Here is a 62,756-nt window from a genome sequence, read left to right on the forward strand (position 1 = left end):
CGCCCTATTCCTCCTCTGTCGTCACGTCGTCTCCTCCTCTGTCGTCACGTCGTCTCCTCCTCTGTCGTCACGTCGTCTCCTCCTCTGTCGTCACGTCGTCTCCTCCTCTGTCGTCACGTCGTCTCCTCCTCTGTCGTCACGTCGTCTCCTCCTCCGTCACGCCGTCTTCCACCTCTGTCGTCACGTCGTCTCCTCCTCTGTCATCACGCCGTCTCCTCCTCTGTCGTCACGCCGTCTCCTCCTCTGTCGTCACGTCGTCTCCTCTGTCGTCACGTCGTCTCCTCCTCCGCCGCCACGTCGTCGCCTCCTCCGCCGCCACGTCGTCTCCTCCTCTGTCGTCACGTCGTCTCCTCCTCTGTCGTCACGTCGTCTCCTCCTCTGTTGTCACGTCGTCCTCCTCTCATCACGTCTCCTCCTCTGTCGTCACGTCTCCTCCTCTGTCGTCGCGTCGTCTCCTCCTCAGTCATCGCGTCGTCTCCTCCTCTGTCGTTACGTCGTCTCCTCTGTCGTCACGTCGTCTCCTCTGTCGTCACGTCGTCTTCTCCTCTGTCGTCACGTCGTCTCCTCTGTTTTCACGTCGTCTCCTCCTCTGTCATCACGTCTCCTCCTCTGTCATCACGCCGTCTCCTCCTCTGTCGTCACGCCGTCTCCTCTGTCGTCACGTCGTCTCCTCCTCCGCCGCCACGTCGTCGCCTCCTCCGCCGCCACGTCGTCTCCTCCTCTGTCGTCACGTCGTCTCCTCCTCTGTCGTCACGTCGTCCTCCTCTCATCACGTCTCCTCCTCTGTCGTCACGTCTCCTCCTCTGTCGTCGCGTCGTCTCCTCCTCAGTCATCGCGTCGTCTCCTCCTCTGTCGTCACGTCGTCTCCTCTGTCGTCACGTCGTCTCCTCTGTCGTCACGTCGTCTTCTCCTCTGTCGTCACGTCGTCTCCTCTGTTTTCACGTCGTCTCCTCCTCTGTCATCACGTCTCCTCCTCTGTCATCACGTCGTCTCCTCCTCTGTCATCACGTCGTCTCCTCTGTCGTCACGTCGTCTCCTCCTCTGTCGTCACGTCGTCTTCCTCCTCTGTCGTCATGCGGTCTTCCTCCTCTGTCGTCACGTCGTCTCCTCCTCCGTCGTCACGTCGTCTCCTCCTCCGTCGTCACGTCGTCTCCTCCTCCGTCGTCACGTCGTCTCCTCCTCCGTCGTCACGTCGTCTCCTCCGTCGTCACGTCGTCGCTTCCTCCGCCGCCACGTCGTCTCCTCCGTCGTCTCCTCCTCCGTCGTCACGTCGTCTCCTCCGTCGTCGCTTCCTCCGCCGCCACGTCGTCTCCTCCGTTGTCACGTCGTCTCCTCTGTCGTCACGTCGTCTCCTCCTCTGTCATCACGTCGTCCTCCTCTCATAACGTCTCCTCCTCTGTCGTCACGTCTCCTCCTCTGTCGTCGCGTCGTCTCCTCCTCTGTCATCGCGTCGTCTCCTCTGTCATCGCGTCGTCTCCTCTGTCATCGCGTCGTCTCCTCCTCTGTCATCGCGTCGTCTCCTCCTCTGTCATCGCGTCGTCTCCTCCTCTGTCATCACGTCTCCTCTGTCTTCACGTCGTCTCCTCCTCTGTCATCACGTCTCCTCCTCTTCTGTTGTGTTGTTGTCTCCTCTGTCATCACGTCGTCTCCTCCTCTGTCGTCACGTCGTCTCCTCCTCTGTCATCACGTCGTCTCCTCCTCTGTCGTCACGTCGTCTCCTCCTTTGTCGTCACGTCGTCTCCTCCTCTGTCGTCGCGTCGTCTCCTCCTCTGTCATCGCGTCGTCTCCTCTGTCATCGCGTCGTCTCCTCCTCTGTCATCGCGTCGTCTCCTCCTCTGTCATCGCGTCGTCTCCTCCTCTGTCATCACGTCTCCTCTGTCATCACGTCGTCTCCTCCTCTGTCATCACGTCTCCTCCTCTTCTGTTGTGTTGTTGTCTCCTCTGTCATCACGTCGTCTCCTCCTCTGTCGTCACGTCGTCTCCTCCTCTGTCGTCACGTCGTCTCCTCCTCTGTCGTCACTTCGTCTCCTCCTCTGTCATCACATCGTCCTCCTCTGTCATCACGTCGTCTCCTCCTCTGTCGTCACGTCGTCTCCTCCTCTGTCGTCACGTCGTCTCCTCCTCTGTCATCACGTCGTCCCCTCTTCTGTCTTGTTGTTGTCTCCTCTGTCATCACGTCGTCTCCTCCTCTGTCATCACGTCGTCTCCTACTCTGTCATCACGTCGTCTCCTCCTCTTTCATCACGTCGTCTCCTCCTCTGTCGTCACGTCTCCTCCTCTGTCGTCATGTCGTCTCCTCCTCTGTCGTCACGTCATCTCCTCCGTCGTCACGTCGTCTCCTCCTCCGTCGTCACGTCGTCTCCTCCTCAGTCATCGCGTCGTCTCCTCCTCTGTCGTTACGTCGTCTCCTCTGTCGTCACGTCGTCTCCTCTGTCGTCACGTCGTCTTCTCCTCTGTCGTCACGTCGTCTCCTCTGTTTTCACGTCGTCTCCTCCTCTGTCATCACGTCTCCTCCTCTGTCATCACGCCGTCTCCTCCTCTGTCGTCACGCCGTCTCCTCCTCTGTCGTCACGTCGTCTCCTCTGTCGTCACGTCGTCTCCTCCTCCGCCGCCACGTCGTCGCCTCCTCCGCCGCCACGTCGTCTCCTCCTCTGTCGTCACGTCGTCTCCTCCTCTGTCGTCACGTCGTCCTCCTCTCATCACGTCTCCTCCTCTGTCGTCACGTCTCCTCCTCTGTCGTCGCGTCGTCTCCTCCTCAGTCATCGCGTCGTCTCCTCCTCTGTCGTCACGTCGTCTCCTCTGTCGTCACGTCGTCTCCTCTGTCGTCACGTCGTCTTCTCCTCTGTCGTCACGTCGTCTCCTCTGTTTTCACGTCGTCTCCTCCTCTGTCATCACGTCTCCTCCTCTGTCATCACGTCGTCTCCTCCTCTGTCATCACGTCGTCTCCTCTGTCGTCACGTCGTCTCCTCCTCTGTCGTCACGTCGTCTTCCTCCTCTGTCGTCACGCGGTCTTCCTCCTCTGTCGTCACGTCGTCTCCTCCTCCGTCGTCACGTCGTCTCCTCCTCCGTCGTCACGTCGTCTCCTCCTCCGTCGTCACGTCGTCTCCTCCTCCGTCGTCACGTCGTCTCCTCCTCCGTCGTCACGTCGTCTCCTCCGTCGTCACGTCGTCGCTTCCTCCGCCGCCACGTCGTCTCCTCCGTCGTCTCCTCCTCCGTCGTCACGTCGTCTCCTCCGTCGTCGCTTCCTCCGCCGCCACGTCGTCTCCTCCGTTGTCACGTCGTCTCCTCTGTCGTCACGTCGTCTCCTCCTCTGTCATCACGTCGTCCTCCTCTCATCACGTCTCCTCCTCTGTCGTCACGTCTCCTCCTCTGTCGTCGCGTCGTCTCCTCCTCTGTCATCGCGTCGTCTCCTCTGTCATCGCGTCGTCTCCTCTGTCATCGCGTCGTCTCCTCCTCTGTCATCGCGTCGTCTCCTCCTCTGTCATCGCGTCGTCTCCTCCTCTGTCATCACGTCTCCTCTGTCTTCACGTCGTCTCCTCCTCTGTCATCACGTCTCCTCCTCTTCTGTTCTGTTGTTGTCTCCTCTGTCATCACGTCGTCTCCTCCTCTGTCGTCACGTCGTCTCCTCCTCTGTCATCACGTCGTCTCCTCCTCTGTCGTCACGTCGTCTCCTCCTTTGTCGTCACGTCGTCTCCTCCTCTGTCGTCGCGTCGTCTCCTCCTCTGTCATCGCGTCGTCTCCTCTGTCATCGCGTCGTCTCCTCCTCTGTCATCGCGTCGTCTCCTCCTCTGTCATCGCGTCGTCTCCTCCTCTGTCATCACGTCTCCTCTGTCATCACGTCGTCTCCTCCTCTGTCATCACGTCTCCTCCTCTTCTGTTGTGTTGTTGTCTCCTCTGTCATCACGTCGTCTCCTCCTCTGTCGTCACGTCGTCTCCTCCTCTGTCGTCACGTCGTCTCCTCCTCTGTCGTCACTTCGTCTCCTCCTCTGTCATCACATCGTCCTCCTCTGTCATCACGTCGTCTCCTCCTCTGTCGTCACGTCGTCTCCTCCTCTGTCGTCACGTCGTCTCCTCCTCTGTCATCACGTCGTCTCCTCTTCTGTCTTGTTGTTGTCTCCTCTGTCATCACGTCGTCTCCTCCTCTGTCATCACGTCGTCTCCTACTCTGTCATCACGTCGTCTCCTCCTCTTTCATCACGTCGTCTCCTCCTCTGTCGTCACGTCTCCTCCTCTGTCGTCATGTCGTCTCCTCCTCTGTCGTCACGTCATCTCCTCCGTCGTCACGTCGTCTCCTCCTCCGTCGTCACGTCGTCTCCTCCTCCGTCGTCACGTCGTCTCCTCCTCTGTCGTCACGTCGTCTCCTCCGTCGTCACGTCGTCGCTTCCTCCGCCGCCACGTCGTCTCCTCCGTCGTCACGTCGTCTCCTCCGTCGTCACGTCGTCTCCTCTGTCATCACGTCGTCTCCTCCTCTGTCATCACGTCGTCCTCCTCTCATCACGTCTCCTCCTCTGTCGTCACGTCGTCTCCTCCTGTCGTCACGTCGTCTTCTCCTCTGTCGTCACGTCGTCTTCTCCTCTGTCGTCACGTCGTCTCCTCTGTCATCACGTCGTCTCCTCCTCTGTCATCACGTCTCCTCCTCTGTCATCACGTCTCCTCCTCTGTCATCACGTCGTCTCCTCCTCTGTCATCACGTCGTCTCCTCCTCTGTCATCACGTCGTCTCCTCTGTCGTCACGTCGTCTCCTCCTCTGTCGTCACGTCGTCTTCCTCCTCTGTCGTCACGTCGTCTTCCTCCTCTGTCGTCACGCCGTCTTCCTCCTCTGTCGTCACGCCGTCTTCCTCCTCTGTCGTCACGTCGCCTCCTCCTCTGTCGTCACGTCGTCTCCTCCTCTGTCGTCACGCCGTCTCCTCCTCTGTCGTCACGTCGTCTCCTCCTCTGTCATCACGTCGTCTCCTCTTCTGTCTTGTTGTTGTCTCCTCTGTCATCACGTCGTCTCCTCCTCTGTCATCACGTCTCCTCCTCTGTCATCACGTCTCCTCCTCTGTCGTCACGTCGTCTTCCTCCTCTGTCGTCACGCCGTCTCCTCCTCTGTCGTCACGCCGTCTCCTCCTCTGTCATCACATCGTCCTCCTCTGTCATCACGTCGTCTCCTCCTCTGTCGTCACGTCGTCTCCTCCTCTGTCGTCACGTCGTCTCCTCCTCTGTCATCACGTCGTCTCCTCTTCTGTCTTGTTGTCTCCTCTGTCATCACGTCGTCTCCTCCTCTGTCATCACGTCGTCTCCTCCTCTGTCATCACGTCGTCTCCTCCTCTGTCATCACGTCGTCCTCCTCTCATCACGTCGTCCTCCTCTCATCACGTATCCTCCTCTGTCGTCACGTCTCCTCCTCTTCTGTTGTGTTGTTGTCTCCTCTGTCATCACGTCGTCTCCTCCTCTGTCGTCACGTCGTCTCCTCCTCTGTCATCACATCGTCCTCCTCTGTCATCACGTCGTCTCCTCCTCTGTCGTCACGTCGTCTCCTCTGTCATCACGTCGTCTCCTCCTCTGTCATCACGTCTCCTCCTCTGTCATCACGTCTCCTCCTCTGTCATCGCGTCGTCTCCTCCTCTGTCATCGCGTCGTCTCCTCCTCTGTCATCGCGTCGTCTCCTCCTCTGTCATCACGTCTCCTCTGTCATCATGTCGTCTCCTCCTCTGTCATCACGTCTCCTCCTCTTCTGTTGTGTTGTTGTCTCCTCTGTCATCACGTCGTCTCCTCCTCTGTCGTCACGTCGTCTCCTCCTCTGTCGTCACGTCGTCTCCTCCTCTGTCATCACATCGTCCTCCTCTGTCATCACGTCGTCTCCTCCTCTGTCGTCACGTCGTCTCCTCCTCTGTCGTCACGTCGTCTCCTCCTCTGTCATCACGTCGTCTCCCCTTCTGTCTTGTTGTCTCCTCTGTCATCACGTCGTCTCCTCCTCTGTCATCACGTCGTCTCCTCCTCTGTCATCACGTCGTCTCCTCCTCTTTCATCACGTCGTCTCCTCCTCTGTCATCACGTCTCCTCTGTCATCACGTCGTCTCCTCCTCTGTCATCACGTCTCCTCCTCTTCTGTTGTGTTGTTGTCTCCTCTGTCATCACGTCGTCTCCTCCTCTGTCGTCACGTCGTCTCCTCCTCTGTCGTCACGTCGTCTCCTCTGTCATCACATCGTCCTCCTCTGTCATCACGTCGTCTCCTCCTCTGTCGTCACGTCGTCTCCTCCTCTGTCGTCACGTCGTCTCCTCCTCTGTCATTGCGTCGTCTCCTCTGTCATCGCGTCGTCTCCTCCTCTGTCATCGCGTCGTCTCCTCCTCTGTCATCATGTCTCCTCTGTCATCACGTCGTCTCCTCCTCTGTCATCACGTCTCCTCCTCTTCTGTTGTGTTGTTGTCTCCTCTGTCATCACGTCGTCTCCTCCTCTGTCGTCACGTCGTCTCCTCCTCTGTCGTCACGTCGTCTCCTCCTCTGTCATCACGTCGTCTCCTCCTCTTTCATCACGTCGTCTCCTCCTCTGTCGTCACGTCGTCTCCTCCTCTGTCATCACGTCGTCTCCTCCTCTTTCATCACGTCGTCTCCTCCTCTGTCGTCACGTCGTCTCCTCCTCTGTCGTCACTTCGTCTCCTCCTCTGTCATCACATCATCTCCTCCTCTGTCGTCACGTCGTCTCCTCCTCTGTCGTCACGTCGTCTCCTCCTCTGTCGTCACGTCGTCTCCTCTTCTGTCTTGTTGTTGTCTCCTCTGTCATCACGTCGTCTCCTCCTCTGTCATCACGTCGTCTCCTACTCTGTCATCACGTCGTCTCCTCCTCTTTCATCACGTCGTCTCCTCCTCTGTCGTCACGTCTCCTCCTCTGTCGTCACGTCTCCTCCTCTGTCGTCACGTCGTCTCCTCCTCTGTCGTCACGTCGTCTCCTCCTCTGTCATCACGTCGTCTCCTCCTCTGTCATCACGTCTCCTCCTCTGTCATCACGTCTCCTCCTCTGTCATCGCGTCGTCTCCTCCTCTGTCATCGCGTCGTCTCCTCCTCTGTCATCGCGTCGTCTCCTCCTCTGCCATCACGTCTCCTCTGTCATCATGTCGTCTCCTCCTCTGTCATCACGTCTCCTCCTCTTCTGTTGTGTTGTTGTCTCCTCTGTCATCACGTCGTCTCCTCCTCTGTCGTCACGTCGTCTCCTCCTCTGTCGTCACGTCGTCTCCTCCTCTGTCATCACATCGTCCTCCTCTGTCATCACGTCGTCTCCTCCTCTGTCGTCACGTCGTCTCCTCCTCTGTCGTCACGTCGTCTCCTCCTCTGTCATCACGTCGTCTCCCCTTCTGTCTTGTTGTCTCCTCTGTCATCACGTCGTCTCCTCCTCTGTCATCACGTCGTCTCCTCCTCTGTCATCACGTCGTCTCCTCCTCTTTCATCACGTCGTCTCCTCCTCTGTCATCACGTCTCCTCTGTCATCACGTCGTCTCCTCCTCTGTCATCACGTCTCCTCCTCTTCTGTTGTGTTGTTGTCTCCTCTGTCATCACGTCGTCTCCTCCTCTGTCGTCACGTCGTCTCCTCCTCTGTCGTCACGTCGTCTCCTCCTCTGTCATCACATCGTCCTCCTCTGTCATCACGTCGTCTCCTCCTCTGTCGTCACGTCGTCTCCTCCTCTGTCGTCACGTCGTCTCCTCCTCTGTCATTGCGTCGTCTCCTCTGTCATCGCGTCGTCTCCTCCTCTGTCATCGCGTCGTCTCCTCCTCTGTCATCATGTCTCCTCTGTCATCACGTCGTCTCCTCCTCTGTCATCACGTCTCCTCCTCTTCTGTTGTGTTGTTGTCTCCTCTGTCATCACGTCGTCTCCTCCTCTGTCGTCACGTCGTCTCCTCCTCTGTCGTCACGTCGTCTCCTCCTCTGTCATCACGTCGTCTCCTCCTCTTTCATCACGTCGTCTCCTCCTCTGTCGTCACGTCGTCTCCTCCTCTGTCATCACGTCGTCTCCTCCTCTTTCATCACGTCGTCTCCTCCTCTGTCGTCACGTCGTCTCCTCCTCTGTCGTCACTTCGTCTCCTCCTCTGTCATCACATCATCTCCTCCTCTGTCGTCACGTCGTCTCCTCCTCTGTCGTCACGTCGTCTCCTCCTCTGTCGTCACGTCGTCTCCTCTTCTGTCTTGTTGTTGTCTCCTCTGTCATCACGTCGTCTCCTCCTCTGTCATCACGTCGTCTCCTACTCTGTCATCACGTCGTCTCCTCCTCTTTCATCACGTCGTCTCCTCTGTCGTCACGTCTCCTCCTCTGTCGTCACGTCTCCTCCTCTGTCGTCACGTCGTCTCCTCCTCTGTCGTCACGTCGTCTCCTCCTCTGTCATCACGTCGTCTCCTCCTCTGTCGTCACGTCGTCTTCCTCCTCTGTCGTCACGTCGTCTTTCTCCTCTGTCATCACGCCGTCTTCCTCCTCTGTCGTCACGCGGTCTCCTCCTCTGTCGTCACGTCGTCTTCTCCTCTGTCGTCACGTTGTCTCCTCTGTTTTCACGTCGTCTCCTCCTCTGTCATCACGTCCCCTCCTCTGTCATCACGTCTCCTCCTCTGTCGTCACGTCGTCTCCTCCTCTGTCGTCACGTCGTCTCCTCCTCTGTCGTCACGTCGTCTCCTCCTCTGTCGTCACGTCGTCTCCTCCTCTGTCGTCACGTCGTCTCCTCCTCTGTCGTCACGTCGTCTTCATCCTCTGTCGTCACGTCGTCTTCCTCCTCTGTCGTCACGCCGTCTCCTCCTCTGTCGTCACGCCGTCTCCTCCTCTGTCATCACGTCGTCTCCTCCTCTGTCGTCACGTCGTCTCCTCCTCTGTCGTCGTGTCGCCTCCTCCTCTGTCATCACGTTATCTCCTCCTTTGTCATCACGTCTCCTCCTCCGTCAGCACGTCGTCTCCTCCTCTGTCATCATGTCGTCTCCTCTTCTGTCGTGTTGTTGTCTCCTCTGTCATCACCTCATTGCACAAATTTGTCATTTACTGTACTTTATGTTTAAATTCCTCACTATTTTCAAGATCTCTGCTGTTGTCAGTGAATTCGAATGCTCTTGTTAATAGAAGCTGAAAACCTATTCTAACTCAATTCCTCTCACAGCTGAGACTTAGTTACTATGTAATTGTTTATGAATTTTGCCGTTTTCAGCATCCGAAGAACCAAAATGTAATCTGTTAAAACTTTACTGTATAATCCTCATTGTACCTGTTTTTATACCCTGAGGAGCGGGCTCTTCTGATCTCACAGGACCGGATCTTAGGGACAGGCTCTTCTGATCTCACAGGACGGGATCTTAGGGGCAGGCTCCTCTGATCTCACAGGACGGGATCTTAGGGACAGGCTCTTCTAATCTCACATGACGGGATCTTAGGGACAGGCTCTTCTGATCTTACAGGACGGGATCTTAGGGACAGGCTCTTCTGATCTCACAGGACGAGATCTTAGGGACAGGCTCTTCTGATCTCACACGACGGGATCTAAGGGACAGTCTCTTCTGATCTCACAGGACGGGATCTTAGGGACAGGCTCTTCTGATCTCACAGGACAGGATCTTAGGGACAGGCTCTTCTGATCTCACAGGACGGGATCTTAGGGACAGGCTCTTCTGATCTCACAGGACGGGATCTTAGGGACAGGCTCTTCTGATCTCACAGGACGGGGTCTTAGGGACAGGCTCTTCTGATCTCACAGGACGGGATCTTAGGGACAGGCTCTTCTGATCTCACAGGACGGGGTCTTAGGGACAGGCTCTTCTCATCTCACAGGACGGGATCTTAGGGACAGGCTCTTCTGATCTCACAAAAGGGATCTTAGGGACAGGCTCTTTTGATCTCACAAAAGGGATCTTAGGGACAGGCTCTTCTGATCTCACAGGACGGGATCTTAGGGACAGGCTCTTCTGATCTCACAGGACGGGATCTTAGGGACAGGCTCTTCTGATCTCACAGGACGGGGTCTTAGGGACAGGCTCTTCTGATCTCACAGGACGGGATCTTAGGGACAGGCTCTTCTGATCTCACAGGACGGGATCTTAAGGACAGGCTCCTCTGATCTCACAGGACGGGATCTTAGGGACAGGCTCTTCTGATCTCACAGGACGGGGTCTTAAGGACAGGCTCTTCTGATCTCACAGGACGGGATCTTAGGGACAGGCTCTTCTGATCTCACAAAAGGGATCTTAGGGACAGGCTCTTCTGATCTCACAGGACGGGGTCTTAGGGACAGGCTCTTCTGATCTCACAGGACGGGATCTTAGGGACAGGCTCCCCTGATCTGACAGGATGGGATCTTAGGGACAGTCCCCTCTGATCTCACAGGCTGGGATCTTACGGACAGGCTCTTCTGATCTCACAATACGAGATCTTAGGGACAGGCTCCCCTGATCTCACAGGACGGGATCTTAGGGACAGGCTCTTCTGATTTCACAGGACGGGATCTTAGGGACAGGCTCCCCTGATCTGACAGGATGGGATCTTAGGGACAGGATCCCCTGATCTTAGAGGACAGGATCTTAGGGACAGGCTCTTCTGATTTCACATGACGGGATCTTAGGGACTGGCTCTTCTGATCTCACAGGACGGGATCTTAGGGACAGGCTCTTCTGATCTCACAGGACGGTGTCTAAGGGACACAATCTGATCTCACAGGAGACTTTATATTGGCCGGAGCTTCGTTCTCATAAAGAGCTCCAAATCCCCTCACACAGCTGTAGGGGTATGTTCACACATTCAGGATTTAGCTTTGGAAAATTTCAGATTTCAGTCATGACTTCGCAAGAGCATCCATGGTTATTCTTTGCAGAATCCACGTAATAAGTGAAATGCAACTTTTTTCCACAGTGCGGAATGAAATCTACACCCAACTTTCCGGAGCATGTGAACGAGGTGGTGGGAACCCCAGGCACTTGCTCAGGAGGCGGATCTTATGCAGATTTTGGTGCTGAAATCCTCGTCAAATCCGAAAGTTTTGAACGGGACCATAGAGTTCCATGATGAAATTCTAGCAGCCGCCACTAGTTGGAGCTGCATACTGAATGTTATTGTGTAACTACTGCAGGGGATTTGGAGATCTGTATGACAAAACTGAGCTCTATAAAGAGACGTTAAGTGAAGAGATTGACTTAGACCCCATGCGCATGGCTCTAATTTTGATCCGCAATTACGGACCCATTAATTTCTATATGCCACGGCCACCTTCACTTATAGTTACGTAAAGATGCCCGCGCTGTAGACAGCTTCCGTAAAAAATAGGACATGTCCTATTTTTGGATTTTACAGACCGTGCTCCCATACTTTATAATGGGAGCAAGGGCCGGAAATGCAGATGACTGTCCGCGGACTTTGTACATGTCACGGAGCGGGTTAGTGGACCCACTAGGCAGTACCACCGCAGCGGGGAGGCAGCTGGCCAAACAACAGGATACCCCAGAAATACAATGTCCCGCACAAGGGTACCTGAATAGTCCAGATGGTGGCCGCAGCTCTGGCACAGATGAGATGGGTGCAGCAGATGGCGCCAAACGTGGCGGATGACACAGGAGCCGCAAGTTGCGCCAGACGGGGCGGATTCCTCCGGACGTGGCAGATAACACAGGACGTGTTGGATTCCTCCGGACGTGGCAGATGACACAGGACGTGGCGGATTCCTCCAGACGTGGCAGATGACACAGGACATGGCGGATTCCTCCAGACGTGGCAGATTCCTCTGGACGTGGCAGATGACACAGTCTGTGGCAGATTCCTCTGGACGTGGCAGATGACACAGGACGTGGCACGACTACATACTAAGGCAAAGCACGGGGAACAAGGTACGGGTAACAACAGGAACGGGAAACACTAAGGGACCATTTGCAAGACAGACTGGGAAAACTAACAACGCTCAGGCAAGGATTAGAAGGCCAGGGGCCTTCTTATAGACCAGGAAATCGTGACAGTTGATGATGATGACGATTTCCTAATTGCGCGTGCTGGCCCTTTAAGGCCGGGAGCGAGCGTGCGCGCGCACCCTACGGGACACAGCCGAACGGAGCGGAAGTGAGCGCTGGCGTCTCCTAGGAGGGAGACGGGGGCCAGCGCTCATAGATCCATGGCTGCGGGCGTCGGGAGGTGAGTAAACCCGACGGCCCACGGCCATGGACGCTACAGTATCCCCCCTCTTACGCCCCCTCTTCTTGGGGCCAAAGTGAGAGAGGAACTTTTTAATGAGAGCAGGGGCACTGAGGTTCTCTTCTGGCTCCCAGGACCTCTCCTCAGGACCAAACCCTCTCCAGTCCACCAAATAGAAATTTTTTCCTCCTACCCTTTTGCAGTCCAGGATCTCCTTTACCTCGAATACATTAGAAGGACCGCAGGAAGCAACTGTGGAACTAGAAGTCTTGCTGTAGCGGTTCAGGATCACTGGTTTCAGGAGGGCCACATGGAAGGAGTTAGGGATTCTGAGGGTAGGAGGCAGCCGCAGCTTATATGAGACAGGGTTTATCTGTTGCAGGATCTCGAAAGGACCAAGGAACCTGGGAGCAAACTTGTATGAGGGTACCTTCAAACGAATGTTCCGAGAGGACAGCCAGACTTTAGTCCCAGGAAGATACTGAGGCGGCTCTCTTCTCCTAGTATCCACCTTTCGCTTCATGCGATCTACCGCCAGCAAAATATAGGACCGGGTCAGTTTGCCAGATTTGCAGGAAGTCCCCATATGCAGAGTCAGCAGCGGGTACCTGAGATGAAGTTGATACAGGAAGAGGGACTCTGGGATGTTGACTGTACACGATGTGAAACGGAGTGGAAGTGGTGGTCTCACTTGTGTGGTTGTTGTAAGAAAATTCGGCCCATGGAAGAAGCTGTACCCAGTTATGGTGCTGTGAAGAGATGAAGTGGCGGAGATAATTCTCCATGATCTGGTTGATCCTCTCAACTTGCCCATTGGACTGGGGGTGATAGGCAGAGGAAAAGTCCAATCTCACATCCAGGAGTTTACAGAGGGCTCTCCAGAACCTTGAGGTAAACTGAACCCCCCGGTCGGACACAATGTGAAGAGGCAAGCCATGCGAGCGGAAGATGTGCTGAATGAAGAGACTTGCCAGACGAGGAGCAGAAGGTAGGCCGGTCAGCAGGATAAAATGAACCATCTTAGAGAACCGGTCCAGCACCACCCAGACAGTGTTACATCCTGCTGAGGGGGGAAGGTCTGTGACGAAGTCCATCGCAATGTGCTGCCAGGGGGCATTGGGTACAGGCAGAGGTTGAAGCAGACCGGCAGGCTTGGAGTGAGTCACTTTGTTAGAGGCACACACCGTGCAAGAGACAAAGTCCAGAACATCCTTAGGTAGCGTGGGCCACCAAAAGTGACGAGCAATCAGGTCTCGGGTTTTACGGACACCGGCGTGCCCAGCAAGTTTAGAACTATGTCCCCAGCGGAGAATTCTTCTCCTGTCTGCCAACTGAACAAAAGTCCTCCCAGGAGGGATGTCTCTAACCTGCAGAGGATTAGCAGTGACAATGCAGGACGGGTCTATGATGGTCTGAAGGGACTCCACCGTGTCTTCCGTCTCAAATGATCTGGACAGGGCATCGGCCCTCACATTCTTGTCCGCGGGACGGTAGTGGAGCACAAACAGAAAACGGGTGAAGAACAGCGACCACCTGGCTTGACGAGGATTCAGTCTTTGAGCGGACTGAAGGTAAGTGAGGTTCTTGTGGTCGGTGAAGATCAGGATGGGGTGAGCAGCGCCCTCCAGAAGATGTTTCCACTCCTCCAGAGCCAATTTGATGGCCAGCAGCTCCCGATCTCCAATGGAGTAATTGCGCTCAGCAGAAGAAAACAGTCTAGAGTAGTAGCCACATACTACTGCCTTTCCTTTGGAGCTGCTCTGGAACAGAAGTGCGCCTGCACCAACAGAGGAAGCGTCCACCTCTAGTGAGAACTGCTGAGATACGTCAGGATGATGGAGGATCGAGGCTGAAGTGAAGGCTCTCTTGAGGCTAATAAATGCGGACTCTGCCTCTGGAGTCCACACTTTGGCGTTCACACCCTTCTTGGTAAGGGTCGAGATGGGAGACATCAGAGAAGAGAAGTTAGGAATAAACTGTCGGTAGAAATTGGCGAATCCCAGGAACCGCTGTATGGCCCTTAAGCCTTGGGGACGTGGCCACTCCAGGACAGCCTTCACTTTCTCAGGATCCATCTTGAGGCCTTGATCCGAGATGATGTAGCCCAGGAAGGGCAGAGAACTCTTCTCGAAGACGCACTTCTCCAGCTTGGCGTATAAATGATTCTCCCTTAATCGTAGTAGAACCTGACGGACATGCCTCCGATGAGTCGTCTGATCTGGGGAGAAAATCAAAATATCATCGAGATAAACAACAACACAGACATAGAGTAGATCTCGGAAGATGTCGTTAACGAACTCCTGAAACACTGCGGGAGCGTTACACAGTCCGAAGGGCATCACCAGGTATTCATAGTGCCCGTCCCAGGTGTTAAATGCCCTCTTCCATTCGTCACCCCGGCAAATCCGGACTAGATTGTAAGCCCCGCGCAGGTCTAGCTTAGATACATTTTTGGCCCCTCGTATGCGATCAAATAGCTCAGAGATGAGTGGCAACGGGTATTTGTTCTTGACTGTGATCAGGTTGAGGCCCCTGTAGTCAATGCAGGGACGAAGGGATCCATCCTTCTTTTTAACGAAGAAGAATCCAGCCCCGGCCGGGGAGGAAGATTTTCGTATAAAACCCCTCTCCAGATTCTCCTTGATATAGGCCGAAATGGATAGAGACTCAGGCAAGGAGATAGGATATACCTGTCCACGGGGAAGAGAGGCATTAGGAACCAGTTCAATGGGGCAGTCATAGGTGCGATGTGGAGGCAGCGTCTCAGCCTCCTTTTTGCTGAAAACATCTGCATACTGAGCAAAATGGGGAAGCAGTCCCGACAGCGACTGAGGCAGAGAAGGCTTGACAGGATGGATCTGCAACAGACAACGACCATGGCACTTGGAGCCCCATTGGAGAACCTCTCCAGAATTCCAGTCCAGGATTGGGGCATGTAGTCGAAGCCAAGGCAGGCCCAGCAGAACAGGATTGATGGCCTTGGGCAAAACAAGGAAATAAATAAATTTAGAATGAAGTACTCCAACCTGGAGCTTCAACGGCTTGGTTTTAGAGATGATGGGATCAGGCAGAGGCAGTCCATTAACTGAGGCAACAGCCAAAGATGTCTCCAGGGGAACTGTGGGCAACTGAAGATGATCCACCAGCTCTTTCTGGATGAAATTTGCAGCAGAGCCAGAGTCAAGATAGACAGAGACTTGATGCGTCCTGTCGCCGGATACCAGGGTCACAGGAATAGTCAATTTGGAAGCGAATCCTCTGTTAGATTCCATTCCACCTAGGGTTGTCTCTCCAACCAATCCTAGGCAATGGGGTCTCTCCGGCCTCTGGGGGCACAGACGCACAATATGGCCTCCATGGCCGCAATACAAACAAAGTCTAGAAGTGCGTCTGCGTTGTTTCTCCTGGGTAGACAATTTAACATAATTACTCTGCATCGGGTCCTCTGGTGGGACGACTTTGGAGGATTGCGGGACAGCAGAATACAGCCTGGGAAGTTCTCTCCCCCGGAGAACCTCTTGGGAACGTTCCCGGATCTTCATGTCGACACGGGAGGCGAGTAGAATAAGATCGTCCAGGGTAGATGGCAGATCGCGAGCAGCCAGCTCGTCCTTGATCCCTGAAGACAGTCCCTGCCAGAATGTAGCCACCAAAGCCTCGTTGTTCCAGGTCAATTCAGCAGCCAGGATACGGAACTGAATGGCATACTCGCTCACGGAGAGGTCTCCCTGGTGTAGGGTCAGCAAGGATGCAGCAGCCGAAGAAACTCTCCCAGATTCCTCAAAGATCGAGCGGAAGGTCTGTAAGAATCACTGCAAGTCCCGGGTCTCTGGTCCCTGATGTTCCCACAGAGGATTGGCCCATGCCAGGGCTTTGCCGGTAAGGAGAGAGATGATGAAGGCAATCCTGACGTCATCCGAACAGAAGGACCTGGCATGTAGTCTGAAATGGATCAGGCACTGATTCAAAAATCCCCTGCAGGACCTCGGATCTCCGTCATAGCGTGGAGGTAGCGGCAAGAAACACGGGGTTGGTACCGGTACAGACAGGAAGTGTAGCAGGCGGAACCGCAGGAACGGGTGCGGTGATGACTGTGGTTGGAGCAAGCAGCCGATGGGCTATGGCGTTCACCGACAGGAGGAGCTGGTCTTGTCATGACTGGAGATCCTCCATCTCAGCATGGCTTGTGTAGTCAACGTCTCAGGTTGACCAGCGGGGTCCATGGCCTGAGCGTACTGTCACGGAGCGGGTTAGTGGACCCACTAGGCCGTACCGCATCAGCGAGGAGGCAGCTGGCAAAACAACAGGACACCCCAGAAATACAATGTCCCGCACAAGGGTACCTGAATAGTCCAGATGGTGGCCGCAGCTCTGGCACAGATGAGATGGGTGCAGCAGATGGCGCCAAACGTGGCGGATGACACAGGAGCCGCAAGTTGCGCCAGACGGGGCGGATTCCTCCGGACGTGGCAGATAACACAGGACGTGTTGGATTCCTCCGGACGTGGCAGATGACACAGGACGTGGCGGATTCCTCCAGACGTGGCAGATGACACAGGACATGGCGGATTCCTCCAGACGTGGCAGATTCCTCTGGACGTGGCAGATGACACAGTCTGTGGCAGATTCCTCTGGACGTGGCAGATGACACAGGACGTGGCACGACTACATACTAAGGCAAAGCACGGGAAACAGGAACGGGGAACAAGGTACGGGTAACAACAGGAACGGGAAACACTAAGGGACCATTTGCAAGACAGACTGGGAAAACTAACAACGCTCAGGCAAGGATTAGAAGGCCAGGGGCCTTCTTATAGACCAGGAAATCGTGGCAGTTGATGATGATGACGATTTCCTAATTGCGCGTGCTGGCCCTTTAAGGCCGGGCGCGAGCGTTCGCTCACCCTACGGGACACAGCCGAACAGAGCGGAAGTGAGCGCTGGCATCTCCTAGGAGGGAGACGGGGACCAGCGCTCACAGATCCATGGCTGCGGGCGTCGGGAGGTGAGTAAACCCGACGGCCCGCGGCCATGGACACTACAGTACACAATTCATCCTCCCCCAAAGTCTACAGTTTGCAGTGGGAAGTGGGCCCAAGATTCAGTGGAAATCGATTACGTAGTGCACGTTGGTGCTGTGATACCATTGGTAATGGTTTTCCTGTGGTCGGCCATTAGTCCCCATAGGGCACTTTACAAATTGTATCTAGTCATGGATTGAAGCAGTAATGTTTATTATTGGCTCATACTGATATCACTTGACTAGCAAGTATACATATATCAATGCCAGCATCTCCTTAACTATAAAGTACTCAACGTTATTCCTGTACATGACTGGTTCTAGGCAGTGCCGGCCTGTCGGAACCTCACAGAACATTCACACGTCTTCTAGATCGAGCTTGATGCCACACACTATATCTTAAAGCCTAACTCCACTACTGGTTTATTTCTGTAGGACATTTTAGTTCTAGTTGCCTATCAACCACTTGACTTGTTGTGCGGGTGACCACCGTTTCAGTACCCGTAGCTATAGGTACAGAAATGGTTATGGAAAGCTCTATTTGCTGTACAAGAGACTGCCTCTTTAGGCTGCACAGACTTGTTTAGGTTCTTTCTACCAATAAAGCAGGAGAAGATTGTACAAGAAATTGTACCGTGTCAGTATAAAACAGCAAGACAAGAGGGGAGTGTAAGGCATATGGTACCTGTGTACCGATCATGAGGTTGGGGTAAACATCGGAGATAGACTTTAAGTAATATATCTGCCTTCAAGACATCTCAGAAATGACTGGGTCAATGGGAATGTCCAGGCCTGTAAGTGTCTTCACGCAAGCACTGGCGAACATCATCACCAGGACTAGCTTGGGGTAACAAAGGAAATGGACATCCCCTCGTAGTATCTCCATAGATGTAGTAGTTGATATGAGAAGATGTTTGGTGATCAGATGATCAACATCAAGGAGACATGATCCTGACAAAATGCCCTCTAATGATCAGTTCACAGTTGTCAAGGTCCACTGGTGGTGGCTTCTATGGAAATAGAGAGGACTCTCAGGAACCCAAGTGTCTCATCTACCGAGACATCTACAAAGAAGATCTTCCACATTGTTGGAAAATTGTCGCTAAGAGAGGACAACCTAACGCTGCGACTTCAGCTTCATATTGTAAAAGTGGCTGCCCCCCAAGACTCGAGCATACAGCAGCTTCTCTACTTGACAATAAATGTCTGCAGTTTTTTCTCCCAGATTTTCCCAGTTCTACAGTGGGAAACAGAAGACATCAAGATTATAGAAGTCTGAGGGACTTGTTGGGTGGTCAGAGTCTCCTCTTGCTTTTTGTCATTGTGTTTTCTGGCCTTTCACTTGGAGCTCTTGGACTTCAGCTTGCGGTTCCTCAGCTGACGGAGACGTAACAGGAGCTCTTTGGGCAGCTTCTTTCCATTGGCCTGCAGCTCCTTCAGACGTTGCTTTGGAGTCTTGGATATGTAGAAGTCACAGATGGTTGGACGGTCTTCATAGGAGACACGACAGGGCTTCGTAGATGGGTGATATCCCTCCGCTTTGGCAGTGACTTCGTATTCCCCCGGGTTCAGTAGACGCCAGTAGTCTCCATCGACGGCTAGAACAGAAAACACAAGCATATTAAGGGGTCTGTATTATTATTTTTTGGGGGTCTGTATTTATTTAGGCAGTCTGATCTGAATTTATTTAAGAGGTTTGGGATCTGTATTACTTTAGGAGGTCTCATCTGGGGTATGTATTACGTGAGGGGATCTGTGTGTGGTCTGTATTCTTGTTAGAGGTCTGTATTTTGGGGTCCAGTCTTGGCTCTGTATTTAGGTGGTCTGGGGTCTATTTATTTAGGATGTTTGGGATTTGTATTACTTTAGGAGGTCTTATCTAGGGTATGTATTTGGGGGTCTGGGGTATGTATTTTTGTTAAGGTGGTCTGGGATTTATATTACTTTAGGAGGTCTCATCTGGGGTATGTATTACTTGAGGGGATCTGGTTTGTGGTCTATATTCTTGTTTGGGGTCCGGTCTTGGCTCTGTATTTAGGCGGTCTGGGGTGTATTTATTTAGGATGTTTGGGATTTTTATTACTTTAGGAAGTCTTATATAGGGTATGTATATGGTGTCTGGGATCTGTATTTTTGTTAAGAAGTTCTGGTCTGGGGTCTGTATTTTTTTTATTTTTAGGGTTTGGTCTGAGGTCTGAATTTATTTTGGCGGTCTGGAATCTGTATCACTTTAGGAGGTCTCATCTGGGGTATGCATTTTTGTTAAGAGGGTCGGGTCTGGGTCTGTATTACTTTAGGGGGTCTGTATTTATTTTGGGGTCTGGTCCTGGGTCTGTATTTAGGCAGTCTACGGGCTGTATTTATTCAGGAGGTTTGGGATTTGTATTACTTTAGGAGGTCTTATCTAGGCTATATATTTGGAGGTCTGTATTTTTGTTAAGAGGGTCTGGGGTCTATTTTTTAGGTGTCTGGGATCTGTATCTATTTTTGGGATGTGATTAAAGGGGGTTATGCACTATTTGTGATTCAAAGGCTGTAGGTATAAATGGGCGGCACATAGTGGAAAAATACCGCGCACCGCTTCATGCACCGCTTCATTCAGAATCTGAAGCACGGGAACTTTCCATGTCTGCCCCCCCCTCCTCCTTCTTTATAATCTACAGACATAAGAAGAGGAGACATAGGGCAGGACACCGGACTGTAGGATCAGATTACACCGGGTGGTCTGTAAGGTGGACGGACCCTTCCAGTGTTTGGACAGGCAATAAAGCGTACGGGGAATTTCCAGAAATCTCTTCTTTTACGTATATTCTATGGCTGATGCTGCGTGTCGTGTTAGGATCTGGCTAATAATATTAGAAGATATGAAGACACAGGAGCGAAGCCTCAGAAAACACCAGACATTGTTGGAAAACGGGAGCGGATAGCACAATACTAGGGAATACCCCAGAAGACGTAGCCCAGCCAGAGAGGAAGTTCTAGGAGGATTCATACATCAGGCTGCAATGTATATGGGATGTGGTAAACTTATGTGCTGATAAATACAATCCATTGTTCTCTGTTATCAGCCATTCAGCCCAGGAAGAGGCTGACTGTAGGACAGGTGATTATAATCTATTGTTCCCTTTTATCAGCCATCTCTGTCTGCGGAGAGGGTGACTGTAGACCCGGTGAAGTAAATCTTTTGCTCCATGTTATCAGCCATTGCAGTGACTCTACACTGGTGTGATATATACAGTATATAGACATGTACCTGCGCGGATATCATGGTTGATACCATCCACCACTATCACCGCCTCGGGGACTCCTTGGTTTGTATCTTTATCACGCACAACACCTTTAATCCCACGATGCACCTGAAATGAGAATATCAGAGTGATCCAACGGTACGACGGCAGTCCAATCCAGTATAACATCAATGAAGATCTACCTAAAATTGTCTTTTTCATGGCGTGTCTATTAAAAAGGGTATGTCCACCTTTGTGTTATCCTTCAGAGCTGCACTCACTATTCTGCTGGTTGCTATTGGAAACACTCATCAAACTTGTAGACAGACACCCCCTCTGATAACGCAGGGGGCAGTAAGTTTCTCTACATCAGATGAATTTACAGAAGACTTTATTTCCCTAGCAGGGAATGCTGGGAGATTTCAGCTATTATTTATTTTTGTTTTTTCCTCCCCACATTTAAAACCCATAACTTTTTTTTTTTTCATTGATAAAGCCGTATGGGGTATTTTTTTTTTATTTGACGCTTTGTATCTTTTTTACGGCTCCATTTAATGTACTGGGAAATTCTCTGTGGGTGGAATGCGAAAAAAACCAGCGACTCCTCCATGGCTTCACTTTTACTGTGTGCACGGTGTCGGAAAAAACTACAAGGGGTAAATATGATCACGATGACACCAAATTGATATAGTTGTTTTTGTTTTTTTTTTACTACTTTTACAAGGGAAAAGCTAATTGTTAATAAAAATAAAATAGTTTTGTGTCGTCCTATTCTGAGAGGCAGAACTTTTTTTACTATTACGTTGATTGAGCGGTCTGAGGGCTTTTTTTTTGCGGGGTGAGCTGTAGTTTTTATTGGTACCATTTTGGGGTACATGAGACTTTTTGATCACTTTTAATTCCGTTTTTTGTGGGAGGCAAGGTGATGTATGTTTATTTTTTTTTTACAGCGTTCAGAAGTAATGTAATATTGTAATTCATAGTTCGGACTTTTACGGACGCGAAGATACCAGTTATGCTTATTTATTTACATTTTTTCACATTACTTTAGGGAAAAATGGGAAAAGGATTTTTTGAACTTGTAATTTTGCTGCATATACATTTTTTTATTTAACTGTCTTTTAATTTCTTTTTTATTAGTCCCCTAGGGACTTGAACAAGCAATTGCTCGATTGCTTGCACAATATACTGCACTACCTACCATTATAAGGCCCCCAGACTGCCATTACTACCATCGATACCCTGTGATATGTTGCGAGGAAAGGGGGGGGGGGGTGAAGGGCTGTCGGAGAGGGCCGCACCACTCTTTCTAAAGATTTAGATACAGCTGTAGTTGTTGACCGCAGCATGGAAGTTGTTAAATGGCCGGTATCGAAGTTATCTTATATCCCGACCGCTGCAGTGAGGTATTGGCTGTAACATAAAGACAGCACCCGCTCTGTATGGCACCGGCTCAGCCCATGAACCCCCACCCCATACTTCCCTTTCCTGGCTAGGACGTTACTGTACGTCAAATATCAGGAAGGGGTTAAGGGGCTCGTCCCGTCTCTGGTTATTAGAACTTAATCATTGTATAATAAAATGTCTTGTGTTCCAATCCCTCACCATTTCAAGATCTCTGTTTGCTCTCAGTGAATTGACACATTTTTCCTTACCGCCAGAGACTGACAGCCCATCCTAGCAGAAGATAGATTTATGCTGCTGCTGCATTTAGCACACAGAGGATTGTCTACACTAATGCATTGCAACAAGCCCTCAGCTGTGTTAACAGGACTGGATTGAGGCACATATCCACATGAGGTTCCATAGCAACAATTGCTGATCAGCTTTAAAGGAAGGGTGTCATGAAAAAATATTTTTTTATATATGTTATTGCTTTTAGTATGTCATTAAAATACATTTTATTTATTTGTGTTGTACTTTTTTCTTTCTTTTACTTCTCTATGAGGGCTGCCATTTTTTTTTTCATCTCTGTATGTGTCGATTAACCACACATACAGAGATGGTATACGGCACATACATCCGCATAGAGAATGCGAACGGGAGCCGTTCCATTCACTATGCTGTACGCCGTCTGTGTGGGAAAGGCACATGCACCGCTCCCACACAGTCCAAAAGGAAGGTCTTCGGCACAGCGACATCCGGCGCCATTTTCATGTGGACCGGAAGCCGCGGCCGGAAAGTAAGATGACTACTTCCGGTCGCGGCATCCATACATGTGTTCAGAAGCAAGGACTAGGAGCGGCGGCAGGAGCAGGTAAGTTATGTTTGTGTATGTTCGTGTTATACTGTGTGATTACCACTGTATCTAATCCTCCTACACTGTGCATTCGCTCAAAAAATGGCGGCACACAGTGTAGGAGGTTTGAACATTCAACCCCCTCCTTTCTCCTGGCACTAGCCAGGATAAAGGAGGGGGATTGTGTGAGGACACTAGAGCGAGTGTGTCTTCTCCAATTTTGCAGCATAAAGCAATGAGGTTGCTTTACCACATGCCAATGCTGCAATTTTGGGAATTGCTCCCTCTAGTGGCCAGCACATGGAAATGTTATAAATTAGAATCTAATTTATAATATTTCCTGACTTGTGAAAATTTTTTGTATATAAATGATTACACATTGTTCTAGCAGATTAACTAAAAAAAAATATATCTTTCTCTAGCCACACATTCCCTTTAAATCCTACATGGGTTCCCCTTTTCTTTTGCTAGGTCCCCCAATGACTAGCTAATCATGGGGAGCCCCACCGCTCATTTTCATGGAGAGCGCCCCCTTAAAATAAATGAACCATCTATGGATCTTTATGGACGTTGTCTTTGTAAAGGATCTGGTTTATAGAGAGAAGAACCAGGGCACTTCACAATGCGTTGTATGGACCCATTAACCCCTCCATTACTAATGATAAGTATTCTGTAAATGTCACAGATGTAGTTACAGACCTGCTCTATGTAGATAAGCAGAGACTCCTTGTTATTCTCCCACTCAATCGGAAGTTCCAACTCGTGCGGGAATTTATCGCAGGACAATTCCACCGTCACTTCAAAGCAGTTGGTGTGGAGGTAGCTGAAGTCGTTCATACCTGAGCGGAGGAGAAGACGGTTATTAAGGAGAATTAGCCGGATGCTAGTGGCAGTTACATGGGATGGGGCATCTCACTCACTGCCCGCCACTGTGTGCCAATTTGCTCCATTGATGATGTTTCCGAGCCTTATGAAGTTATCATAGTGGCAGATCCTGCGGTTGTCGTCAGCCATAATGCGGTGGCTGGTGGCGTAGACTGTGGCTAGCCAACGAAACATGGCATCATCTGCTGTGGGGGTCAGTTCCTTGGCCATCCAGTAGGAGCGAGCCATGTCGAAAGGATAGGACACCACAAGCTCCCCACCGTGCATGTTAGCACTAAGAACAAATGGGAATTTCAGCATCCAGTCGATGATAGCACGGGTCTCTGGAGCCACCTGCAACACCAACAGATAGTGTAAGAAGTCCAGAGAACACTGCGGTAAATCTGTAACTGCAGTTAGGGAGCTGATCCCCAGATATGCTATGTCAGTGTAAAAATACTCTAGAGCTGCACTCACTAATGTACACAGCAATGTAATGTATGTACACAGTGACTCCATCAGCAAAACAGTGAGTACAGCTCTGGAATATAATACAGGATGTAACTCAGGATCTGTACAGGATAAGTAATGTCATATATGTGCACAGTGACTCCACCAGCAGAATAGTGAGTGCAGCTCTGGAGTATAATACAGGATATAACTCAGGATCAGTACAGGAGTTAGTAATGTAATGTATGTACACAGTGACTCCACCAGCAGAATAGTGAGTGCAGCTCAGGAGAATAATACAGGATATAACTCAGGATCAGTACAGGATAAGTAATGTCATATATGTGCAGAGTGACTCCACCAGCAGAATAGTGAGTGCAGCTCTGGAGTATAATACAGGATGTAACTCAGGATCAGTACAGGAGTTAGTAATGTAATGTATGTACACAGTGACTCCACCAGCAGAATAGTGAGTGCAGCTTTTGAGTATAATACAGGATGTAACTCAAGATCAGTACAGGATAAGTAATGTAATGTATGTACACAGTGAATCCACCAGCAGAATAGTGAGTGCAGCTTTGGGGTATAATACAGGATGTAACTCCGGATCAGTACATGATAAGTAATGTAATGTATGTACACAGTGACTCCACCAGCAGAATATTGAGTGTAGCTCTGGAGTATAATACAAGATGTAACTCAGGATCAGTGCAGAATAAGTAATGTAGTGGATTCCACCAGCAGAATAGTGAGTGCAGCTCTGGGGTATAATAAAGGATGTAACTCAGGATCAGTACAGGATACGTAATGTATGTACACAGTGACTCCATCAGCAGAATAGTGAGTGCAGCTCTGGAGTATAATACAAGATGTTACTCAGGATCAGTGCAGAATAAGTAATGTAGTGGATTCCACCAGTAGAATAGTGAATTCAGCTCTGGAGTGATGGGGCTACTCAAGATTTGCATATTCATCAGATATATGTGGTAGGATACTTCTGCTTACTCACCGTTGCATTTTCCATGGTGTAGTATTCAGGTATTGGGATATAATGGTTGGGGAAGTGTTCAGGAACCTGTTCATGGTCTTCTGCATCCCAGAGGGGGGTGTTGAGGTCAGCAAAGTTGTGGTTGAGATCAAATCCTTGGTAATTCCAGCGGCCAATGCCCCAGCCAGACAGCTCGGAGCCCTAGGTGAAGAAGAGAGCCCCGTAAGTGGCCACGCAGATTGTTACAGCATTTAGTTAGTATTGAGGGGTCTAGTAGGGTTGCAGTAGAGGAGGCACAGTACCAGTTTGTAGGCCATTTCATATCCATCTGGGTTCATGGAGGGCAAGAGATGTATACGAGTGTCTGTGATTAGTCTCACGACTCTTGGGTTGTCCTTCTTGTACTCCTGACACAGATATTCCATAAGATTCAGCATCAACTCTCGACCCAAAACTTCATTCCCATGCATTCCGGCCACGTAGCGAAACTCAGGCTCTCCTGTAATATAAGAACTTGTCACTTTCCTTTATATCTTACGACTAAAGCCGGCTATCCATGGGTCAGAGTGCTCCGACCTGACCGGGATATCTGCAATGATCATAATGAACTATGTCAATGCACCGTCATGGCTCTCCCTCCATAATTTAGGTTTTAACTGTTATGTTGGGACATGCGGGAGTCTGGAGTAGAGAATAAATTGCGCTGTGGGGGGGCTCTATGGCTGCCACTATATGAGGTTCTGTATTTGTCACTGTAATGGGCTCTCTGACTGTCACTATGGAGGTGCTGTAACTATTATGGGGCACTGTGGCTGTCACTGTTATGTAGGCATTGTGAATGGCAGTTTTATGGGTCAATGTGTAATGTCCGTGGCTGCGGGCTGTCAGCTCCAACCTCCCCCTGACAGCCTCAGCCACGAGTCGGCAAGTGCTGGCCCCAGCCTCCTCCTCAGGAGATGCCAGCGCTCGCGTCCACTCACCTCTGCCGGATCCCGTAGGGTGTGCGCGCACGCTCGTGCCCGCTCTTAAAGGGGCAGCGTATGCACCTGACCTCATGGACGAACTTTGACCCATGAGTACTCTGGACTATAAGAGGGGTCCAGCACCCTAGTTCTATGTCTGAGCGTTGTTGTGTTCCCTATAGTTTGTCTATGTGATGGCCTCCTAGTGTGTTCCCTGTTAAAGTCCCTGTACCTATACCTGTTTGCAGTTCCTGTTCCTAGCAATCCATCCCTTCCTGGTCTATCACTGAGCTGTGCCAAAGTCGTGCCGTGCTGCATCCACGTCTGACCTGCTTCACCCCATCTGACGTTCGCCTGCTACCTAAGTACCAGCCGAGCCTGCCCTGCTGCTGTCTGAGCTGCCACAGGTACCTATAGAACTATAGACCTTCACCTGCTCCCTGTTGGCCAGCTGCCTTACCGTCAAGGCGGTACAGCCCAGTGGGTCCACAGACCCTTCATGACAGTACTCTCAGGCCATGGACCCCGCTGGTCGATTCAAGACTATGACGACGACACAGGAGATGCGAGCGGATATGCTGGACCTCCGGTCTCGACAGGACCAACTCCTCCAGGCGTTGAACATTCTTGCACGTCGGCAGGAGGCACAAGCTGCCATTCCTCCTACTACACCTCCTAGCAATGTGGATCCTCAGTCTACACCTCTTGGCAGTGTTGATCCACGTGTTTCTTTGCCACTTCCTGACCGCTATGATGGAGAGGCTAGTACCTGTCGTGGTTTTCTTAATCAATGTCAGATCCACTTCAGCCTGTATGTTAGGACATTTTCGTCTGATGGTGCCATCGTGGCTTTCATAATTTCTCTCTTCACCGGAAAGGCTCTTGCATGGGCGAACCCTATCTGGGAGAGACAAGGACCAGAGACCCGTGACTTCCCTGCCTTCCTCCGGACTTTTCGCATGGTGTTTGAGGAGCCTGGACGGGTCTCATCTGCAGCGGCCTCATCTGCGCCAAGGAGACACCTCCGTGAGTGAGTACGCCATCCACTTCCGCACCCTGGCGGGAGAGCTCTTATGGAACAATGAGGCTCTGGTGGCTGCATTCTGACATGGACTAGCTTCCTGAATTAAAGACTAACTTGCCGCCCAGGATCTGCCGCCTATCCTTGATGACCTCATCCTTCTGTCTGCCCGGATTGATATACGGATCCGTGAACGCCTCCAAGAGGTTCAACGGGAGGGAGCCCTTCCTAGTCTGGTCCCTACTTTGCAGCAACCCATGCTGTCCTCCGATGTAGATCCTCCTAAGAAGTCGGTAATAACGGACCAGTGTAAGTTATCTACCCAAGAGAGACAACGCAGACGCACATCTGGACTCTGTCTTTATTGCGGTCTCTACGGCCATCTGGTGCGCCTGTGCCCCCAAAAATCGCAAAACCTAGGGTTGTTTGGAGTGACGACCTTGGGTAAAGATGGACTTCCGTCTAAATTGTCCATACCTGTGACCATAGTGTCCGGCGAGAAAACGCATCAGGTTTCTGCATATCTGGACTCTGGATCCGCTGCTAATTTCATCCGCAGAGATCTGGTGGACCTTCTGCAATTGCCCACCACCCCTCTGGAGAGGCTGTTGACAGTTGCTTCAGTAAATGGACTACCTCTGCCAGACCCAGTTATAGCTGTGACCAAGCCACTGAGGCTCCAAGTGGGAGCGCTTCACTCCGAACTTCTGTCGTTCTATGTCCTGCCCAAAGCTGTTAACCCTGTGTTGCTGGACGTGCCTTGGCTCCGACTGCATGCCCCACTTCTGGGCTGGAATTCTGGGGAGGTTCTCCAGTGGGGCCCTGAGTGTCAAGGTCGTTGCCTTGTGCGGATTCGTTCGGTATTGCCTTCGCTGCCTCGGTCATTGGCAGGATTGCCGGGTCATTATGCTGCCTTTTCGGACATCTTCAGCAAGAGGGAGGCGGAGACATTGCCCCCACATCGGGCGTATGACTGCCCTATTGAACTGATTCCTGGTGCATCCCTTTCCCGTGGTAGGGTATATCCTCTCTCCTTGCCAGAGACTCTGTCCATGTCCTCCTATGTGAAAGAGAACTTAGAAAGGGGCTTCATACGAAGGTCTTCCTCCCCGGCAGGAGCCGGGTTCTTCTTCGTCAAAAAGAAAGATGGCTCTCTTCGTCCCTGCATCAACTACCGAGGTCTCAACCAGATCACGGTGAAGAATAAATATCCGTTGCCACTGATCTCCAAACTGTTTGACCGTATATGTGGTGCAAAATGTTTTTTCTACAACCTAGTCCGGATTCGTCAGGGTGATGAATGGAAGACTGCATTTAACACCCGTGATGAACACTATGAGTATCTAGTAATGCCCTTCGGCCTGTGTAATGCTCCCGCGGTCTTCCAGGAGTTTGTGAATGACATTTTTCGTGACCTCCTCTATGCTTGTGTTGTAGTCTACCTTGATGACATCTTGATTTTCTCCCCAGATCCTATGACGCACCAGAGACATGTCCGTCTGGTTCTGCTATGGTTAAGGAAAATCGTCTGTACGCCAAGTTGGAGAAGTGCGTATTTGACAAGGATGCTCTACCCTTTCTGGGCTACATCGTCTCGAATCGTGGTCTCGAAATGGATCCTGAAAAGGTAAAGTCTGTCCTGGAGTGGCCACGCCCTCAAGGCTTGAGGGCCATACAGCGCTTTTTGGGATTTGCTAATTTTTACAGGCAGTTTATTCCGAACTTCTCCTCCCTGACTTCTCCCATCTCTAACCTTACTAAGAAGGGTATGAACGCCAAGGTGTGGACTCCCGAGGCAGAGTCCGAATTCAATAGCCTGAAGAGTGCCTTCACGTCAGCCTCTATCCTCCATCATTGGGATGTCTCTCTGCAGTTCTCGTTGGAGGTGGACGCATCTTCTGTCGGTGCTGGTGCACTCCTGTTCCAGAGAGGTCCCAAGGGCAAGTCAAGGGTATGTGGATACTTTTCCAAGCTCTTCTCTTCCGCAGAACGCAACTACTCGATTGGGGATCGGTAGTTACTGGCCATCAAATTGGCTCAGGAAGAGTGGAGACATCTACTAGAGGGTGCAGATCATCCGATCTTGATTTTTACGGACCACAAGAATCTGACCTACCTCCAGACGGCCCAACGGCTGAACCCTCATCAGGCCAGGAGGTCACTGTTCTTTGCAAGGTTTCAATTTGAGCTTCATTATCGCCCGGCCGACAAGAATGTGGGGACTGATGCTTTGTCCAGGTCTTTTTAGACAGAAGACACCATTGAGAGTCCACAGAACATTATCGATCCATCTTGCATTGTCTCGGTCAATCCCCTGAAAATTGGGGACATTCCTCCAGGGAGGACTTTTGTGCTCCTCACTAATCATGGAAGAATCCTCCGCTGGGGACACTCCTCTAGACTGGCAAGTCAGGCGGGGTTACGTAAGACTCGGGATTTGATTGCTCGTCATTTCTGGTGGCCCACTCTGCCCAAGGATATTGTGGACTTCGTTTTTTCCTGTGCTGTATGTGCAGCCAACAAGGCCACCCATTCCAGACCTGCTGGTTTGCTCCAGCCATTTCCTGTGCCCAATGCTCCCTGGCAGCATATAGCTATGGACTTTATCACGGACCTGCCTCTCTCTGCTGGATACAATGCTGTCTGGGTGGTGGTGGACCGATTTTCGAAGATGGTCCACTTCGTTCCTCTGACCGGTCTTCCTTCTGCTCCTCAGTTGGCCAAGTTATTTATCCAACACATATTCCGCCTGCACGGCTTGCCGCAGCATATTGTGTCTGATCGGGGGGTTCTGTTTACCTCGAGGTTCTGGAGAGCCCTCTGCGGACTTCTTGGCATGAAGTTAGACTTTTCTTCTGCCTACCATCATCAGTCTAATGGTCAGGTCGAGAGGATCAACCAGATTTTGGAGAACTACCTACGCCACTTCATCTCCAAGCAGCATGATGACTGGGTGCAGCTGCTCCCATGGGTGGAGTTCTCCTACAATAATCACACCAGCGAGTCTACTAGGAATACACCGTCCTGCATTGTTTACGGCCAGCACCCACGAATTCCTCTCCCGGTGCCTGATCCTTCCGATGTACCTGCAGCTGATTCCACGTTTAGAGACTTTTTGCAGATCTGGCAGCAAACTCGATCCTCCATCCTAATGGCAGTGGACCGCATGAAACGGAAGGCTGACACAAGGATAAGAGAGCCTCCTCGGTTTCTTCCTTGCACTATGGTCTGGCTGTCGTCCAGGAATATCCGACTGAGGGTGCCGTCATGTAAATTTGCCCCCAGGTTCCTCGGACAATTCGAGGTCCTGCAGCAGATCAACCCTGTCACCTACAAGCTTCAGCTGCCTCCTACCCTCAGGATTCCCAACTCCTTCCATGTCCCTCTCCTGAAACCAGTGATCCTGAACCAGTATTCCAAGACTCCCAGCTCTGCGGTTGCCTCCAGCGGCCCCTCGGACATCTTTGAGGTCAAGGAGATCTTGGACACCAAGAGAGTGAGAGGAAAGACTTTTTATTTGGTGGATTGGAGGGGGTTTGGTCCTGAAGAGAGGTCCTGGGAGCCAGAGGAGAACCTCAATGCTCCTACTCTTCTGAAGAAGTTTCTCTCTCGCTCTGGTCCCAAGAAGAGGGTGCGTAAGAGGGGGGATACTGTAATGTCCGTGGCTGCGGGCTGTCAGCTCCAGCCTCCCGCTGACAGCCGGAGCCACGAGTCGGCAAGCGCTGGCCCCAGCCTTCTCCTCAGGAAACGCCAGCGCTCGCGTCCACTCACCTATGCCGGATCCCGTAGGGTGTGCGCATACGCTCGTGCCCACTCTTAAAGGGATCAATACAAAAGAATGCCTGCCGGCAAGAAAAGCCCTGTTTTACAACTATGAATAGATAAAATAAAAATTTTTATTAGGCTATTGTAGCAAAAGACAGACTACACTGAAATTAAAAGATTCAAGTCCATAGCTGACAATGATCAGCATAGTGTACTATATAGCAACTCTGTTGTAGGAATACAGAGTGTCAGCGGCTGCAGGACGCTACACTCTAGTTCACAAATTAATGTCAGAAGTCAGCAGGAACAAGTGGTTAAAATTTCAAAGAAAGCCCCCCCGACATGTTTCGCTACAGATGTAGCGTCTTCAGGGGTATCGGGGCTAATGACGGCGCACCGCGGATTTCGGATGGTTAAATGCACAGTAAATTGGCCACACATGTCCCTTCATTATGGCACAGGCCAATAAGAAACAAGATAGAGGACCGAGCCTCCACCGCAGTGATGGACAGATAGCACTGCGAATGGTAAGTCAGTTAAAACCCACCAATGAAACGTCGCATATGCACGCATGCGCAGGGAACGCCATGGCAAAATCAGAGACTGTATGTTACAGTCAGAGAGAAGCGGTCCCCGGCGCATGCGCGACAAACAGGCATCGAACCTCAGTGGAGCCGAACGTGATTTAGTAATTTACATTGAATAACAATGCACTTCTCACCAACAACCGCAGTATAAGAGGCTTGTGCTCGGGGGACATATGTAGCAACTTAGTATTTGTAAAGAAGCAGATAATGTCAATGTGTCAACTTGGTAAAGGGAGTGGGCGGCTGCCTCGCTCCACAATTTTACTCAACGTCACCACTAGGGGCAAGAATAGAAGCAACCACAGCAATCAGGCTGCGCAGTGGCGTAACTACCGCCGTAGCGCCTGCTACGGGGCCCGGGGCATGAGGGGGCCCATGTCTCCCGCCGGCACGGGCCCCCACCATGGCCGGAGGCTCCGCTAGCAGCCGTTATGGCTGCTACAGCGCGACGCCACTGAACACGACTACGGCAGAGCAGGGAGGTATCTACCCGCTCTGCCATTAAACAAAAGACATGTATCCCCTCTCCACAGGAGAAGGGATACATGTGTGATCGCTGGCAGCGATAGGGAGAATGGGGGACTGAAGGTCCACTGAAGTTCTCCATCACAAACCTCGGACTTCTGGGGTCTGTGTCGGCAGCTCCGTAGAAATGAATGGAGCGCCGGTCGCGCTTGTGCGCATGCGTGACCAGCGCTCCTTTCATTTTTATTGAGCTGCGCAGACGCCGGAAGTCAGAGATTAGTCATGGAGAACTTCAGGGGACCTTCAGTCCCCCGTTCTCCCTATCGCTGCCAGCGATCACACATGTATCCCCTATCCACAGGAGGGGATACATGTCTTTTGTAGGACACGCTGTAGGTCGCATTTTTTGGGGAGGGCGGACGCTGTTTGGCGTTCCCTACAGGGGGGGGCTGTATGGCGTTCCCTACAGGGGGGCTGTAGGGCGTTCCCTACAGGGGGGGGCTGTATGGCGTTCCCTACAGGGGGGGGCTGTAGGGCGTTCCCTACAGGGGGGCTGTATGGCGTTCCCTACAGGGAGGGGGGCTGTATGGCGTTCCCTACAAGGAGGGGGCAGTATGGCGTTCCCTACAGGGGGGGCTGTATGGCGTTCCCTACAGGGGGGGCTGTATGGTGTTCCCTACAGGGGGGGCTGTATGGCGTTCCCTACAAGGGGGGGGGCTGTATGGCGTTCCCTACAGGGGGGGGCTGTATGGTGTTCCCTACAGGGGGGGGGCTGTATGGCGTTCCCTACAGGGGGGGCTGTATGGCGTTCCCTACAGAGGGGGGGGCTGTATGGCGTTCTCTACAGGGGGGGCTGTATGGCGTTCTCTACAGGGGGGCTGAATGGCGTTATCTACAGGGGGGGGCTGTAAAAAAGGCACTATCTACAGGGGGGGTTCTGTGACACCCAGGGGAGGGGGGCCCCAGTCAAAAGTTTGCTGTGGGGCCCAGTCTTTCCTAGTTACACCCCTGAGGCTGCGGTTGTAATCTTCATAAAGAGAAACCGCAGCAGCAGCCGTCAAGAAATATAGTCTGGGTAAAGAAAATAATAAATAGGATATTGAGCTATAAAATAATAAAGAATGGCAGGGTGGATAGGTTATACACATGGCTTATTTAAATACCAAAAGCATCTTATAGAATAGTGTGCTCAGAGGTGAAGAGCACATAAATACAAGCTGACCAGCCAGATGGAGGTCAAGTGAGTCTAAGCAGAGATGCTGGGAAAATATATATACGCAGTTTTAATTATTTCGATAAAGAAGATGTCCAAAAGGTCAAAGAAACGCTGCAAAAGTGAACCCCTCATTGAGGCCACCCGGACTAAGTGATCCCAAACGATGGATCCAGCGTGCCTCCTCCTGAAGCAATCTACGATCCAAATTGCCCGCTCTAGGGTCAAGCTTAATCTGAGCAATACCCCAGAATTGTAATGAGCGAATATCCCCGCCATGTATAAAACGAATGTGTCTGGACAGTGGTGTATCATCATTATGATTAATGGTACTCAGATGTTTCGAAATTCTCCTCCTTAACACCTGTATAGTTTTACCCACATAAAGCTTAGGGCACGGGCACTTTGCTACATAGATTACGCCTTTGCTCTGGCAGTTGATGAATTGTCTAACTTGGTAGGACCTACCATCAAGTGGGTTAGTAAATTGCTTGACAGTAGGCATAAGGTAACAAAAAGAGCATCGACCACATGGATAGGAACCAATAGCCGATGATTTCAGCCAAAATTTTGGTGCAACAGTAGATCTAGCGTGATGGCTATGCACCAAATAGTCACGCAGGTTCCTACCTCTGCGGTAAGTAATGCTGGGGGTAGGAGGGACCACATCCTGAAGGTCAGGGACGGCCAAGAGAACTGGCCAGTGTCGACACAGGATCTCACGAACTTGTTGAGAACCAGTGTCGAAAGTACCAATACATCGGATGTTGGTCGATCCCATAGACTTGATGGTGGTCGAAGATTGTTGAGCATCCTGGGGTTTTCGTTCACACAACAATTCCTATCTATCTGTGGCCCTTGCCCTGGCATATGCTCTATGTAGCCACTTTCTAGGGTAACCACGTGCCAAGAATTTGGAGAAAAGTCCATCACACTCCAATTGAAAGGACCGCTCATCGGAGCAGTTCCTTTTGGCCCAGAGGTATTGCCCTATAGGGATACCCTTCTTTAGAGCGGGAGGATGGAAACTTTCCCAATGTAATAGACTATTAGTTGATGTTGGTTTCTGTGAGATATCAGTGTGGACACCACCAGCAGGGTCCAGGGAGATTTTAAGGTCCAAGAAAGTAATTTCTTCTTCATGTATAACGTGAGTGAATTTCATGCCCACCTGATTGTCATTAAGCGTGGCATGAAATCGTGAAATAAAATTAAATCGCCGTCCCATAGGAGGAAAATATCGTCGATATATCTCCCCCAGAAAAGAATATGACAGGTGTAAGAAGCTAACTTATCAGAAAAAACTATGGTGTCTTCCCACCATCCCAAAAATACATTTGCATATGTTGGTGCACAGACGTTGCCCATGACCGTTCCTTTTATCTGTTGATAACATTTTTGGTCAAATAGAAAATAATTGTGTGTCAAAAGAAATTTAAGTAGAGACAGTAAAAATGTATTGTGTGCATGAAATTGAGTGCCCTTTGTGCTCAAAAAATGTGCAACAGCAGTGAGGCCAAATTTATGTTCAATGTTGGTGTAAAGAGATTCCACATCAATACTAGCAATAAGTGTGGAGGGAGTTACGTGAATCTCCTGGATCCTGTTGATGGTGTCCTTAGTATCTTTCAGGAATGATGGCAGAGAAGTGACGAAAGGGGAAAGGATCTCGTCAAGATACATGCTGATACCCTGAGTAAGGCTGTCATTGCCTGACACAATAGGCGTGCCGGGAATTGGGCGGGATGCCTTATGGATTTTAGGCAGAGCGTAAAAGCTCGCCAACGTAGGACAAGGATTATAAATCCGTTTAAATTCCTCGCTGGTGATCATGCTCGGTGTCTTTGCCTCATCAAGTAGCGTGCGCAGATCCTTAAGAAAAAGATCAGTGGGCTTTTTTTCAAGAATGATGTAAGTGGTGATATCATCCAATAATCTGTGAGCCATAGCAACATAATCGTCCAGATTCATAACCACAATATTCCCCCCTTTGTCAGAGGGTTTGATGGTAATTTGGTAATTGTTGCAAAGTTCGTCTAGTGCCACCCTTTCTGGCTCGCTGAGGTTAGCGAGTGCTCTAGTTCTATCCAATTTGATTCTTTTCAGGTCTGCGCATACCAACTTGACGAAAACATCTATGTGGGCATATTGTGAGAATGGTGGAGTCAGCTTGGACTTAGGACGCAGCGAGGAAATGGGACCAATAGCTGCAATGGGCCCAACTTCATTTTCATACAGGAGAGTTTCAAGATCTCTGAGTGTGTTAGCTTCGGCCCTATCAATATCCCCCGTGCTTAATGCATTGTTTTTAAAATACTTATGTAGGGCCACTTTTCTGGCAAATAGATTCACATCCTTAGTCCAGACAAATTCGTCGAATAAAGGAGTAGGGGTAACGGATAGGCCTCTACGCAGTAGTGTCAATTGAGAGTCATTTAGGTGAACGGAGGATATGTTATACACCTGCATTTCGTCACTTCTAGTTGGAACAGTGGGAATAGATGGTGGTACCATTAGCCCAGGTTCCACCTGGGGTTGGCAGTTCCTAAAAAAGGAAATGTGTTGAGGGGTCCACTAATGTTGTTGGTAATGCCAGTAGGGCATCTTGTAATAGTAGAGTTTTGGCTGGAGGTACTGCCAGTTGTTCGAGGGGTTGATGGTATAGTTGAGGTAGCAGCAACTGCTGGTACAGAAAAGGCTGATAATAAGGAGGGATTGGAAGTAATGGTAGGAGTCGGATTTGACTGGCATTTCGTGTTTGATGTAGTCTGTACAGTACTCCTTTTATCGGAATTAAATCTGTTGTTTTTTATTTCGCGTTTAGTGCCCAATCTAGAGCCGGGGGAACGCACAGATTCGTCGTTACCAGATACCTCTGAGTCAGAAATATCTGTGAAGACGTGTACACGTTTAGGAGCAAAATGTGACTGTGTTCTATAAGTATCGAAATCTCTACGATCTCTAACGTACTTGCGATGCTTCCTCTCTTTTATCTCAGCTTGTAACTTTTCAATATTTTTTTGTAATTGAGTTTCGCAGTTATTGAATTCACTTAGAGTATTGAATCCCTGAATATCCCCAATTTCCTTCTCCAACTGAAGAGCAGTTTTATTATGATCACGTTTTTCAAAGTCCAAGATATATTGTAAGAGTCGTAAGGAGCTCTCTGTGAGTATCTCCTCCCAGCCCCTAACAAATTCTGCATCACTACGATAAGAATTGGGGGTGATGTTAATGCGGAGCCCCCTATATACAATTTTCTGTTGTATATAGGTCTCTTAAAGGGGCAGCGCGCGCACCGGACCTCATGGACAAACTTTGACCCGTGAGTACCCTGGACTATAAGAGGGGTCCAGCCCCCTAGTTCTATACCTGAGCGTTGTTGTGTTCCCTATAGTTTATCTATGTGATGACCTCCTAGTGTGTTTCCTGTTCCAGTCCCTGTTCCTGTACCTATACCTGTTTCCAGTTCTTGTTCCTAGCAATCCATCCCTTCCTGGTCTAGCCCTGAGCTGTGCCAAAGTCGTGCCGTGCTGCATCCACGTCTGACGTGCTTCACCTCGCCTGACATCTGCCTGCTACCTAAGTCCCAGCCGAGCCTGCCTTGCTGCTGTCTGAGCTGCCACAGGTACCTATAGAACTATAGACCCTCACCTGCTCCCTGTTGGCCAGCTGCCTTACCGCCAAGGCGGTACGGCCCAGTGGGTCCGCAGACCCTTCGTGACACAATGACTGTGGCTGGCATGTGTGTTAGTGTCAATGAACTCTCCATTTCGACAAATTTCTGCGTACACCCCTGTACTGTAGGTAAATCTGTTAACAATAGTGATTTCTCATGTGCATAGTCCTCTTACCCAGCTCGTGCTGTCCTGGGTTGTCGGATATCTCCATCACATACATCTTGAGCCCAAGGTAACTCTTGCCGATGCTGTAGACACGAGTGATATTTGGGCAGTCCTCATTAACTTTCTTCATCAGCTGAAAAGACAATTTCACATTAAACAGACATTATATAATCGACAATTCGGACTGACTTTCCGGACTCTCGACATATAATAGACATTTCAGGCTCTCTCAGATGACTTTACCGACTCTCGACAGATAATCTGGATTTGTTTGGCTGATACTCCATTTATGGTATGAAAGGTCCATCAGACATTATAATAGAGAATCCCTACTGGGGTTGTATATTAGACTGTTATTACAATATGGCTGTCTGTCCATCAGTTGGACATCCACCAGCAGGCCACCATGTTATGTGTACAGCCGGCTTCCATCTGTACTGTCCACAGTCGTTGTGTCTTGTTGATAATCACCTTACGCATCTCCTTGTAGTTGTGGTGTTTAAACTCCAGCTTGTCGGTCGGCTGTGGTTCCTGTTCCCACATGAAGACTGTGTTTGGATCTGTGTGAAAAAGCCACAACCTCACATTAACCCTGTCTTCTCCAAGCCCACACCCCGTCCTCATGTGCTCGCACACTAAGGACACAGTTGCTGAGTGCCCCTACTTTCTAGGGAAACTTTTACTGTATTTTTGATGATCAGCAAAGTTTTCGAAAGTTTTTTCACTTTATGGAAATGTCCCTCTTTTCTCAGTAACTTTAGGAGAAAATAATATCTATGACAAACAATTTTGTTGATCCTTGTAATTGGGTCCTTGAAAGTAAACCCTGGGGTGTATTGAAGGAGAGGTATTCCCCAGGTTATACTTCCAATCCCAGTCATCACCAGTGCATCATCTATTGACGAGCTTTAATAAACCTTCCTTTCCTTTCACTTGGCCTCGTAAATACCCTGACGGCCATCTTTGATTTTCTGCTGAGCTACTGAGGTGACCACCTCTGGTACCCATAGATTAAAGAGCTGCAATAGTGGTCACCTCCCTGAGACCCTCCAGAGGAGCACTGGAGCCCAGGGGAAGGTAATTACAGTAGATTTCCTGTCCACTAGATCTCTCCACCGCTCACATTGTCTTGTTTTTGGCCTGAGATGTTATGGAGAAGGCTCTTGTAAAGGTCACAGTCAGGAGGAGATATTTTAGGATATACCTGAAGTGATTACACACCTGGAAGAGGACATCCCAGAATCTCTGCTCTCAAGCAGATGGTGCCGTTCTCGAACCACGTCTGTGGATTGATCCTGATGTATCGTCCAACCATGGGAGCGGGCAGCTTGTTCAGCACTGGAGTATCGGGGTCTTGATTGGCTTTAAAAATCTAAAAAGATGGTTATATCATTGTTTGTCCTATTACAAATCTAAGGCGGCCAAGGTGCCAGTGCAGTAAGACACTCCAGCTGAAGTTGAACTCATCCCTCCTCACCATTGGTGGTGTGAACCTGCAGGGACTTCTCTACATACAATGCAGCAATAGCAAACAAGGGAGCGAAGAATTGGTCCCATTTTTCTCCTACAAGGAACTGAATTGGGGGGGGGGGGGGGGTAAGAACCTGACTGTCTAGTTCCTGTATGGGGGGGGGGGTCGCATTAACTAGCTCCAAGCTGGAAGCCTCATTGATATCCACATGAAATAATGTGGACCCCACAAAATTATGTCATTTTTTTTGGGATTGGTTTCAACAGGTGTACTCTCAATACAGGACAAGTGGGGAAAGACGAAAGAACATTTGCTCACCTGTCAACTGCTCAACCAAAATAGAGCCCCCCCCCAACCTCCGGTCCATGTCACCATGCTTTCCTAGTTAGCAGAAGCACCTGGTGCTTGTTCACTCACCTCCCTGAAGTCCTCATGGCCCTCAGTTGCCTCCCCTCTGTGACGTAATTGTAGTGTAGATAGACCTCCCTAATAGTAACAACATCATGCCGAACTGTAGTTTATTGTTTTGGGGCTTTTTGTGCCCCTCCAACATATTGTCAGCATTCCTCATAGAAACCAAAGCAGCCCACTCTTGTGGCCAGTGCCGATCAGGACTCCACACCCTATGAGCCCAAGGTCATTCTTTCCTGACCTTCAAAACTAGAAAAATACCGCCTTAAAAACGTGTTAATCAAGAAGTGCGATGCTCGTTGCAGGGACACGGTTCTGCTGGGCCATACACCGCCTGATCATGGTCTGACCTTGTGAGCGGGCGATGAGGGCCTCATATTATAGAGAACTCCACAATACTCCTACTGTCTCATAGAAAGATGGCGTTAATGGTGATCAATGATGTCCCACCAATGGTGAATAATGGGGTCCAATGACCATAATGTTAGTAGATTGATGTGACCGCCGTGTTTAGTCAGATGTCTGGTGTATAATGACTCATCACATGACTGGTTCCAGCAAGATGGGCCCAGATGCAGCGAAACAAGAGCGAAAGATCCCGAAGAAACAGTGACAGCGAGAAGTGACCCGCAGAGCAGATTTCCTTTAGCCTGGAGACATCATTGGTCACTGATTTCTGCTCGGACTTGAAGATTTGCAGCTACAGTCAATATGACCGCCCTCGCTTCTCTCACCCAACTTTCCTAAATGGTCTAATTATATCATGACATCTGCAGAGGGTCTAGTTATATCATGACATCTGCGGAGGGTCTGGTTATATCATGACATCTGCGGAGGGTCTAGTTATAACATGATATCTGCAGAAGGTCTAGTTATTGCATGATATCTGAACAGGGTCCAGTTGTATCAGGATATCCACACAGGATCTAGTTACAATATTTCATGATATCCGCAGAGGGTGTAGTTATATCATGATATCCGCAGAGGGTATAGTTATATCATGATATCTCCAGAGGGTCTAGTTATATCATGATATCTGCGGAGGGTCTAGATATGTCATGAACAGGGTGTAGTTGTATCATAATATCCGCACAGGGTGTAGTTAAATGATATCTGCAGAGGGTGTAGTTATACCATGATATCTCTGGAGGTTATTACATAATATCTGCACAGGGTCTAGTTATATCAGGATATCCGCACAGGGTCTAGTTATATCAGGATATCCGCACAGGGTCTAGTTATATCAGGATATCTGCAGATGGTCTAGTTATATCAGGATATCTGCAGAGGGTCTAGTTATATCAGGATATCCGCACAGGGTCTAGTTATATCAGGATATCCGCACAGGGTCTAGTTATATCAGGATATCCGCACAGGGTCTAGTTATATCAGGATATCTGCAGAGGGTCTAGTTATATCAGGATATCCGCACAGGGTCTAGTTATATCAGGATATCCACACAGGGTCTAGTTATATCAGGATATCCGCAGAGGGTCTAGTTATATCAGGATATCCACACAGGGTCTAGTTATATCAGGATATCCGCACAGGGTCTAGTTATATCAGGATATCCACACAGGGTCTAGTTATATCAGGATATCTGCAGAGGGTCTAGTTATATCAGGATATCTGCGGAGGGTCTAGTTATTGCATAATATCTGAACAGGGTCTAGTTATATCAGGATATCCACACAGGGTCTAGTTATATCAGGATATCCGCACAGGGTCTAGTTATATCAGGATATCCACACAGGGTCTAGTTATATCAGGATATCTGCGGAGGGTCTAGTTATATCAGGATATCCACACAGGGTCTAGTTATATCAGGATATCCACACAGGGTCTAGTTATATCAGGATATCTGCGGAGGGTCTAGTTATATCAGGATATCCGCACAGGGTCTAGTTATATCAGGATATCCACACAGGGTCTAGTTCTATCAGGATATCTGCGGAGGGTCTAGTTATATCAGGATATCCGCACAGGGTCTAGTTATATCAGGATATCCACACAGGGTCTAGTTATATCAGGATATCTGCAGAGGGTCTAGTTATATCAGGATATCCACACAGGGTCTAGTTATATCAGGATATCTGCGGAGGGTCTAGTTATTGCATAATATCTGAACAGGGTCTAGTTATATCAGGATATCCGCACAGGGTCTAGTTATATCAGGATATCTGCGGAGGGTCTAGTTATTGCATAATATCTGAACAGGGTCTAGTTATATCAGGATATCCGCACAGGGTCTAGTTATATCAGGATATCCGCACAGGGTCTAGTTATATCAGGATATCTGCGGAGGGTCTAGTTATTGCATAATATCTGAACAGGGTCTAGTTATATCAGGATATCCGCACAGGGTCTAGTTATATCAGGATATCCGCACAGGGTCTAGTTATATCAGGATATCTGCGGAGGGTCTAGTTATTGCATAATATCTGAACAGGGTCTAGTTATATCAGGATATCCACACAGGGTCTAGTTATATCAGGATATCCGCAGAGGGTCTAGTTATATCAGGATATCCACACAGGGTCTAGTTATATCAGGATATCTGCAGAGGGTCTAGTTATATCAGGATATCCACACAGGGTCTAGTTATATCAGGATATCTGCGGAGGGTCTAGTTATTGCATAATATCTGAACAGGGTCTAGTTATATCAGGATATCCGCACAGGGTCTAGTTATATCAGGATATCTGCGGAGGGTCTAGTTATTGCATAATATCTGAACAGGGTCTAGTTATATCAGGATATCTGCGGAGGGTCTAGTTATTGCATAATATCTGAACAGGGTCTAGTTATATCAGGATATCCGCACAGGGTCTAGTTATATCAGGATATCCGCACAGGGTCTAGTTATATCAGGATATCTGCGGAGGGTCTAGTTATTGCATAATATCTGAACAGGGTCTAGTTATATCAGGATATCCGCACAGGGTCTAGTTATATCAGGATATCCGCACAGGGTCTAGTTATATCAGGATATCTGCGGAGGGTCTAGTTATTGCATAATATCTGAACAGGGTCTAGTTATATCAGGATATCCACACAGGGTCTAGTTATATCAGGATATCTGCAGAGGGTCTAGTTATATCAAGATATCCGCAGAGGGTCTAGTTATATCAGGATATCCGCAGAGGGTCTAGTTATATCAGGATATCCACATACATAACATGATATCTGCGGAGGGTCTAGATATATCATGAAATACGCCTGAAAACTCTGCGTGTGAACATTCCCTTATCAGGAAGGTTTGTCATTCAGGACTCTAAGAAAGCTGGGTGATAACTATCAATCAGATATCACAACCGGGTGAATATGATGAATTAAGATCCAGAGAGCTCCATCCCGAGCAGCGAGTATTGGCTATAGTGAGACAGGCGGGACGCACAAGGGTTAATGGTTCCCAGGCCGTTTTCCAGCCAAAATCATCAGAAGTTCGAGTGTCTTTGGCCACTGCACAATTTTCACTCCAGGAACGGGAAATATTCCAAGGAAAGTAACACATGGAGGAGCCGCCGAGCCCAGAGCAAACATCGCGTGGAGAGGGGTTATGTGTCTTCTCAACGCACATAAACCAAGACCTGACCGCGAGTGGGGGGGTCAATCTATATAGGGCTCGGGACCACTGACAAGGACGCATATCGTCTGATTAAAGGGATATAAACTTTCGTGTAAATAAAGACTTAAAACAAGAGAAGGTTCTTCTGGATGTTTCTATTTTGCACTGTTTTCCAGTTCTCTGGATGCAGCCTGTAGTGTAAAGAATGGTGGATGTCATGGCTTCATAAATATGCATAAGCATTGGATTACCTGTGTAAAGTTTAGTAAGTATAGATAGAAACATAAATAAAAAAATCAATTGTTATATAGAGTCATGTCTAGGTGCAAAAACCAGAATGAAAACCTCCATTCTTTACACTGCAGGCTGCATCCAGACAACTGGAAAAGGAGCAAAATTCCGTTAAAATATTGTTTTTCTTTTAAGGTTTCTATAAGTTTACAGCCCCTTTAAGGAGACGCCGCGGGACGAGATCCGTGTCTTTGTTCCTGGTCTATAAATGTTTGGCAGGATTTTCTTGTTTCATGTCATGGAGTCCTGGAAAGAACCTCCGGAGCGGTGCCGGGAGCCGATCCAGCAGCTGCCTCATCGTATATCACAGGCCCAGCGCTGTGTAAGGAGAGATCCTGTATTATACTTACTGGGATTTCTACATATTACATACGTGTTACATACATGTTACCTGCACATGGGGGCAATCACCATAGCTAAATCAAACTGCATCCTTAGGGCCCCTGCAGCATTGTCAGTCCTGGGACAGACATAACATCGGGTCCCAATTCCTGTGTGGGACTATTCGGCACAAGGCTTTCCCTCCTTAAAGGGGTTGTCCAGTATTAGCAAAACCTAGCTGCTTTCTTCCAAAAACAGCGCCACACCTGTCCACAGGTTGTATGTGGTATTGCAGCCTCATTTATTTCCATAGCTGCAGTGTTTCCGAAAGACAGCAGCCATGTTTTCCTTATCCCAGACAACCCCTTTAATGGGCTCCATACTGTAGAGGCAGAAAAACAACTCCTATTATGGGGTCAGAATGGCCCATCAGAGGGTCCCCTAACATGTGAGGTCCCGCAGTGGACAACTCCATCTGAAGCCGGCAGAGCGGGTCTTTATTGACCATATATTATACTAATACGGGGTCTTCACAAGCGGTTTATGTGTTACGTCCTTTGTGTAGCCAATCACGAGGGTCTCCCTTTCTGTACAGCATAAAAGTGAATCCATGGACATACAGAGGATCCCCATCATCTCGGGTTGTAGTTCTCGCTTGTAGCTCATAGGAGTGAATGTTAGACAAACACCCTCCTAAAGGGGCGATGTGGTTTAGAATTTCCCTATAGGCAATTCCAAGTTAATAGAGCCCACCCTTGTTTGGGACCCCTTCTCTATGAGTGGAGGGCACAAGAGCCAAAGAGCCCGCGCCTGCCAGTGCATTTTGTAAATGGCCATTGCTTTTAATGGGTGTTGTGTAATTCTTAAAGGGGTTGTCTAGGATTACAAAAAACATGGCTTCTTTCTACCAAAAGCAGCGCCACACCTGTCCATGGGTTATGTCTGGTATTGCAGCTCGGCTCTATTCAAGTATGTGGGGATTAGCTGCAATACCATACACAACCTGTGGACAGGAGTGGCGCTGTATTTGTAAGTAAGCAGGTATGTTTTTCTAATCTTGCAAGGAAAATGATCGCTGGCTGTCAGGGTGACAGCTGACCAGTAGCAGGACCCCCACAACTTATTAATAATGGCATTAGTCGGATATATGAAGAGGATTGGGGGGGGGGGGGGGTCTTATGGCCAAGCAGTGTTATACAGAGGATGCAAAAATAATCAATCCCTATACTGGTGCCCATAGGACTCCAGCACCATGTGACGTTATGATGTCATCACATGATGGGAGTGACTTCTTTATTATGTATCACATCAGATTCTATGGTGAGATCCAGCAGCTCGTGACATCACTGACGGGTTGTAGAGTTTTTGCATCAGGCCCCAGGAGCTTCCGCCTTCCCCGCACTGTTTTTGGAGAACACACAAGGTCTCATTATATATAACTCTGCCCCATGATGTATGTAAAGTCCATATAATGGCCACAGATATGATGCAGGTCTTGTCGCGCCAGGCGGTCTGCATCGTGTATTTGCTTTACGTGCCCGTCCAGATGTTCTCAGACTCCATGAAACCTTCATCATCATCATCATCATCATCATCCCTGATGTTCCTCCTGTCCCAAGTCTACATTAAACACATTGAGTTTATATTAAGGAGCTACCGGGAGGACTGGACATTATCCCAGAAGCACAAATCCTGCAAAGACAAGAAGGGATGGCAGGCACGGGCTCAGCGCTGCCAATGAAAGCTCCTGCCCAGGCCTTGCCCCAGAATAACCTCAACTCAAGCCAGAAACGCGTAAGTAGAAGATGAAAAGAGCCATTGACTCTGAGAAGACAGATGCACGGCTTATATAACACTGGGGTATGAAATATCCATCACCCCAACCTTATAAATCCAGGGACACATATAACCCCACACAGTTACCAAGCCCTCAAAATAACAAGTCAGGAGTCTAAATGACCAGAACCCACCCCCGAAAGATGCCCCCTCATGTGTGATCGCCCGCACACCCCGGTTTCCCTTCTATGTATGACCAATGGAGACAACAGGAATACATGAAAGTCTCGTGTCCATGCAAATTTAATCTGATTTTCATGTGACCTTCATGCAACAATCATGGGGCGCCCCCAGGGGCATAGACAGCTGTAGGGGGTGCAGAGGTAACAGTCACATCCAGGCCCTGGAGCTGAAAGGGGCCCAAATCCTCCTCAGCCGCATAAGAAGACACCAGTATTATAAAGGATATATAGCAGGTGGGGGGCCCGGTTATCAATTTTGCATTGGGGCCCCTGGAGCTTCAAGTTTTGCCTCTGGGTGCCCCAAAGGTCGGTGTGCAGCTCCAGACTCGTCAGTCCTTACTGGGTCCCCTGTGTCCTGACCATCACTTCATATTCATATGTTTGTTATAACCATCACTTTATATGCTAAAAACAGCCGTCCATCACATCAGCACTACTATCACCCCCATCATCCTGAAGGGATTCTCTGCAGCAATTCCAGGCGGATTCACGATCTGTCAACATTCGAAAAGTTTTATAAACTTAACAAAGTCCATAAAGGAGGAGATCACATCTGTGAGTTATTAAGAGTCTTCTCGTATCCAAGACTCCTCAACCCCACAAGACGTCTCCATCCTGGTGGCCACGCGAAGCTCCTCAATACACAAAGACACGAAATCCACGTAGTAAGTCAAAAGTTACAAATATACGGAAGATTATCCCGACCCCCTGACACTGCTCATCTCAGGCACAACTATAGGAACTGGCAAAGCTCCAACCATCTCAATCGACACCCAAAATAGTTTCACAGATGTTTAATATAAAGTTTTTGGGCTTCCTAATCCAGGAGATGTCCCCTCAGGTACTTCAGACATCAGGTCACCAGAATTAGGGACCTTCATTAAAGATCTGACGGGGGATGCAGTATTACACAGCACCTGATGAATTCAACGGGGCCACCATTATCATACACGGTCCCACCAAGTTCTCCAGAGCTCTCCACACTTGGTTGATGGGACTCCTGTCTATGATGTTCATAAATCCCCAGTCCTGATGGGATATTCCCTATAATAAGATTTATGAAGCCGAGCACCTCCGATCTCTTTCGTACTTTCCAGTGTGACCGGACAGTGGACCACATCTAGGAGGTGACTACTCAACCCATGGTGAAGTGTCCACCACAGACCTTGTGCCATCTCTATTGTTCTGTACAGAGAAGTTGTTCTTGGTTTTTCTTACATAAACCATATTCCCCTCAGAATAATGGGGCACTTCTACAAGTTCACGTCTCTGGGGGTTATAAGAGGCCACAGAGAGAACCGTCGAGATCAGCAGAAATATAAATAACCGAGGGCAGCAGCAACTCGAAGCTCTCCAGTCAGGGAACCAGCCCAAGTCCCAGAGCAGCCCACCCACCCCCCATCACAAACATGTCCTGTCTACACTCCAAGACTGAATCAGAAGCAGACCTGACTGTGCAGAGTAATATCATTGTGACCTACATACAGATATAATCTAATATAAAATAGTACCAATTTGATAGACTTGTTTTTGTTCTGTTAAATTATAGGTTTACTGCCTGAGATGAACGATTAAAATAAATTTTAATTGATAATCATTAAAATGGGCCCTTAAAGCCAAATATAACAGGCTCCATCATACGGTCAGCAGCAGAGACATGGCCTAAAAGGCAATAGGTAGCATTCACCCCCAGACCAGTCTCTCCTATTATATTATATTCGCTGAACCACAATAATTGAATGATAGTTGCGCTGTACCACGCTACACCATGCGCTACACCGCGCTAGTCCGGCTCGTTCAGCCAAGTATAATAATATGGTCAGCAATCGAGATCAAGACCTCCGGTGAAAAGTAGCATGCACCTCGTTGCCAAGTTGCTGACCCACATTCACTCAATGTTTCTTGTGCTATATCGTGTTAATCCTACGCGTTTCTGCACCACCAGTATTTGTGGAGCATCATCAGGGATTATTAGTATTACAAATTGTTGTTCCACATAATTGCCGGATCGCACAGTTGTGTGCTTAATAAACCTCCCGGCCCGTGCACGACCAAGGTGTACTAGTCGCATACGAGCCGGCGAGGTGCCGGTCTTTTAAACGACTTTAGCCCTCCTCCTGCAGAGACATGCCCACGGCCCACCGCCAATCCAGATACGACACGTCACTAATGACCTGTCAGGACTGCGGCGCGCCTCCCTGTATCGGCAGCCAATCAGGTGTAGTCAAGACGCCCAGCGTCCCTAGTAACAATGGAGATCCAAAAAGCAGATCTATTAATCAACATGGGGAAACAATACTGAAACATAAGAGGCAATCCCAGCGCAGAACATCACTGTGCTCACGGCCCAGCACTCTATACAGTACTATTCTTTCTTGACCAGAGTATTACGTGTACACCATTTACGGTGTTGACACATTATTAGCGTCTGGTTGTCATAGCAACCAGTACAGCTACATACATATTTCACTACAGATGTCAATTAACCAGGGAATTGAGTTACTATGGTGGGCAGGCTCAATTGGGCATACACCCTACTAATGTTAAATCTCCATCAGAGATTAAGATGATTATGAGTATGCTCTTCAAAATATATGACCGCCCACATATATATTAAATTAGAGGCAATCGCTGTGCCTAAGGCCTCACACTATATAGAGCGTTATTAAATTCTCCAACGGTATAATATACACCATTGAACATAGTGTTGGTATCTGGTTGTCGCGGCAAACATCTCAGCCACACAACTTATTGCACTATTTATGCCTCTTTACTATGGTGGGTAGACACAATTAAATATGCACCCTCCTGATGATACATCTATAACAATGGCCCCCATTAAGGAATTGAATGAACAAGGGTATATTACTCTAATTTATCACCGCCTCTACATATATGGATAATAGTCAAATCACTTGACGTGCATGAGTCTCCGAACTAGCGGTTCCTACATTGATACATAGAATGAAAAATCAGATTAAAGGATAAATCAATTGGTCCGATATTACTTTGATCAAGGACCCTACAATTGTCACAGAAAACATGCATACGAGATCTGTTCATTAAGGCCCAGGGGAGTGATGGTGCGCAGCCGAAAAATCCACTGCGCCTCTTTTTGAAGGATAATTTTGTTCATATCCCCACCTCTCATTGTAGGTCTCATATGTTCAAAACCTTGGAATCTGAGACAAGAACTGTCCCCATTATGAAATTCCCATACATGACGAGATATCGGGGTATCCTCCTTCCTTCTACAGTCCCCTATATGATCCCGGATCCTCCTCCTGAACTCTCTGATGGTTTTACCAATATACTGTTTCTCGCATACACATGTGATCAAGTATCTGCTTTTTGGATCTCCATTGTTACTAGGGACGCTGGGCGTCTTGACTACACCTGATTGGCTGCCGATACAGGGAGGCGCGCCGCAGTCCTGACAGGTCATTAGTGACGTGTCGTATCTGGATTGGCGGTGGGCCGTGGGCATGTCTCTGCAGGAGGAGGGCTAAAGTCGTTTAAAAGACCGGCACCTCGCCGGCTCGTATGCGACTAGTACACCTTGGTCGTGCACGGGCCGGGAGGTTTATTAAGCACACAACTGTGCGATCCGGCAATTATGTGGAACAACAATTTGTAATACTAATAATCCCTGATGATGCTCCACAAATACTGGTGGTGCAGAAACGCGTAGGATTAACACGATATAGCACAAGAAACATTGAGTGAATGTGGGTCAGCAACTTGGCAACGAGGTGCATGCTACTTTTCACCGGAGGTCTTGATCTCGATTGCTGACCATATTATTATACTTGGCTGAAAGAGCCGGACTAGCGCGGTGTAGCGCATGGTGTAGCGTGGTACAGCGCAACTATCATTCAATTATTGTGGTTCAGCGAATATAATATAATAGGAGAGACTGGTCTGGGGGTGAATGCTACCTATTGCCTTTTAGGCCGTGTCTCTGCTGCTGACCGTATGATGGAGCCTGTTATATTTGGCTTTAAGGGCCCATTTTAATGATTATCAATTAAAATTTATTTTAATCGTTCATCTCAGGCAGTAAACCTACATACAGATATACTACGGTTACATCAATCTGCAGATGTATGGAAATATATACAAAATAATAACGATGATGTTCCATCTACATTGCCAAAAATAACCAAAAATCACATGGAAATTTACTCCACGACAGGGGATCATCCCATCAAAACGGATTCACGTACTAATATGAGATTGTCTAGAAGTCAGCTGTCTCATCATAGGTTCAGGATGCTGCTCTATCACTCCCCATGCTTTACACTGCAACTTTGCTCTATAAAGCAAGAACTATGACCAATAACTCCAGCTTTGCTGCATTGTTTATTGGAATCTGAGACAGTCTGAAATCTACCTCCTATCTCATCAGAGATTTAGGCTGCTTCCATTGCCACTCTCAATGCTTTACACTGCAGGTTTGCTTGTTCAGTTCGGCTGCTGTGTATCAGAACAAAATCAGAAGTCAGTATAAGGACAGAGTATAAACGGCAAAAAACTAAACAGAAAAGGAGTTTCAATAAGGCTGGGTTCACACGTGGCGGAATTTCACTTAAATTCCGCTGCGGACACTCCGCAGCGTTAATCCGCAGCGGAGCCGTTTGTCCATTGACTTCCACTTTAATTTAGCAGTGTTCGTTTAGACGATGCGTAAAATTCCGCTGCGGAGCATAGGCTGCGGAGCGGAATTTGGTGTCTGCAGCATGCAATGGATGTTGCGGACCAGTGGCGGACTGGTTGCGGACTCATGGCGGAATTTCTCCATTGACTTCAATGGAGATTCTAATTTCCGCAATGAAGTCCGCAGCTGTCATGCACATGTCATGTGTGCTGCGGATGCGTCTTGCTTTTTTAACTTGACATTTCTTCATTCTGGCTGGACCTATGTATTTCTAGGTCTACAGCCAGACTGAGGAAGTCAATGGGGCTCCCGTAATGACGGGAGCGTTGCTAGGAGACGTCTGTAAATAGTCACTGTCCAGGGTGCTGAAAGAGTTAAGCGATCGGCAGTAACTGTTTCTGCACCCTGGACAGTGACTACCGATCCCAATATACAGCTACGTGTAAAAAAAATTGAAGTTCATACTTACCGAGAACTCCCTGCTTCTGTCTCCAGTCCGGCCTCCCAGGATGACGTTTCAGTCTAAGTGACGGCTGCAGCCAATCACAGGCCAATAACAGGCTGCAGCGGTCACATGGACTGCCGCGTCATCCAGGGAGGTCGGCTGGATGCCGAAGGAGGGACGCGTCACCAAGACAACGGCCGGTAAGTATGAATTTCTTTGACTTTCACAAGGGAAAGTGCTGTCCCTTCTCTCTATCCTGCACTGATAGGGAGAAGGGAAGTACTTTTACCGCAGTCCGCAGCAGCTAGTCCGCATCAATTTACTGCACATTTGTGCAGATCCGCAGCAGAATCTGCAACGCAGATTCTGTGCGGCATTGATGTGGACAGTTGAGGAGGAAATCCGCCACGTGCCCTAAGAGGGAGAAGCCTAAATAAGATGGAGGTTAGTATTTTTGGGGGAGGAGCATCAACACGGGGTGGAGCCTGAAAAAATTGTATCAATAGCCTGAAGAATCTGGTCCTAGATTAGAAGGAGTGTTCAAGGTTTTTTAGGCTTTGTATGGTGGCATTATTGGAACACTGGTAGATTTATTGGAGCATTGACCGGCAGTATTATTGTTTGGGATCTGCCAGGTACTTCATCTAGGTATACTCCTGGGATTAATCAGTCCACACCTGAGGCCAGACCTGTTCGACTGACACCATCTCCCACCAACCAGGGTGGCAGGCTCAGGAGTGGGAGAGCCTATCGCGGCCTGGTCTGTCGGAGTTAGCTCCGCCCCCTGTCCTTTATTACCTGCCCTGTTCTCTCCCTCAGTGCTTGTAATTCTTTTGCATTCCTGGCCCCACTGCTGCTTGCTCCAGCCTGCTTCTGCCGTGCTTCTGCCTTGCTGCAGTTCTGCTTGACCTGCTTTGCTTTGCCCCTGGCTTGCTTCTGTCTCCGTGCCTGCTCGGGTGTACTCACTTCGTCCTGGTCCTGACTGTTCGTTCGCCGCTCCGTTTCCTCGTGGCGTTCCGTGGCTACTGCCCCTTCCCCTGCGTGTTCCCTGTTTGTTTTCCTGTGCACTTAGACAGCGTAGGGACCGCCGCCCAGTTGTACCTCGTCGCCTAGGGCGGGTCGTTGCAAGTAGGCAGGGACAGGGCGGTGGGTAGATTAGGGCTCACTTTCCCTTCACCTCCTTCCTGCCATTACATAATTACAAGCCCTTACCTAGTCTACCATTTCTCCTACGCTGACGCTATCATGGACCCCCTTGAGACCCTGACCCAGCAGATGCAGGGCCTCTCCCTACAGGTCCAGGCCCTGGCCCAAAGGGTCAATCAGGGTGACGCTGCTTTAGTAGTACCCCTCACCTCACCTCTAGAACCCGACCTCAAGTTACCTGACCGGTTTTCAGGGGACCGTAAGACGTTTCTCTCCTTCCGGGAGAGTTGCAGACTGTATTTCCGCCTAAAGCCCCACTCCTCAGGTTCCGAGAACCAGCGGGTGGGTATCATCATATCCCGACTCCAGGAAGGGCCCCAAGAGTGGGCCTTCTCCTTGGCTCCTGACGCCCCTGAACTTTCCTCTGTTGATCGTTTTTTCTCTGCCCTCGGACTCATTTACGACGAGACTGACAGGACTGCTTTAGCAGAGAGTCAGCTGGTGACCTTACGTCAGGGTAGGAGACCGGTTGACGAATACTGTTCTGATTTTAGGAAGTGGTGCGTAGCTTCTCAGTGGAACGATCCGGCCCTAAGGTGCCAGTTTAGGTTAGGATTATCTGACGCCCTGAAGGATCTGCTGGTTAGCTACCCCTCGTCTGACTCCCTTGACCAGGTTATGGCCCTAGCAGTACGACTTGACCGACGTCTCAGGGAACGTCAGCTAGAACGCTTCAGTGTGCTCCCCTCTGACTTTTCTGCGATCCCCCCCGAGGTCCCGTCTCCTCGCCCCTCCACGGAGGACTCGGAGGTACCTATGCAACTCGGGGCCTCCATGTCCCCTCGACAACGTAGGGAGTTTCGCAGAATGAATGGTCTCTGCTTCTACTGTGGGGACGACAAGCATCTACTGAACACCTGTCCCAGGCGCAAGAATAAGAAGCCGGAAAACTTAAGTGATCATCGGGGAGGTCACTTGGGCGCACAGGTATTTCCCGTTAATGTGAAACGCAATAAAATTTTGCTTCCCTTTCAGGTCTCGTTTGCTGGCCGGTCTGCCACGGGCAGTGCTTTCGTGGATTCTGGCTCATCTGCTAATATCATGTCTGTGGAATTTGCTATGTCTCTAAAGATGCCTTGTATTGATTTACCTTATCCTATCCCTGTAGTAGGAATCGACTCAACCCCCCTTGGTAATGGTTATTTTACTCAGCATACTCCTGTTTTTGAACTCCTGGTTGGCTCCATGCATTTGGTGCAGTGCTCTGTACTGGTGATGCAGGGATTATCGTCTGATCTGGTTTTAGGTCTTCCCTGGTTGCAGTTGCATAATCCCACGTTTGATTGGAATACTGGGGATCTCACCAAATGGGGTAATGAATGTCTTATGTCATGTCTTTCTGTTAACTCTATTTCTCCCCGGGAGGAGGTAAACACGCTTCCTGAGTTTGTTCAGGACTTCGCCGATGTGTTTTCCAAGGAGGCCTCCGAGGTGTTGCCCCCCCATAGAGATTACGATTGCGCTATCGATTTGGTGCCTGGTGCCAAGCTTCCTAAGGGTAGGATATTTAATCTCTCTTGTCCTGAACGTGAAGCTATGAGGGAGTATATCCAAGAATGCCTGGCCAAGGGTTTCATTCGCCCCTCGACTTCTCCTGTAGGTGCTGGCTTCTTCTTCGTGGGGAAGAAGGATGGTGGTCTTAGGCCGTGCATTGATTATCGTAACCTGAATAAGGTCACCGTAAGGAACCAGTACCCACTTCCTTTGATTCCGGATCTTTTTAATCAGGTTCAGGGAGCCCAATGGTTTTCTAAGTTCGATCTACGGGGGGCATATAACCTTATCCGCATCAAAGAGGGGGATGAGTGGAAAACTGCGTTCAACACACCCGAGGGTCATTTCGAATACCTGGTCATGCCCTTTGGGTTGTGTAATGCCCCTGCTGTCTTCCAGAATTTTATTAATGAAATCCTGAGAGAGTACCTGGGTAATTTTCTTGTTGTGTACCTTGATGACATACTGGTGTTTTCCAAGGACTGGTCCTCCCACGTGGAGCATGTCAGGAAGGTGCTCCAGGTCCTTCGGGAGAATAATCTGTTTGCTAAGACTGAAAAATGTGTCTTTGGGGTACAGGAGATACCATTTTTAGGGCAAATCCTCACTCCTCATGAATTCCGCATGGACCCTGCCAAGGTTCAAGCTGTGGCTGAATGGGTCCAACCTGCCTCCCTTAAGGCGTTACAGTGTTTTTTAGGGTTCGCCAACTATTACAGGAGATTTATTGCCAACTTCTCGGTCGTCGCTAAGCCTCTTACGGACCTTACCCGCAAGGGTGCTGATGTCCTCCATTGGCCCCCTGAGGCCGTTCAGGCCTTTGAGACTCTCAAGAAGTGCTTTATCTCGGCCCCCGTGCTGATTCAGCCCAACCAAGAGGAGCCATTTATTGTGGAGGTTGACGCTTCCGAGGTGGGAGTGGGGGCCGTCTTGTCCCAGGGTACCAGCTCCCTCACCCATCTCCGCCCCTGTGCTTACTTCTCTAGGAAGTTTTCGCCCACGGAGAGTAACTATGATATTGGCAACCGCGAACTTCTAGCCATTAAATGGGCTTTTGAGGAGTGGCGGCACTTCCTGGAGGGGGCCAGACACCAGGTAACGGTCCTTACGGATCACAAGAATCTGGTTTTCCTAGAATCGGCCCGGAGGCTTAATCCTAGACAAGCTCTGTGGGCACTATTCTTTACCAGATTTAATTTCTTGGTTACCTATAGGGCTGGGTCCAAGAATATTAAGGCTGATGCTCTGTCACGTAGTTTCATGGCCAATCCTCCTTCCGAGAAGGATCCTGCTTGTATTTTACCCCCTGGTATAATCGTCTCTGCCACGGATTCTGATTTAGCTTCTGATATCGCGGCTGATCAGGGTGCAGCTCCCGGGAACGTCCCTGGGGACAAACTGTTTGTTCCCCTGCAATACCGGCTGAGGGTACCCAGGGAAAACCATGACTCCGCTCTATCTGGTCATCCTGGCATCTTGGGCACCAAACACCTCATTACCAGAAACTATTGGTGGCCTGGGTTGCCTAAAGATGTTAGGGCTTACGTCGCCGCTTGTGAGGTTTGCGCTAGGTCCAAAACCCCTAGGTCCCGACCTGCGGGCCTACTACGTTCCTTGCCCATTCCCCAGAGACCTTGGACCCATATCAACATGGATTTTATCACCGATTTGCCTCCATCTCAGGGCAAGTCGGTGGTGTGGGTGGTAGTCGACCGCTTCAGCAAGATGTGCCACTTTGTGCCCCTTAAGAAGCTACCTAACGCCAAGACGTTAGCTTCTTTGTTTGTGAAACACATCCTGCGTCTCCATGGGGCCCCAGTCAATATCGTTTCTGACAGAGGGGTACAATTTGTTTCCTTATTTTGGAGAGCTTTTTGTAAAAAGTTGGAGATTGATCTGTCCTTCTCCTCCGCCTTCCATCCTGAAACTAATGGCCAAACGGAAAGGACCAACCAATCCCTGGAACAATATTTAAGGTGTTTCATCTCTGACTGTCAATTCGATTGGGTCTCATTCCTTCCCCTTGCTCAATTTTCCCTGAATAACCGGGTCAGTAACTCGTCAGGGGTCTCCCCGTTTTTCTGTAATTTCGGGTTTAACCCAAGGTTCTCCTCCGTCTCCCCTGGTTGTTCCAATAATCCTGAGGTAGAGGATGTTCATCGGGAACTGTGCACTGTCTTGGCCCAGGTTCAGAAGAACCTAGGGGCGTCCCAGAGCGCACAAAAGATTCAGGCGGATAGTAGACGTTCTGCTAACCCCCGGTTTGTCGTCGGGGATTTGGTCTGGTTGTCGTCCAGGAACTTGCGCCTTAAGGTCCCGTCCAGGAAGTTTGCTCCCCGATTTATTGGACCTTATAAGATCATTGAAGTCCTCAACCCTGTATCCTTCCGTCTGGAGCTCCCCCCATCCTTTCGCATACATGACGTCTTCCATGCCTCCCTCCTTAAACGCTGCTCCCCGTCCTGGTCCCCCTCGAGGATACCTCCTGTTCCCGTTCTCACCCCTGAGGGGGTGGAATTCGAGGTGGCCAAGATTATGGACAGTAGGATGGTCCAGGGCTCCCTCCAGTACCTGGTCCATTGGAGAGGATACGGGCCGGAGGAGAGGACTTGGGTACCTGCCCGGGATGTTCACGCTGGGGTATTGATCAGGAGGTTCCACCTTCTCTTCCCCACTAAACCGGGTCCCCTTAGTAAGGGTCCGGTGGCCCCTCATAAAAGGGGGAGTACTGTTAGGGATCTGCCAGGTACTACATCTAGGTATACTCCTGGGATTAATCAGTCCACACCTGAGGCCAGACCTGTTCGACTGACACCATCTCCCACCAACCAGGGTGGCAGGCTCAGGAGTGGGAGAGCCTATCGCGGCCTGGTCTGTTGGAGTTAGCTCCGCCCCCTGTCCTTTATTACCTGCCCTGTTCTCTCCTTCAGTGCTTGTAATTCTTTTGGATTCCTGGCCCCACTGCTGCTTGCTCCAGCCTGCTTCTGCCGTGCTTCTGCCTTGCTGCAGTTCTGCTTGACCTGCTTTGCTTTGCCCCTGGCTTGCTTCTGTCTCCGTGCCCGCTCGGGTGTACTCACTTCGTCCTGGTCCTGACTGTTCGTTCGCCGCTCCGTTTCCTCGTGGCGTTCCGTGGCTACTGCCCCTTCCCCTGCGTGTTCCCTGTTTGTTTTCCTGTGCACTTAGACAGCGTAGGGACCGCCGCCCAGTTGTACCTCGTCGCCTAGGGCGGGTCGTTGCAAGTAGGCAGGGACAGGGCGGTGGGTAGATTAGGGCTCACTTTCCCTTCACCTCCTTCCTGCCATTACAATTATATAGGTAATATATGTCAGTATTATGTAGGTAATATATAGTAGTATTATGTAGGTAATATATGTCAGTATTATGTAGGTAATATATGGCAGTATTATGTAGGTAATATATGTCAGTATTATGTAGGTAATATATGGCAGTATTATGTAGGTATTATATGGCAGTATTATGTAGGTAATATATGTCAGTATTATGTAAGTAATATATGGCAGTATTATGTAGGTAATATATGGCAGTATTATGTAGGTAATATATGTCAGTATTATGTAGGTAATATATGTCAGTATTATGTAGGTAATATATGGTAGTAGTATGTAGGTAATATATGTCAGTATTATGAAGGCAATATATGGTAGTATTATGTAGGTAATATATAGCAGTATTATATAGGTAATATATGGCAGTATTATGTAGGTAATATATGGCAGTATTATGTAGGTAATATATGACAGTATTATGTAGGTAATATATAGCAGTATTATATAGGTAATATATGGCAGTATTATGTAGGTAATATATGGCAGTATTATGTAGGTAATATATAGTAGTATTATGTATGTAATATATGGCAGTATTATGTAGGTAATATATGTCAGTATTATATAGGTAATATATGGCAGTATTATGTAGGTAATATATGGCAGTATTATGTAGGTAATATATAGCAGTATTATGAAGGTAATATATGGCAGTATTATGTAGGTAATATATGTCAGTATTATGTAGGTAATATATAGTAGTATTATGTAGGTAATATATGTTAGTATTATGTAGGCAATATATGGTAGTATTATGTAGGTAATATATAGCAGTATTATATAGGTAATATATGGCAGTATTATGTAGGTAATATATGGCAGTATTATGTAGGTAATATATGACAGTATTATGTAGGTAATATATGGCAGTATTATGTAGGTAATATATGGCAGTATTATGTAGGTAATATATGGCAGTATTATGTAGGTAATATATAGCAGTATTATGAAGGTAATATATGGCAGTATTATGTAGGTAATATATGGCAGTATTATGTAGGTAATATATGGCAATATTATGTAGGTAATATATGACAGTATTATGAAGGTAATATATGGCAGTATTATATAGGTAATATATGTCAGTATTATGTATGTAATATATGGCAGTGTTATGTAGGTAATATATGGCAGTATTATGTAGGTAATATATGGCAGTATTATGTAGGTAATATATGGCAGTATTATGTAGGTAATATATGGCAGTATTATGTAGGTAATATATGGCAGTATTATGTAGGTAATATATGGCAGTATTATGTAGGTAATATATATGTCAGTATTATGTAGGTAATATATGTCAGTATTATATAGGTAATATATGTCAGTATTGTGTAGGTAATATATGGCAGTATTATGTAGGTAATATATGACAGTATTATATAGGTAATATATGTCAGTATTATGTAGGTAATATATGGCAGTATTATGTAGGTAATATATGGCAGTTTTATGTAGGTAATATATGGCAGTATTATGTAGGTAATATATGGCAGTATTATGTAGGTAATATATAGCAGTATTATGTAGGTAATATATGGCAGTATTATGTAGGTAATATATGGCAGTAATATGTAGGTAATATATGTCAGTCTTATATAGGTAATATATGTCAGTATTATGCAGGTAATATATAGTAGTATTATGTAGGTAATATATAGTAGTATTATGTAGGTAATATATGGCAGTATTATGTAGGTAATATATGGCAGTATTATGTAGGTAATATATGGCAGTATTATGTAGGTAATATATGACAGTATTATATAGGTAATATATGTCAGTATTATGTAGGTAATATATGGCAGTAATATGTAGGTAATATATAGTAGTATTATGTAGGTAATATATGGTAGTATTATGTAGGTAATATATGGCAGTATTATGTAGGTAATATATGTCAGTATTATGTAGGTAATATATGGCAGTATTATGTAGGTAATATATAGCAGTTTTATGTAGGTAATATATGGCAGTATTATGTAGGTAATATATAGCAGTATTATGTAGGTAATATATGTCAGTATTATGTAGGTAATATATGGCAGTATTATGTAGGTAATATATGGCAGTATTATGTAGGTAATATATGGCAGTATTATGTAGGTAATATATGGCAGTATTATGTAGGTAATATATGGCAGTATTATGTAGGTAATATATGGCAGTATTATGTAGGTAATATATATGTCAGTATTATGTAGGTAATATATGTCAGTATTATATAGGTAATATATGTCAGTATTGTGTAGGTAATATATGGCAGTATTATGTAGGTAATATATTACAGTATTATATAGGTAATATATGTCAGTATTATGTAGGTAATATATGGCAGTATTATGTAGGTAATATATGGCAGTATTATGTAGGTAATATATGACAGTATTATGTAGGTAATATATAGCAGTATTATATAGGTAATATATGGCAGTATTATGTAGGTAATATATGTCAGTATTATATAGGTAATATATGTCAGTATTGTGTAGGTAATATATGGCAGTATTATGTAGGTAATATATGACAGTATTATATAGGTAATATATGTCAGTATTATGTAGGTAATATATGGCAGTATTATGTAGGTAATATATGGCAGTGTTATGTAGGTAATATATGGCAGTATTATGTAGGTAATATATGGCAGTAATATGTAGGTAATATATATGTCAGTATTATGTAGGTAATATATGTCAGTATTATATAGGTAATATATGTCAGTATTGTGCAGGTAATATATGGCAGTATTATGTAGGTAATATATAGCAGTATTATGTAGGTAATATATGGCAGTATTATGTAGGTAATATATGGCAGTAATATGTAGGTAATATATGTCAGTCTTATATAGGTAATATATGTCAGTATTATGCAGGTAATATATAGTAGTATTATGTAGGTAATATATAGTAGTATTATGTAGGTAATATATGGCAGTATTATGTAGGTAATATATGGCAGTATTATGTAGGTAATATATGGCAGTATTATGTAGGTAATATATGACAGTATTATATAGGTAATATATGTCAGTATTATGTAGGTAATATATGGCAGTATTATGTAGGTAATATATAGCAGTATTATGTAGGTAATATATGGTAGTATTATGTAGGTAATATATGACAGTATTATGTAGGTAATATATAGCAGTATTATGTAGGTAATATATGGCAGTATTATGTAGGTAATATATGGCAGTATTATGTAGGTAATATATGTCAGTATTATGTAGGTAATATATGGCAGTATTATGTAGGTAATATATGGCAGTATTATGTAGGTAATATATGACAGTATTATGTAGGTAATATATGGCAGTATTATGTAGGTAATATATAGCAGTATTATGTAGGTAATATATGGCAGTATTATATAGGTAATATATGTCAGTATTATGTATGTAATATATGGCAGTGTTATGTAGGTAATATATGGCAGTATTATGTAGGTAATATATGGCAGTATTATGTAGGTAATATATGGCAGTATTATGTAGGTAATATATGGCAGTATTATGTAGGTAATATATGGCAATATTATGTAGGTAATATATGGCAGTATTATGTAGGTAATATATGGCAGTATTATGTAGGTAATATATGGCAGTATTATGTAGGTAATATATGGCAGTATTATGTAGGTAATATATGTCAGTATTATGTAGGTAATATATAGCTGTATTATGTAGGTAATATATAGCAGTATTATGTAGGTTATATATGGCAGTATTATGTAGGTAATATATAGTAGTATTATGTAGGTAATATATGGTAGTATTATGTAGGTAATATATGGCAGTATTATGTAGGTAATATATAGTAGTATTATGTAGGTAATATATAGCTGTATTATGTAGGTAATATATAGCAGTATTATGTAGGTAATATATGGCAGTATTATGTAGGTAATATATAGTAGTATTATGTAGGTAATATATGGTAGTATTATGTAGGTAATATATGGCAGTATTATGTAGGTAATATATAGTAGTATTATGTAGGTAATATATGTCAGTATTATGTAGGTAATATATAGTAGTATTATATAGGTAATATATGTCAGTATTATGTAGGTAATATATGTCAGTATTATGTAGGTAATATATGGCAGTATTATGTAAGTAATATATAGTAGTATTATGTAGGTAATATATGACAGTATTATGTAGGTAATATATAGTAGTATTATGTAGGTAATATATAGCAGTATTATGTAGGTAATATATGTCAGTATTATGTAGGTAATATATGGCAGTATTATGTAGGTAATATATGGCAGTATTATGTAGGTAATATATGGCAGTATTATGTAGGTAATATATGGCAGTATTATTTAGGTAATATATGTCAGTATTATATAGGTAATATATGTCAGTATTGTGTAGGTAATATATGTCAGTATTATGTAGGTAATATATGACAGTATTATATAGGTAATATATGTCAGTATTATGTAGGTAATATATAGCAGTATTATGTAGGTAATATATGGCAGTGTTATGTAGGTAATATATGACAGTATTATGTAGGTAATATATGGCAGTATTATGTAGGTAATATATGGCAGTAATATGTAGGTAATATATATGTCAGTATTATGTAGGTAATATATAGTAGTATTATGTAGGTAATATATGGCAGTATTATGTAGGTAATATATGACAGTATTATGTAGGTAATATATGGCAGTATTATGTAGGTAATATATAGCAGTATTATGTAGGTAATATATAGCAGTATTATGTAGGTAATATATAGTAGTATTATGTAGGTAATATATAGCAGTATTATATAGGTAATATATGTCAGTATTATGTAGGTAATATATGTCAGTATTGTGTAGGTAATATATGACAGTATTATATAGGTAATATATGTCAGTATTATGTAGGTAATATATAGCAGTTTTATGTAGGTAATATATGGCAGTATTATGTAGGTAATATATAGCAGTATTATGTAGGTAATATATGTCAGTATTATGTAGGTAATATATGGCAGTATTATGTAGGTAATATATGGCAGTATTATGTAGGTAATATATGGCAGTAGTATGTAGGTAATATATGGCAGTATTATGTAGGTAATATATGGCAGTATTATGTAGGTAATATATGGCAGTATTATGTAGGTAATATATATGTCAGTATTATGTAGGTAATATATGTCAGTATTATATAGGTAATATATGTCAGTATTGTGTAGGTAATATATGGCAGTATTATGTAGGTAATATATGACAGTATTATATAGGTAATATATGTCAGTATTATGTAGGTAATATATGGCAGTATTATGTAGGTAATATATGGCAGTGTTATGTAGGTAATATATGGCAGTATTATGTAGGTAATATATGGCAGTATTATGTAGGTAATATATGGTAGTATTATGTAGGTAATATATGACAGTATTATGTAGGTAATATATGGCAGTATTATGTAGGTAATATATATGTCAGTATTATGTAGGTAATATATGTCAGTATTATATAGGTAATATATGTCAGTATTATGTAGGTAATATATAGTAGTATTATGTAGGTAATATATGGCAGTATTATGTAGGTAATATATGGCAGTATTATGTAGGTAATATATGACAGTATTATGTAGGTAATATATGACAGTATTATGTAGGTAATATATGTCAGTATTGTGTAGGTAATATATGGCAGTATTATGTAGGTAATATATGTCAGTATTATATAGGTAATATATGTCAGTATTGTGTAGGTAATATATGGCAGTATTATGTAGGTAATATATAGCAGTATTATGTAGGTAATATATGTCAGTATTATGTAGGTAATATATGGCAGTAATATGTAGGTAATATATGTCAGTATTATATAGGTAATATATGTCAGTATTATGCAGGTAATATATAGTAGTATTATGTAGGTAATATATAGTAGTATTATGTAGGTAATATATGGCAGTATTATGTAGGTAATATATGACAGTATTATATAGGTTATATATGTCAGTATTATGTAGGTAATATATGGCAGTATTATGTAGGTAATATATGGCAGTGTTATGTAGGTAATATATGACAGTATTATGTAGGTAATATATGGCAGTATTATGTAGGTAATATATAGCAGTATTATGTAGGTAATATATGGCAGTATTATGTAGGTAATATATAGTAGTATTATGTAGGTAATATATGGCAGTATTATGTAGGTAATATATGGCAGTATTATGTAGGTAATATATGACAGTATTATGTAGGTAATATATGACAGTATTATGTAGGTAATATATGGCAGTATTATGTAGGTAATATATAGCAGTATTATGTAGGTAATATATGGCAGTATTATATAGGTAATATATGTCAGTATTATGTATGTAATATATGGCAGTGTTATGTAGGTAATATATGGCAGTATTATGTAGGTAATATATGGCAGTATTATGTAGGTAATATATGGCAGTATTATGTAGGTAATATATGGCAGTATTATGTAGGTAATATATGGCAATATTATGTAGGTAATATATGGCAGTATTATGTAGGTAATATATGGCAGTATTATGTAGGTAATATATGGCAGTATTATGTAGGTAATATATGGCAGTATTATGTAGGTAATATATGGCAGTATTATGTAGGTAATATATAGCTGTATTATGTAGGTAATATATAGCAGTATTATGTAGGTAATATATGGCAGTATTATGTAGGTAATATATAGTAGTATTATGTAGGTAATATATGGTAGTATTATGTAGGTAATATATGGCAGTATTA

The 62,756-nt window shown here is 47.1% G+C and overlaps 1 protein-coding gene across 1 annotated transcript; it reads right to left on the bottom strand.

Moving 5' to 3' along the window:
• Positions 1 to 17,350: 17,350 nt before the first annotated feature.
• LOC142671121 (putative carboxypeptidase X1) lies at positions 17,351 to 38,176 on the bottom strand. Its single transcript, XM_075847141.1, has 9 exons — positions 37,982 to 38,176; positions 37,232 to 37,320; positions 36,770 to 36,893; positions 25,205 to 25,401; positions 24,924 to 25,103; positions 23,521 to 23,818; positions 23,300 to 23,439; positions 20,388 to 20,490; positions 17,351 to 18,732 (listed from the first exon to the last, which is right to left on the bottom strand). Exons 1-9 carry the CDS (start codon positions 38,073 to 38,075, stop codon positions 18,473 to 18,475), a joined length of 1,485 nt encoding a protein of 494 aa, XP_075703256.1. The 5' UTR covers positions 38,076 to 38,176; the 3' UTR covers positions 17,351 to 18,472.
• Positions 38,177 to 62,756: the final 24,580 nt, after the last annotated feature.

This window comes from Rhinoderma darwinii, assembly GCF_050947455.1.
Source record: "Rhinoderma darwinii isolate aRhiDar2 chromosome 1 unlocalized genomic scaffold, aRhiDar2.hap1 SUPER_1_unloc_24, whole genome shotgun sequence".
Classification (NCBI taxonomy): domain Eukaryota; kingdom Metazoa; phylum Chordata; class Amphibia; order Anura; family Rhinodermatidae; genus Rhinoderma; species Rhinoderma darwinii.

What these genes read in the sequence shown, in the direction of transcription:
- LOC142671121 (XM_075847141.1), bottom strand. Translation starts at nt 38,075, where the DNA reads ATGGTTGGACGATACATCAGGATCAATCCACAGACGTGGTTCGAGAAC. An exon ending in CCCAGGACAGCACGAGCTGG is followed by an intron (nt 25,402 to 36,769) that starts GTAAGAGGACTA and finishes CTTATATTACAG; the next exon opens with GAGAGCCTGAGTTTCGCTAC. An exon ending in ACACCATGGAAAATGCAACG is followed by an intron (nt 23,819 to 24,923) that starts GTGAGTAAGCAG and finishes TTGGTGTTGCAG; the next exon opens with GTGGCTCCAGAGACCCGTGC.